At 38.3% G+C, this 72,089-nt stretch overlaps 3 protein-coding genes and 1 pseudogene across 6 annotated transcripts in view; all 4 read right to left on the reverse strand.

Moving 5' to 3' along the window:
* Positions 1–364: 364 nt before the first annotated feature.
* LOC110296462 (interferon-inducible protein AIM2-like) lies at positions 365–13,640 on the reverse strand (annotated as a pseudogene).
* A 3,282-nt stretch (positions 13,641–16,922) lies between these two features.
* Positions 16,923–33,843, reverse strand: LOC110289461 (interferon-activable protein 204-like). The gene is made up of 8 exons (XM_029476634.2): positions 33,650–33,843; positions 29,514–29,798; positions 28,497–28,630; positions 25,692–25,859; positions 22,306–23,949; positions 20,837–21,253; positions 18,393–18,581; positions 16,923–17,227 (listed from the first exon to the last, which is right to left on the reverse strand). Exons 2-8 carry the CDS (start codon positions 29,776–29,778, stop codon positions 17,207–17,209), a joined length of 2,838 nt encoding a protein of 945 aa, XP_029332494.1. The 5' UTR covers positions 29,779–29,798; positions 33,650–33,843; the 3' UTR covers positions 16,923–17,206.
* Positions 33,844–38,010: 4,167 nt separating this feature from the next.
* Positions 38,011–59,930, reverse strand: LOC147006274 (interferon-activable protein 204). The gene is made up of 9 exons (XM_085843177.1): positions 59,699–59,930; positions 54,556–54,840; positions 52,957–53,111; positions 52,296–52,454; positions 48,430–48,852; positions 45,097–45,285; positions 43,979–44,395; positions 41,422–41,610; positions 38,011–39,788 (listed from the first exon to the last, which is right to left on the reverse strand). The coding sequence occupies exons 2-9, from the start codon at positions 54,818–54,820 to the stop codon at positions 39,768–39,770; spliced, it is 1,818 nt and encodes a 605-aa protein (XP_085699303.1). The 5' UTR covers positions 54,821–54,840; positions 59,699–59,930; the 3' UTR covers positions 38,011–39,767.
* Positions 59,931–67,069: 7,139 nt separating this feature from the next.
* Positions 67,070–72,089, reverse strand: part of LOC110289406 (uncharacterized) — a 22,972-nt gene continuing 17,952 nt past the window's right edge. For all 4 annotated transcript variants that reach the window (XM_085843170.1, XM_085843168.1, XM_085843175.1 and 1 more), the window contains 2 exons: positions 70,488–70,676; positions 67,070–69,171 (listed from right to left, as the gene is read on the reverse strand). In XM_085843170.1, the coding sequence (XP_085699296.1) occupies positions 69,103–69,171; positions 70,488–70,676 (258 nt within the window). In that variant the 3' untranslated portion in view covers positions 67,070–69,102. The remainder of the gene's footprint in view (positions 69,172–70,487; positions 70,677–72,089) is intronic.

Here is a 72,089-nt window from a genome sequence, read left to right on the forward strand (position 1 = left end):
CCTAGCTTTTTCTTGTAAACAACACAGTCTGGGGGTTCACTGTGTGATCAAATATCCTGCAACACTAGAGGAATTTCATCATATATGAGGAGTTCAAGGGAGACCTTCATGCCTTTCCCTCAGTGGATCATCTTTCCTAGGCTTGTGCCCAGACTTTCTCATGCCCACCCAGGAAAGCGCCTCAAAATGAGTATAAGCTCTCCTTATGGTGGAGGTTCTCTGAAGATCTCCGTTCTCATGCCACTATACTCAATCTTGTTAAATTTGTTAACTTAATTATAATTTGTGCATTGTCTAGTATTCACTACCTGCCCCAGGTAGAAATTTTTCCATCTCCTCATTCTCTGAAGATGTTTGTCTTTCCTTAGGTTTTCCTCATGTGCTTGTAATGCAACCTTAGCTCCCTGGGTTGAATCTAAAAAAAAAGAAAAATGTGATTTTTGCAATTAGCTAACACATAACATTATTTATTGAAAGAACAGTCTATCCTGGGAAAGAGCACAGCAATTAATTATTCAATAGCAAATGGTCATCCTTGAAAACATACATACGAGCAACATTGTACAGATTGAGCAGGTTGTATTTGTATGTGTATGTAGATGTGCATATATGCTTATAGCAACAATTTATGAAAAAGAAGGCCATGTGCTTGAAAGAAAGCAAGGAATAGTACATGTGAGAGTTTAGAGGGACAAAAGGAAAGAGGGAAATAGTGTCATCGTATTATGATATCAAAATTAAAATAAGTAATAAAAACAGAACAGCCACAAACTTTTTTCTAACTTTCTGAATCCTGAGTAAAATCATATTTATTTATTTTTCCAACAATCTTTCTTTTTAAAAACACAATTCTTGGCCCTGGCAATCCTCTGTACTGGGGCATATGATCTTCACAAGACCAAGGGACTCTTCTCCCATTGATGGTCGACTAGGCCATCTTCTGCTACATATGCAACTGGAGACACAGTTCTGAGGGGTACTGGTTAGTCCATGTTGTTGATGCTCTTATATGGTTGCAGACTCCTTTAGCTCCTTGGATACTTTCTCTAGCTCCTTTATTAGGAGTCCTGTGTTCCATCCAATAGATGACTGTGAGCATCCACTTCTGTATTTGCCAGGCACTGGCATAGCCTCACAAGAGATAGCTATATCAGGGTCCTGTGGGCAAAATCTTGCTGGCATATGCAATAGTGTCTGAGTTTGGTGGTTCTATATAGGATGGATTCCCAGGTGGGACAGTCTTAATAATTTAATAAATAGTAAGTTGACATATATTTTTCAGATGTTTTTTGAGTGTTTGTCCTTTTCTAACTAATACAATAGGATGATGAGGTTGTAAAATGCTATCCTCAGCTAGCTCAGTCTGGTTCAAGGAGCAGCATCAGGATTCTTCAGGAAAAGGTTTTTTAAATGAGTTGACTTCACCTCACACTTTTATCTCAGTTTTTTACTTTGCAGCCTTAACCTGGGTAGGAAAGGAAGATGAAGACTGAAATATTGTTGATTAAGTAACTCTCCTCTACTTTCAGTTACTGTGTTCTCCTGGAAATTCCTCTCTTCTCATCAAATCTCCTCACCTAACACATATTTCCTCTTAATTCTGTCACTCTTGGACGACTCTCCTGAACTGTATCTGCCCTGAACACACACACACACTTCTACACAAGAGCCACAAATATGAAGACTTCTCAGGTCCCTATTTAATGACACTCTATATAATCAGTTGAGTAGTGAGGAAGAGAGGAAAGCAGAATCAGTGGGGTCATCAGCACGGGGATGAGATAGCTGACTTAACTGCTTTGGACTATGACAGACGTGAAGATGATTGCCCTGGCTCAGATGTTTGTTGTCAGGGTGTTATAGTCTGACTAGTTTTTAAACTGCATTTGCCAGATTGATGTGTGCAACTTTGAGAAAGCTGCCTTCATTAGATTTAGTCTGTATTCAATAAATTCATTGTGGAGATTTTTTGAGAGAAGAAGGAGGAGGCGGGGAGGGGAGGAGGAGGAGGAGGAGGAGGAGGAGGAGGAGGAGGAGGAGAAGAAGAAGAAGAAGAAGAAGAAGAAGAAGAAGAAGAAGAAGAAGAAGAAGAAGAAGAAGAAGAAGAAGAGGAAGAGGAAGAAGAGGGGGAGGGGGAGGGGGGAAGGGGGAGAGGGGGAGAGGGGGAGAGAGGGAGAGGGAGAGAGGGAGAGAGGGAGAGAGGGAGAGAGGGAGAGAGGGAGAGAGGGAGAGAGGGAGAGAGGGAGAGAGGGAGAGAGGGAGAGAGGGAGAGAGGGAGAGAGGGACAGAGGGACAGAGGGACAGAGGGAGAGAGGGAGAGAGGGAGAGAGGGAGAGAGGGAGAGAGGGAGAGAGGGAGAGAGGGAGAGAGGGAGAGAGGGAGAGAGGGAGAGGGAGATTGTATGTACATGTGTGTTTGTTTGTGTGTGTGTGTGTTCGTATGTGTCTGTTTACATGCACACGCACATGTGTGTCTTCTTTGGGACATCCACAGCTTTGTAATTGTGTATCTGGGATATGTATTTTCTAATGACAGGCCTCTCAGGTCTGTGAAATGCAACGGCATACACATCAAGCTCTTCTCTGCCATCCTGTTCACTGGCTTTCCAATAGAAAACACAAAACAACATCTTTTGAGAATTTCCATACCTTAAAAAATCTACAAGGTCTAGATTTCAACTGAATTTTCACTCCATTTTTTGACACCTCAAAGAACGTGAGTCTAATCTTGTCTCCTTCTTTGCACTTTGTTTTGCTCGGGTTTCTCAGCACCAATACCTCCATTGTCCCTGTTTTATGATGTATACCATACAGTACTCTATCTTTTTCCTCTGTTATCTGTGAAAGGAAAATATGAGTCAAGTCCTAGTTCTAAGCTTTTTTCTTTTGGGAGGCCAGAATAGCTCACAGAAACAACTGGTAGACAGGGAAGGTGGGACTTCTCCAGGGCCAGCACGTAGGGGGCAATCATGGGAAAGGAGCTCCTCGTGGTTAGGAGGAGAGTCACTAAAGGAAACAAGTAACAGAGACCCATGAACCAAAAATAAAAGACTCAGTGAAGAAATCTAAAAGTTAAAAAGTAAACCATGAATGAAATATCCTTCTCGGTCAAGTCTAGATTAGAAGGAGACCAGTTGCTGGTCAGTTACGCAAAATATCAATATTTCTTTTTTTATTAGTTATTTTCTTTATATACATTTCAAATGCTATCCCAAAAGTTCCCTATACCCTCCCTCTGTCCTGTTCCTCTACCCACCTACTCCTGCTTCTTGGCCCTGGCATTCCCCTGTACTGGGGCATATAAAGTTTGCAATATCAAGGGGCCTCTCTTCCCAGTGATGGCCGACTAGGCCATCTTCTGCTACATATGCCGCTAGAGATACGAGCTCTGGGCATACTGGTTAGTTCATATTATTGTTCCACCTATAGGGTTGCAGACCCCTTCAGCTCCTTGGGTGCTTTCTCTAGCTTCTCCATTGGGGACCCTGAGTTCCATCTTATAGATGACTGTGAGCATCCACTTCTGTATTTGCCAGGCACTGGCATAACCTCATACAAGACAGCAATAACAGGGTCCCTTCATCAAAATCTTTCTGGCACATGCAATAGTCTCTAGGTTTGGTGGCTGATTATGGGATGGGTCCCTGGGTGGGGTCTTCTCTAGATAGTCCATCCTTTCATCTTAGCTCCAAACTTTGCCTCTTTAACTCCTTTCATGAGTATTTTGTTCCCTATTCTAAGGAGAAACAAAGTATCCACCCATTGGTCTTCCCTCTTCTTGATTTTCTTGTGTTTTGCAAATTGTTTCTTGGGTATTCTATGTTTCTGGGCTAATATCCACTTATCAGTGAGTGCATGTCTAATGCCTTCTTTTGTGATTGAGTTACCTCACTAAGGAACTTTAAGCAATCCCACTAAAATCAGGGACTAGACAAAGCTGCCTACTTTCTCCCTACCTATTCAATATAGTACTTGAAGTTCTAGCCAGAGCAATTCGACAACAAAAGTACATCAAGGGGATACAAATTGAAAAGGAAGAAGTCAATATTTCAATGTTAGTTTGATTCAATAAATGAGTAGACATTAGTGGGTAATTAATCAAACTGTAGGCTCAGAACTGAAGGCAGATGGGTGTTTTTATGCTTTAATTTTCCAAGGAGGACATTTCCCTCCTGCCTCCGTTTCTGAAAAGACTAGAGTGGTCATCCTGGCTACAAGTGCGCAAATCAACATGTTTCCTGTGGTCCTTCAGGGTCTGTCTTAGGCCAGAAAACTGTTCGTAAAGACTAGTGTTTTTTTTTTTTTTGTTTTGTTTTGTTTTGTTTTTGTTTTTTTTTTTTCTGATTCCTGATTTGAATGAAAATGGTCCCTACAGGATCACAGGGAGTGGCAGTATGTGAAAGGATTAAGATATGTGGCCTCTTGTTGGAGTAGGAGTGGCTTTGTTGGAGGAAATGTCATTGGGGGTAGGCCTTGATGTTTTTGAAGCTCAAATCAGGCCCATTCTCTCTCTCTCTCTCTCTCTCTCTCTCTCTCTCTCTCTCTCTCTCTCTCTCTCTCTCTCTCTCTCTCTCTCTCTCTCTCTCTCTCTCTCTCTCTCTCTCTTCAAACCATGCCTGCACATCAGTCCTCTGCACAGTGCTCAACTCAACACAACAGTGACTTTGAATATAGCTAGTACCTAAGTGCATAAAAGCAACACAGAGGAGAAGATTCCTGGGTCTACGTTTCAGAAGCTCCAAGGAGAAAACGAAATAAAAATAATTTCAAAATCAGACTTTCAAAAATCATGCCTTCCTTTGTTGTGTGTGGTGACACACACTTGGATCCCAGCACTCAAGAGGTAGGCTCAGCAAATCTTAGCACATGCCAGACAAGACAAAGCCACACAGTTAAACCCTGTCTCAAAGAGCAAGACAATCAAAACTACAAAATAAAACTTGATGAGCTTTGTACACAAGTCTTGGCAAATTATCAGCCTACAAATCCTTAACTTTGTAAAATTGCTTTTTTAATTGGTAAAATTATTTAAAATCAATTTTTAAATTTATTTTAATTGTTTCAGATTTTATAGAGTAAAAAACATTGAAACTTAACTTCTCAATTCCATTAAAGCTTAGAATAGGTGTTATATGTTATATTATACTTACTGATCAATATAAAATTATGTATGGGAACCTACCTTCTGAACTTTAAACAGCCCATTCATAATTGTTCCACATGGCTGAGTCTTCAGTTTACTAATCCTGGGAGTTTCCCTGGCTCTCTTAACAATGTTATTTGGGACTACATGGTTAGATTCAACATCAACCACAACTGAGGAACTGGTAATCTCCATGAAGTTACTGTGCCAAGCTAGTTTGATATTTTAATTGTTCTCTTTGAGATAAATTTATCTTTAAACTGTGCATTTAAAAATTTTACAAAGAAAAAAATCTGTCTCTGTGGTCACTGTTGCATGAAATATCTCTTGTCTTCCTTCCTGAGTCTCACACTCAAAGGGATTTATAGCTTTCAGCACCATGACTACAAGTGGATCTTTCTGTAAATCTTCTCTGATGGCTTCCTGTTCTGCCACCATCTGTTTCTTCTGAGGCTGTGACAATAGAGAAAAGATGTTAGCTAGGGTCCACACTTACCCAAGCAACCTTCATTCACAGTAAAACCCCAGGAAGAAAGAAGCTGAATTGAAGGGAAATACAGATGTTAGGAAAAGATTGGAGACTTGAAGTTATCTAGATTGGAAGAACATCAAAGTAATATTTTGTGTTCTATGTTCAGATGGGGCAGTTTTACTGACTCTGGAGACAAAATTCCTGAATCAGAATCCTTCTTTGCTATGAAAAGTGTGTGTCAGAATCCTGAAACATTGCAAGGGGCTGAATCTGACTCTGTCTTCTTGTGATTTTCCTATAGCATATTTTCCCCTACAACTCTGAGCATTTAATTGACTCTTGCATCAGAGTGAGGAAGCTCAGTGATGTGTGCAGAGCTCCTGTACATTCCCAGGAATATTCCTGTGCATAATAGAAATACAGATCATTCAACGTGAGGAAAGGAAGAGATCTCGGGATGAGATCCTACAGATGAATTAAAAGGAGATTAAAAATTAGAATCAACTCTACCTTTATAAAATTACATATATGCCTAGGGGAGGTATTGCTGGGTCTTCCTGTAGTACTATGTCCAATTTTCTGAGGAACCCCCAGACTGATCTCCAGAGTGATTGTAACAGCTTGCAATTCCACCAACAATGGAGGAGTGTTCCTCTTTCTCCACATTCTTGCCAGCATCTGCTGTCACCTGAATTTTTGATCTTAGCCATTCTCACTGACATGAGGTGGAATCTCAGGGTTGTTTTGATTTGCATTTCCCTGATGACTAAGGATTTTGAATATTTTTTCAGGTGCTTTTCAGCTATTCAGTATTCCTCAGTTGAGAATTCTTTGTTTAGATCTGAACCCCATTTTTTAATAGGGTTATTTGATTTTCTGGAGTCCAGCTTCTTGAGTTCTTTATATATATTGGATAGTAGTCTCCTATCTGACTTAGGATTGGTAAAGATCTTTTCCCAATCTGTTGGTGGCCTTTTTGTCTTATTGACGGTGTCTCTTGCCTTACAGAAGCTTTGCAATTTTATGAGGTCCCATTTGCAATTCTTGATCTTACAGCACAAGTCATTGCTGTTCTGTTCAGGAATTTTTTTCCCTGTGCCCATATCTTCGAGGCTTTTCCCCCTTTCTTATTTGTAAGTTTTATTGTCTCTGGTATTATGAGGAGTTCCTTGATCCACTTAGAGTTGAGCTTATTACAAGGAGATAAGAATGGATCAATTCCCATTCTACATGATAACTGCCAGTTGTGCCAGCTCCATTTGTTGAAAATGCTGTCTTTTTTCCACTGGATGGTTTTAGCTCCCTTGTCAAAGATCAAGTGACCATAGCTTTGTGGGTTCATTTCTAGGCCTTCAATTCTATTCCATTGGTCTACCTGTCTGTAGCTGTACAAAAACCATGCAGTTTTTTTTTTTTTTATCACAATTGTTCTGTAGTACAACTTGAGGTCAGACATTCTGATTCTACCAGAGGTTCTTTTATAATTGAGAATAGTTTTTGCTATCCTAGATTTTTTGTTATTCCAGATGAATTTGCAGATTGCCCTTTCTAACTCAGTGAAGAATTGAGTTGGAATTTTGATGGGGATTTCATTGAATCTGTAGATTGCTTTAGGCGAGATAGCTATTTTGACTATATTGATCCTGCCAATCCATGAGCATAGGAGATCTTTCCATCTTTTGAGATCTTCTTTGATTTCTTTGTTCAGAGACTTGAATTTCTTCTCATACAGATCTTTCACTTCCTTGGTTAGAGTCACACCCGGGTATTTTATTTATGACTGTTGTGAATAGTGTAGTTTCTCTAATTTCTTTCTCAGCCTGTTTATCCTTCATGTAGAGAAATGTCACTGATTTGTTTGATTTAATTTTATATCCAGCTACTTCACTGAAGCTGTTTATCATGTTTAGAAGTTCTCTGGTGGAATTTTTAGGATCACTTATACTATCATATCATCTGTAAATAGTGATATTTTGACTTCTTCCCTTCCAATTTGTATCCACTTGATCTCCTTTTGTTGTCCAATTGCTCTGGCTAGGACTTCAAGTACTATATTGAATAGGTAGGAAAAAAGTGGGCAGCCTTGTGTAGTCCCTGATTTTAGTGGGATTGCTTCCAGCTTCTCTCCATTTCTTTGATGTTGGCTACTTATTTGCTGTATATTGCTCTTATTATATTTTGGTATGGGCCTTGAATTCCTGATCTTTCCAAGGGTGTTGGATTTTGTCAAATGCTTTCTCAGCATCTAAGGAGATGATCATGTGGTTTTTGTCTTTGACTTTGTTTATATAGTGGATTACATGATGAATTTCTGTATATTAAACCATCCCTGCATCCCTGGAATAATGTCTACTGGATCATGATGGATCATAATTTTGATGTGTTCTTGGATTCAGTTAGTGAGAATTTTATTGAGTATTTTTGCACCAATATTCGTAAGGGAAATTGTTCTGAAGTCCTCTATCCTTGTTGGGTTTTTATGTGGTTTATGTATCAGAGTAATTGTGGCATCATAGAATGAATTGGGTAGAGTACCTTCTGTTTCTAATTTGTGGAATAATTTGAGGAGAATTGAAATTATGTCTTCTTTGAAGGTCTGATAAAACTCTGCACTAAACCCATCTGGCCCTGGGCTTTTTTTGATTGGAGACTATTAAGAGTGCTTCTATTCCTTTAGGGGATATGGGACTGTTTAGGTCATTAATCTGATCTTGATTTAACTTTCGTAACTGGTATCTGTCTAGAAATTTGTCCATTTCATTCAGGTTTTCCAGTTTTGTTGAGTATAAGATTTTGATGTAGGATCTGATGATGTTTTGAATTTCCTCAGGTTCTGTTGTTATGTCTCACTTTTCATTTCTGATTTTGTTAATTAGGATAATACTGTTCCTGTGCCCTTTAATTAGTCTGGATAAGGCTTTATCTATCTTTTTGATTTTCTAAAACCAAACCAAACCAACCAGCCAACCAACCAAACAAACAAAAACAGCTCCTGGTTTGGTTGGTTCTTTGAATACTTTGTTTCCACTTGGTTGATTTCAGTCCAGAGTTTTATTTCCTGCTGTCTACTCCTCTTGGGTGAATTTGCTTCCTTTTTGTTCTAGAGCTTTTAGGTGTGCTGTCAAGCTGCTAGTGTATGCTCTCTATAGTTTCTTTTTAGACATACTCAGAGCTATGAGTTTTCCTCTTAGGACTGCTTTCATTGTGTCCAATAAGTTTGGGTATGTTGTGGCTTCATTTTCATTAAACTCTAAAAAGTTTTTAATTTCTTTCTTTATTTCTTTCTTGACCAAGGTATCATTGTGTAGAATGTTGTTCAGCTTCCACGTGAATGTTGGCTTTCTATTATGTATGTTGTTATTGAAGATCAGCTTTATTCCATGGTGATCTGATAGGATGCTTGGTATGATTTCAATATTTTTGTATCTGTTGAGGCCTGTTTTGTGACCAATTATATGGTCAATTTTGGAGAAGGTGCCACGAGGTGCTGAGAAGAAGGTATATCCTTTTGTTTTAGGATAAAATGTTCTGTAGATATCTGTAAATTCCATTTTTTCATTACTTCTGTAAGTTTCAATGTGTCTCTGTTTAGTTTCTGTTTCCAGGATCTGTCCATTGATGAGAGTGTGGTGTTAAAGTCTCCCAATATTATTGATTGAGGTACATTGTGTGTTTTTAGCTTTACTAAAGTTTCCTTAATGAATGTGGATGCCCTTGCATTTAGAGCATAGATATTCAGAATTGAGAGTTCCTCTTGGAAGATTTTACTTTTGATGAGTATGAAGTGCCCCTCCTTGTCTTTTTTGATAACTTTGTGTTGGATGTCACTTTTATTCGATATTTGAATGGCTACTCCAGCTTGTTTCTTCTTACCATCTGTTTGGAGAAAAATTTCCAGCCTTTTACTCTGAGGTAGTGTCTGTCTTTTTCCCTGAAGTGGGTTTCCTGTAAGCAGCAAAATGTTGGATCCTGTTTATGTAGCCTGTCTGTTAGTCTATGTCTTTTTATTTGGATATCAAGTCGGTTGATATTAAGAGGTTTTTAGGAAAAGTAATTGTTGCTTCCTGTTAGTTTTGTTGTTAGATGTTGGATTCTGTTCTTGTGACTGTCTTCTTTTAGGTTTGTTGAAAGATTAATTTCTTGCTTTTTCTATGGCATAATTTCTGTCCTTGTGTTGGTGTTTTCCCTTGATTATCCTTTGAAGGGCTGTATTTGTGGAAAGATACTGTGAATTTGGTTTTGTCACGGAATAGTTTGTTTTTGGTAATTGAGAGTTTTGCTGGGTATAGTAGTGTGTGCTGGCCTTTGTGTTGTCTTAGGGTCTGTATTACATCTGTCCAGGATCTTCTGGCTTCCATAGTCTCTGGTGAGAAGTCTGGTTTAATTATTATAGGTCTGCTTTTATTTGTTACTTCACCTTTTCCCCTTACTGCTTTTAATATTCTATCTTTATTTAGTGCATCTGTTGTTCTGATTATTATGTGTTTGGAGGAATTTCTTTTCTGGTCCAGTCTATTTGGAGTTCTGTAGGCTTCTTGTATGTTCATGGGCATCCCTTTCTTTAGGTTAGGGAAGTTTTCTTCAATAATTTTGTTGAAGATATTTGCTGGCCCTTTAAGTTGAAAATCTTCATTCTCATCTATACTTATTATCCTCTGGTTTGGTCTTCTTATTGTGTCCTGGATTTCCTGGATGTTTTGGGTTAGGATCTTTTTGCATTTTGCATTTTCTTTGATTGTTGTGTCCATGTTCTCTATGGAGTCTTCTGCACCTGAGATTCTCTCTTCCATCTTTTGTATTCTGTTGCTGATGCTCATATCTATGGTTCCTGATTTCTTTCCTAGGGTTTTTATCTCCAGAGTTGTCTCCCTTTGGGTTTCCTTCCTTGTTTCTACTCTCATTTTAGATTTTGGATGGTTTTGTTCAATTCCATCACCTGTTTGGTTGTGTTTTTCTGTATTTCTTTAAGTGATTTTTGTGTTTCCTCTTTAAGTACTTCTACCTGTTTAGCAGTGTTTTTCTTTAATTCTTTAAGGACTTCCACCTGTTTAGCAGTGCTCTTCTGTATTTCTTTAAGTGAGTTATTAATGCCCTTCTTAAAATCTTCTACCAGCATAATGAAATACGATTTTAAATCTGAATCTTGCTTTTCAGGTGTGTTGAGGTATCCATGACTCGCTGTGGTGGGCATACTGGGTTCTTGTGGGAAGCCATTCCGGGCTGTAAACAGGCCAGCTGGATGGAAATCTGCTCCAGGCAGTAAACAAGCCCATGTTTGGTGGATGGCCCACCCTTAATCCCTGATTGGCTGAGCAAGCCTGCCTGGTGAGGTGATGTGACCTGTGGTGATTGGTGGGGGCGTGGTTGTGGCTGGAGTGGAGAAAACACTTGTAACCAGAAAGGCTGGGGGATTTTAAGAAAGAAGCTGCCTGAGTAAAACTGCTTTCAGAAGACCCGGTGGTTGCATTTTGCTTGCTGGTCGAGTTGGACGCAACAAGTGTTGCCGAAGAAAGCCAGGACCCGATTCTCCCACTGAAGAGGTTCAGAACTTTCTGCAGTCAGGGTCTGTCGACAGGATGAGTACAGTAAGTAACTCAGTATCCTGGAATTGGGATTAGGCTCTTGGTAAAGAGACAAATAGGCTCTCCCACTCTGGAGACAAGAAAGTGAAAGTAAGAGAGAATGTGAAAGTAAGAGAGTAATAGGGACAGTCTATGGGTTATTTTTCTAGCCATTTGAGTAATTTTTCTGAGGGCATGAGTGACTAGGTATGGTGTCGTCACAGTCACACCCAATTTTTTCAGCACTCGATGAGCTGCTAAGAGCGAAAGTTGCAAAACATAAAAAGCATACCATTCAAGCCTTCCTCGAGGAGTGTGACAAGATTGCTCCTTGGTTTGCCATGTCGGGCCATTTGACTCCTGCTAGCTGGAGTAGGTTGGGAAGAGACCTAGATTTCTCCTGGGAGCAGGGTGTCATTAAAGAAGGTACGAGAGCAGTGTGGAATCTAGTGAATAGCTGTTTAGAAGATGAGCGTTGTTGTCAAGCAGTGGAATCAGGCAAGTAAGCACTAGAACAATTGAAGGAAGAGAGATCATTAAAGTCCGAAAAGGTGAGCTCATCGAGCTCTGAAAGTGGATCAGAGGAGGATATAGAGGAGCTAGCACAGGAGTTAGGAAGAAGCTCCTTGTATCCTGATTTTACAAGATTAAAGAAAGATAAGGAAGGGCATGGTGGGATGTTTCAACCATATGTGTTTGAGATGCCCATTACCTTAGGGGGTAGGGATTTGTTAAAAATAGTATCCTGTTTAGGAGCAAGGATTGCCCTTATGGCCCTTTGGCCTCAAAAGATACAGCTGAGGGTTGATTCCTTGCATACTTTGTTTCAAATTTTAAAAGGAGACTCAGAGTTAAGTTCCAAAAAGGAATTAACACCTAAGGCTAGAAAGGCCCTTGCCCTAGTGGAAGAAGAATTGATTAAAGCCCTGCTTCAGCGTTGTAGAGAAGGGTTACCCATCATTTTGATAATATTACCTACTGAGATGCAATCCACAGGATTATTGTGGCAAGAAGGTCCACTGTTATGGATCCATTCCAAAATATCTGCTGGGAGGACATTAGATCATTACCCTACAACAGTAGCTTCTTTAGCCTTGTTGGGAATTCAGCATTGTTTACAATTTTTTGGTATAAAACCCAGCTCTATTGTAATCCCTTATGATAGGTATGAGCAAAAGGTCCTAACAGCAAATATTGATGAGTGGGCTATTTTATCCTGTATTAATGTGGGCTCATTTGATAATCATTATCCCAAACATCCGTTAATGACATTTTTTAAGGAACATCCAGTCATTTTTCCTCAAGTAGTGAGGAAAACACCCATTAAGGATGCAGTTAACATGTTTACAGATGGATCAAAAACCGGACGTGGAGTATATATGGTAGAGGGGAAAGATCCTGTGGTCAGGCAGTATTATCCCTGTACTTCACAGATGGTAGAATTACAAATAGTTGTTGAGGTCATTAAGGATTGTGATTTTTCCTTTTAATCTAATTTCAGATTCACAATATGTAGTTAATTTAGTTTTATCCCTTGAAGTGGCAGGCCAAATAAAAGCTCGTAGTACCATTCAAGCCTTGGCCTTACAATTACAGAAGTTGCTGTGGGAAAGACGCCAACCATTATATATTGGACATATCCATGATCATAGTGGGCTTCCAGGACCCTTAAGTAAGGAAAATGATATTGTGGATAATTGTACTCGTATGGAGTTCATATTTTTAGCATCCCCTATGGAGTTAGCCTCACAATTTCATTCTAAATTTCATATTAATGGTAAAACTCTGCAGAGAAAATTTGGAATCTCTAGAGCACAAGCTCGGGATGTAGTCACTATCTGTGGACATTGCCTTGAGTTTCAACACCCACCTTCTTATGGAATGAATCCTAGAGGATTTCTCCCTCTACAGGTTTGGCAGATGGATATGACACATTTTTCAGAATTTGGCAAATTGAAATACGTTCATGTATCCATTGACACATGTTCAAGAAGAGTTTATGCATCTCCCATGGCAGGGAAGAAGGCCTCCCATGTTATACAGCATTGTTTGGAGGCCTGGGCAGCTTGGGGTAAGCCCCAACAACTTAAAACAGATAATGGCCCTGCATATACTGCCAAAACCCTGGTGTCTTTTTGTCAACAGATGGAAGTACAAGTTAAACACGGCCTACCATATAATCCTCAAGGCCAGGGAATCATTGAACAAGCACATAGAACCTTAAAAGAATTATTAATAAAACAAAAAGGGGGAATAGGCTATGGCCATACCCCAAACATAAGAATCTCATTAGCTCTTTTTACCTTAAATTTTTTACAATTGGATAAGGAAGGTAGCTCTGCTGCTGAACAACATGCTAATACCAGCCCCAGTAAACTGGGGTATGCTAAATGGAAGGATGTGCTTACAGGATCATGGAATGGTCTGGATCCCGTGTTAGCCTGGGGGAGAGGGTCTGTTTGCATGTTTCCACAGAATCGCACAGAGCCAGTGTGGGCTCCAGAGTGGCTAGTGCTACACTGTCAAAATGAAGAAGCTGATCTTGCTGGTGATGAGCATGTGTCTGCCCCTGATGGGTGGGGAACCCAGATGGGGAATACTGTTGGTGTTAAGAAATTGGACTGTAAAATTTTGATGGCAAGATGAATGAGCTTCGCTAGGCAATTGTCACCGTGAATTCTACCGGAGTGGATCCTGGCTTGGCATCAGGAAAGAATGGACTGGGATAGATGCCCTCACTGTGGCCCTTGTTTTGGCATGCATGTTGGGTGTATGGTGTATGTGTTGGTTGTGGAATGCCCAGGTCCACACTGCTGCCATGGTGGTGCAAGGTTTTGCCACAGTGGAAGCAGGGCAGTCACCTCAGATTTGGCTTGCTGCCATGAAGAATGAACAATGAAGCCATCGCTCCATAGGGTTGTACGGCTAAGCACTGCACAGAGGTTAGTCTGGAAGCTGTTTGACAATCTCTGGGAGGTATGTCTGATTGCATGAGGGTTGAGTGTCCTAGTGTCCTTCCCCCAGGAAAAATGGCACGGGAGCAGGTCAGGGCTGCTCTGGGTAAAAACCTGTGAGCCTAAGAGTCAATCCTGTACATGGCCCCTATTTCTGCACACTGGGGATCAGACCTCTATCTTCACCCATGGAGCTTGTTCAAAAAAATACAAAAGGGGGAATTGTGGGGAGCCATTCCAGGCTGTAAACAGGCCAGCTGGATGGAAATCTGCTCCAGGCAGTAAACAAGCCCATGTTTGGTGGATGGCCCACCCTTAATCCCTGATTGGCTGAGCAAGCCTGCCTGATGAGGTGATGTGACCTGTGGTGATTGGTGGGGGTGTGGTTGTGGCTGGAGTGGAGAAAAACACTTGTAACCAGAGAGGCTGGGGGATTTTAAGAAAGAAGCTGCCTGAGTAAACTGCTTTAAGAAGAACTGGTGGTTGCGTTTTGCTTGCTGGTTGAGTTGGAAGTGACAGGTTCTGATGATGCCTAGTTGTCCTGGTTTCTGTTAGTAAGATTCTTATATTTGCCTTTCTCCATCTGGTAATCTCTGGTTTTGGATGTTCTAGCTGTCTCTGCCTGGAGTTCGTTCCTCCTGTGATTCCTCAGCCTCTGTCTACACTCCTGGGTGTCCAACTCTTTCCTGAGTCCCAGTGGTCAGAGCTCTCTCTGCAGGCAAGCTCTCCTCTTGCAGGGAAGGTGCACAGAAATCTGGAGCTCAGTTCCACCTCCTGAGTCCTGGTGTCAGAGCCCTCCCTGGAGGCCGACTCTCCTCTGGCAGGGAAGGTGCCCGGGGGTCTGGGTCTCATTTCTGCCTCCTGGTTGTGGATGAAGGTCCGAAGGGAACCTTTCCAAGAAGCTCTGTTGCTTCCGCCATGCACTTGCTCTCCTGTGTAGACTGGACTCAGTGATCCCAAGATTCTGGGTGTGCTAGGGCCTGCCTTTGCCCATTGTCCCTGTGTTTTGGAACAGATGTTGTGTTCCACTCACCAGTGATCTCAAGTTCCTGGGTGAGCTAGTGCCCGCTGTGTTTGTATTCAAGATGGTGTGGGGATGGAGCTGACCAGAAGAATTCCAGCCAGTGGTCAGGCAGGTGTCCTTTGTCCCTGTTCCTGCTAGCACAAGACCCTCTGGGTTTTTAGAACAGATGTTGCATTTCCCTCAGCAGTGATCTCAAGTTCCTGGGTGTGCTAGTGTGCCTGCAGTGTGGAGAGACCTCTGGGGACCTTGGGACCCTCCACTGAGTTTTTGCCCAAGATGGCCCAGGGCTGGCCAGTGAAGTTATTTCTAAGGACAGCAACCATTTTTGAGGTTCACAGCACATATATTTGCAACCTGTTGTATGTGGGTATCCACTTTGCCAATAGACTTCAGGTGTATTGTTTGAAGAATGTGTGTATACAGTAGATGTGGATAATGACCTCTGGCTGGAAGGTGCATTGAGGTTATAGGACAAGAAATGTGGAGTTTCAGGGTGATAAACAATAGTCTGTCTCACCCTCACATGTTGGAAGAGCAAAGCTAAAGAAAAACGAATAATAAAAACAAACAGAATTTCCTTCCACAAATGCATTCTAGTGACATTAATCTATCGATGAGAAGTGATTGTGAATTAAAAACATCCCATTAAGCTCAAAATTCTAGTATCATTAGAATGGGGAATAAGACATGGATTTACATCAATAAGATGTGAGAGGCACTCATCCTTAGTTCTTGCATCTTCCTGCCTATATTTCTGCTGTCAAAACCTCTATCAATCCTCCTTGCCTCCATTTCACATCATTACATGGGACTGTGAATATTGGTTGTAAAACTGATGGAATCTGGAATTGCTTGGGAGACTCCTTTTAATATGTGCAAGAGGGCCTTCTAGACTTTGATAAGTAATTTGCAAACACTCATCATAAGTGTGGGTTGCATCTAATAGGTTCAGGTCTCTAATGTGTGTGTGTGTGTGTGTGTGAGAGAGAGAGAGAGAGAGAGAGAGGAGAGAGAGAGGAGAGAGGAGAGAGAAAGAGGGAGAGAGGAGAGAGAGAGAGGGAGAGAGGAGAGAGAGACAAGAGAGAGAGACAGACAGAGAGTGAGAGAGAGAGAGAGAAAAAGAGAGAGAGAGAGAGATCAACTCTAGAACTCAGTTTTCTCCAGCCAACTCATTCTTCTTTACCATTAAACCATTTGAAAAAATCAATCCACTGATCCTTCTGTTCCTTTATCAAGTATGTCTTCACAGCAGTGAGAGAAGTCAACAATCTAGAAAGGCATCTCTGGGAATACTACTTTTTTAATTCCTTAGATTTCCTTTCTCATAAGCCTTCTTCATTTGGCTTTAAAGATTTGCAGTGATTTTATTTCACTCTGGAATTGAAGATGGGATTCCTTACAATTGAAAATAGTATGTCCCACCCTAAATACCTCATTCTTGGGATTTTTTCCAATACCTAAACTCTGTAATGCACTCACATTATTCAGCATCGAACATGTGAAGACTTGATCCTGTCCTCAGCATATTAGTTTTAGAAACTACACTCAAGGCTGAGTTCAACCTCCTCCCACCCGCATCTTATTAATACCATAATTTCATGGGCAGAAAACTCAGTCTACTTGTTCCTGAACATGCTTTATCCTTACACATCACATTTCGAGCCTGTATTCTCCAGCTTTATCTGAGGGTCACTAACTATTTTAAAGCACCTCTCAAATGGTTAAAAAATACTCCCAAATGCACACTGCTTTACAGAAATTGTGTGAATTTATTTTAAGTTTTAGGTATAAAAATTACAAATTCAACAATCACAGAAGTTATAGAGACAACAGAAAAAACTTCAATAATAGAAAACATGTAAAGCATATAAGAAAGCACCATTTCTTAGAATTAACAGCTGGTTTTAATAGAGCTAGCATTTCAACAGGCCTATGCACTTTTATTTCTGTACTTGAATCTTATCTCCACAAAAAATGTCATTGGCATCCAGGTTTTCAGAAGTATGGTTCCAGAGAGGTTCCCCTGACTGAGTCTGGGTTGAGTGGCTTTCCTTCACCTTCTAGCATTGATGACCTTAAAGAAGAAAACAATAAAGTCAGATCACTTGGAATGCAGTCAGATCCACACCTTTCTTGCTGAGTACTCACCATGTGCCCTTTTCTCACTCTGACCTTAAATACATCTCTGTTCTTGGAGTCAGCTTTGTTCCCTTCCTTGGGATTGTAAAATTAGCAAGTCACTCCTGCAGCTTCAGCATAGGTGGACGAGCAGGGTGTGTTACAGAGGTACAAGGGAAAGGAAAGAGTTGTAAGGCCTGAGGTAAGGACTGAGTTGTAGAGTTTCATTGAACAGGGAGGTTGGGAAGAAGAAAAAAGAGGCTTTGCTGCCATGGGAGAAGGATTGGAATTTTGACAAATGGCTGATGGTTTGGAGAACAGGGTAATGTAAGAGCGTTTCTATGTGAATGATGAAGTCATCACTTACTTTTCTTTTGTTTACATTACAATAGTGGTGTGTGTGTGTGTGTGTGTGTGTGTGTGTGTGTGTGCCTGTTTGTGTGTGTGTGTGTTTAACATAAACACTACATAGATGTAGGTCAAAGGAAGATGGAGCAGAACCACTTGGCCTGGAGAAGCCACAAGTAGCAAGGAATCTCATAACTGAGAAACAGAGCTCTGTAGTGATATATCTGCTGAAAAATCTGTACAACTTATAAGTATTATAACTGAGTGGTGTGGTGTTTTCTTTGCACAGGCTTATTGGGATTGGAGATTTACTACAACACCTTGTCATCTAACTTGCTCAGGGTATCCTTGGGAACTTATGATTTCTGTCCATTATCCTTTGCAACAGAAAGTATTTACATGTTATAAATGAAGACATCAAAGTTCTTTGTCTTTTAGTATTCGGTCAATTTGAAACATCAGAGAGTCAGAATTTGAAACAAGCCTCTTAATTTTCCTGTCAAATATTCCCTCTGCTTTGATAAATGGGACAGTTTTCTTTTAATCAATTAGATAAATGTATACCAATGTTTGAATATTTCTGAATTTGTTTTCTTATTATGATTTAAAAACTCTTATTAAAAGAAATGGAATGAAGCTTATATGTTAAGTGAGCAAATCTTGATTTTTCCTCCACCTATTGGATTTTCTACATATTGCCAATAGTCATGCTTTACTAGAGTATTAAAAAGTATGTGATTCTTAGGAAGCATGGTGTTTCCTAGAGGACGTACCTGCATGTAACTGTGCCTTACAGACTTCAGCTGCAACCCATCTTCAATGGGATTCAATTCAAAGCAGACAAGTCTAAGTTTATTGCCTGGTTCACACGTGATATTGGTGAGTCGTCCATAAACCATCACTTCCATTTTCCCTGTATCATCTTTAATTCCATAGTAAATGGCTTTATTCCTCTCAGTTTTCTGAAAGAACAAATTAACATGGAATCTTCTACAAAATATGTCAAAGCTTGTCACATCTATGAGAACTAAAATGTGTCAACATAAACCTGTCCCCAACCAGGCAACTATGGTTCTTAGGTTTAGAATTGGAGGTACAAGTGCCATTGAGATGGCTCAGTGGGCAAGGGTGCTTGTGGTCAAACCTGATGACCTGGGCTCAATTACCAGGACTCATGGGAGAGGGAAAGAACTCATCACTGGGGGCTGGAGAGATGACTCAGTGGTTAACACCACAGACTCCTTTTCCAGAGGTCCTGTGTTCAATTCCCAGCAACCACATGGTCGCTCACAACCATCTGTAATGGGATCTGATGCCCTCTCCTGGTACATCTGAAGTCAGTGACAGTGTATTCACAAACATGAAATAAATAAGTAAATCTTTAAAAATAAAACTTAAAAAAAAAAGAACTCATAACTGAAACTTGACTTCCAACCTCAATATTAGTTTCATGACCTTTGTGTTTCTTCTCAACCCTCAAAGGCAAAATTAATAAATATTCAAAAAGTAGAATTACAAGAATTAAATAGTTTAGGTTACTCCAGTGAATAAATCTTTTCTTGGAAATCATTCCTGAGGTTTCATTCGTGATCCTAGCCTTTAATGACTGAACCATCTCTCTAGCCCTTGGAAAACACTAATAAGATTTACCTGTTTGTGGTATATATCTACTAGGTATCTTTAGGAAAAATCAGTATCTTTCTATGCACTAGTAGTGACATACCAGAATAGCTGAGATTTCTTAAAGATCCCATGCAGAGTATCAAAAATGAAAACAACTACAGAACTAAACAACAAAGCCATCTGATTACCATTGCAGGTTTTGTAGGGACAACCAAGAGACCTGAGAAGAAAGGTTACTTGTGCTTCATTGTGAAGTTAGGGAGCATTATTATAAGCCCACATTACTTTACTTATTTTAACTTTTATTGAAAATAAAGTTATTTTCTTACAATATATTCTGATCATAGTTTCCCTTAACCTACCTCTTCTCAGATACTTCTCTTCTACCCAAAGTGACATCTCTACATCTTTCTCTCAATTTAAAAAACCAACAGGCAATTTAAAAAGACAAAACAACAGGACTAAAACAAAACAAACTAACAGACAATAAAGAAACAAAGAAATAGCACAAGAAATAGATACACAGACACATATCCAGATATATAGATACATATGCACACACATACACATAGATGCACACACATGTACACACACATGTGCACAAACACATGCATACACATGCACACACATGTACACATACATGCTTAGACATGTACACACACATATGCACACACATGTGCACACCCACATGCATACAAACAGAACTCCTTTAAAAATGAATCACAATTTCTCAATGCACACCTTAATTCACTCTAAATCTCACAAAGGTTAAGTCACTATAGCATTTAGTTCTGGTGTGTTAGTTTGTATCCCACTAAGTTTACTTATTGTGTAACCAAATTTACCAGTGCAGCCAAAGACAGCATAGGTTAAAAAGTAGAAAGTCATGACGATATTCATATGCATAGAATTAAGAAATTATGCATTAAGCAAGCATACAAATAAATTGGTATGTTAGCACATAATGAAACACTACAAAGTTACAGAATTCTTTAAATTTCCACACCTTCATTGTGTCTTCTGAGAAAATCTGAAATTAAACTTTAGTGTCAAATTCCCCTTTCATTATTTAAAATATAGTCACTTTATCAAAAAATCTTGATAAAAGATGAAAGAATATGAGAATATGAACTCTTTAAAGATCTAATCCTGCCTTGTGGGAAATGGCTTCATTCCATGGCAGAATAATCTACTTGGTTTCTTAAACTCATCCTCTCAAACGGTATCAAGGATAGGAGTTTCGCTCCTTATTCACAATTGAGTTGCCCCTAATACAGGTAAGGTAGAAAAAAAGAAATACAATCTAAGAAGAAAATGTGCTATAAACTGAACAGTGTCTGGGACTAGGGTGCCTACAGCTGGATTGTCCTAGCCAGGAAAAGGCCAAAGGTTATTGAAAAATCTCTTTCTAAAGAATTTTCCTGGTGGATCCTGAAGAAGAATTGTAAGAGACTACAGACATCCCCAAAGTGAGGAATCCTTGCCTGGTTTCTTTCTGCTATGGAAGGCAATGATTTCCTGTGTTAAGTTGAGCAAATTTAAACCTAAAATCTCAGATTGCAAAGGACATTTTACCTGTATTGCAACGGCTTACCTTAATTACTAAGTACTCTCCACTCACAAATGTCCCCTTTGCTTGTGAGAAAAGATAAGAAACTTTAGGAGTTGCATTAGCTCTTTGTCTCAGTGTATTTGAGATGACCATTGTTGGGTTAACGTTCACATCAGACACACAGGAAGCTCTGTATATCTCCAGAAACCCATTGCACCCAAAATAATCTGATATGGCAATGATATTTCTTGGGATGAACTTGCTTATTAGAGCTGTGTCAAAAACCTTCACTCTGAAGAACTCAGTTTCAGTAGCCACTGTAGCATGAAACATCCTTTTATCTTCTTCCAGGTCATATGTAAATGGTTCTGTTACTTTCAAAACCATCACTTGTTTGGGACCTTGATGGTGACCTTCTTCCCTAGAAGGCTCCTTTGGTACAGTTCCTCTCCTTGGTGTCTACATAAAACACACATTGGGATAAGACAATATAGTTCAGACAAATCATAAGGAAAAAAATGCCACTGAATAGAATGGAGAATATATAAACAATGGTTGCCATACTAAAAGCTACCTAAAGGAAGAAATGTATATTTACCTAAATATTTACTAAAATTTACCTAGAACACATCCTAGTGATTCCAGTTAATACAAATTATACCTGGTAGATAAAGGTATCACACTTCTGGGAATTGAATCCAAAGCCTTCAATGCTCTAGTTGAGTTTTCTATCTAGGAACATTTTGAAGATTTCAATTCAAAACAGTTTCTAAAATAAAATTAGAGCTTTTTTGCAAAAGTGTTAAGTAGGCTGCCACAGGAAGATAATCTCAAACATTGTTAAGAAATAAGTGTTCAGGATAGAAGCTATTCTTTTTGCCTAATAACAAGCACTGGGAAAAATCCTGGAATTAGTCAAAAAGCATGAAGGTAGTTCACTGAGCACCTACTCAGTATCCTACTTCATTTCTGTGTATCAGGAAAGCATGTTGAAATGGAGATAACAGTGAAGGACTGAAAGAGGAGGCATGTTGTCAGGGATGGGCAACCTGGGTACCAGCACAGAGAGGCAGCTATGAACTAGCAGCACTCTCAGTGGTCTGACATGGAAATGTATACAGATTTCACTCTGTGGGTGGCACAGTTTCACTCTGATTCTTCATCAGTGTGTTCTGTCATTGGGAAGTACATTTCTGTTGTAATGAGCAGTGTTATCAATAAGAAAATAACACCTTGACAGGAAGTACAAGGTGCAAAATTAAATCAAGTGTCTCACTATTCTCCTTACAGATAAGGAGTGACTGGGTGATCACTGATTTAGATATTTCCTCAGTGGAGAAGCACGTACAATGTATATTACAATTGAACTTAGGGAAAGGATAAGTAGCTATACACAATAAAAATTAGTAATTACTTGAATAAAGGATCGTGTGTACATATAGATTAACAAAGAAGCCTTCTTAGTTTGTGCTAATGCCTGTCATTATATTGTTAGAAGAGGAGGTCATTACCCAGGATGGACTGCTGTGTACTGTTGATGAAGGCACTGGAGTAGCACTGAGAGCCCTGGATGCTGTTACTGGACACAACTGTGGAGCCAGAAGATTGCTGGATGCTGTTGGTAGAGTTGCATGTGGAGCCAGGAGACTGCTAGATGTTGTTGATAGAGTTGCATGTGGAGCCAGGAGACTACTGAATGGTGTTGATAGAGTTGCTTGTGGAGCCAGGAGGTTGCTAGATGCTGTTGGTAGAGTTGCATGTGGAGCCAGGAGGCTGCTAGATGTTGTTGATAGAGTTGCATGTGGAGCCAGGAGACTACTGGATGCTGTTGGTAGAATTGCATATGGAGCCAGGAGGATGCTAGATGTTGTTGATCGAGTTGCATGTGGAGCCAGGAGACTACTAGATGCTGTTGATGAAGTTGCATGTGGAGCCAGGAGATTGCTGGATGTTGTTGATAGAGTTGCATGTGGAGCCAGGAGACTACTGGATGCTGTTGATGAAGTTGCATGTGGAGCCAGGAGATTGCTGGATGTTGTTGGTGGGGTTGCATTTAGATTCAGGATACTTATGGATGCTGTTGGGGAAGACACTTGAGGTGCTTGGACTTTCATGGATACTTTTACTTCAGGAAGGGAAAAGGCCTTCCCAGTACCAGATGCTGCCCCTTGTGTCAACTGAGTGGTGCACTTATTTCTGGACACTGTTGATGGAGGAGCATGATGAGCCTGGACACAAATGGATTCTGTTTCTGGATGAATTTGAGTACTCTGGGCTCTGCTTGTGGCTTTTGACAAAGGTACCAGAAGAGATGTAGAACTGCTGGGTGTTGCTGATGGAGGTGCCACAGAAGCCTGGAAATAATTGGGTTCTGTTGGTAAAGATACTTGAGAGGCCTGGACATTCTTGGATGCTTTTATTGTAGCAGAGTTAAGAATCTGAATGCTACTGGATGTTGTTGTTTGAGGTATCTGTCTGACAGAGATGCTTCTGGACAAAGTTGCTGGAGTATGAGAAACCTGAACACTGCTGGATGCTATTGCTGGAGAAGGCATCTTTAGGAGCTGGGCTTTGCTTGTCAGTGTTGTTGGAGGCATTTTAGTAGTTTGGAGATTTTTGGATGCTATTGCTTGATTGTGAGGATCCTCTCTGCTACTGAATGCTTCTTGTGCAGGAAGGTGAAGGTCGTGGATACTGCTGGGTACCTTTATTGAAGACATGTGAGGAGCTATGGAAGAGCAGGACACTGTTTCTGAAGGCATAGAGCAGGACACTGTTTCTGAAGGCATAAGAGGGATCCCGACATTACTGAATCCTGTTGCTGATGGTACATGAGGAACCTGGGCACCACTGGACTGGATGGAATGTGCATTAGAGTTCAGATGAACATTTGAGTCTGAGGATAGAGACACTGGGAGATTGTGGCAAGGTGATCTTGAAGAGCTTGGAGACATCTTTAAATCCAAGGGAGCTTCTAGAGGCTTCTGAGAAGATTGAAGTCTGCTCGAAGGAATTGCTGAAAGTCCTTCAAAGGTCGGGAGTTCACTTAGAGCTGGGAAGTTGCTGGATGATGACAATTCTACAAGTTGATGAATTTCCTGAGGACCTCCTGTCTTTATGATATCATGTTTTGGGATGGTTGTGTTTTTCTGTTTCTAAAGGAAAATAGGATTGTGAATTTTTTTTTATTTTGCTTTTTTTTTTTTTTTTAATCAGACCAAGTACATCTTTTCATTTTCCCTTCTGAAAAGAGGACCTTTATCCTGTCAGGTTTCTCCTGGGCTGAAGGAAGTATTTTAACTCACACTTAGGGATTTCTATCACTTAGCTTAATCCATTTGTAATCAATTTTACAACTTCACTTAAACGCCAGTAAAATGTAATTGGTCTGGAATGGAATGTTTGCTGAAAGTATTTTACAAAACTTGTCAGATCTTACTCAGTCTGGTTCAACTCCTTGTTATTTTGTGGGAAGCTAGGCTTGTAGCAAAATTACTTCATATTTCTGGACTTTCATGTAGAATTTCTAATCCATTAATTCTGTGTTATATATATTTATATATTCTGTGTTATATATATATAGCACATAGGGAGCCCAGTTCTCACACTTTTTGCTGATGTGAATGAAATTGTGTGATAGGTACCATAAAATAATGAACCACATAGATGAATTCTGGTAGATGAGGATGTAGTCAATTGTTGGAGTGCTGGAATATGCCTGAATCTCATCTGGACTCATTTAAAATTTTGGTTAGATCTTTAAAATGACTATAATTCCAGTTCAATAAAACTATGTATGTGGGAAACTCTTATACTTCAGGCAACAGTTTGAGTTTTAGGGTGTTCATTACATTTTTCTACTCTTAGAGGAATAGTATAAAGCTTTAGTCACTATAAATTTGGCTTTAACAGGAAAGTAAGTTCCTTTGCAAATAGGTCCATGTAACAGCCATGACCACTTTTACTGGTTTCTTTGTATATTTTTGATCCTTCATGGTACAAGTTTTCTAAAATGCAACCATTGCCATGAAGCTGATGTCACTCAAGCCAAAACAGTCCTTAACTGTAGCCTGTTTTCCTGGACTGTAGACATTTAGAATTATATAGCTGTCACCATTTATGAACACAGATAATTAGATGTGCCCAAGGATTTCAATCCATGATATATCACAGGACTCTCTCTATAAGTTAAAAGAACTGAACATTGACCACATAGAGTGTTAAACAAAATTGTACCATGTAACAAAATGATGTTTGTGTAATTGCAAGACATGGTATCAAAATACACACCTAATAAATGATAATATCATTAAATATTACATTATTAAGGGAAGTACTTTCACTGTTATAGTCATTTTAATTATTTTAAGAAGTCTTCAGGATGGTAAGAGGGAGCTATTCCCTTTGACGATGTATTGCAGGGAGAGTTTGGGATATACCTGGAACAGGTATGAAGCTAACTCATAGCAAAAGTGACTATTACAGGTATAGAACATTTTGTCAGTAATGGACAGGGATTAATATTTCTCAAGCAGGGACATATCACATGTCAAAATACCTCCTTAGTAGAACACGGAATGACAAAAATAACCTCATTAGATGGGTTACCAGCAAAGGGAAACAGGCAATGGCAGGTTGATACACTCTGGTGTCCCATATATTTTCTTCTGAACCCAAAGCAGAGAGTTGGTTGACAACACTAGAAATCTTTTCATAAATACTTACCTTTTCAATTCAATCTGAGGCTGTGTTACATGATAAGGTAACTTAATGTGTTATTTAATAAAATGGGGAAAGTCTTTGTAGTAGGGGATTAGTGAGAAGGTTATCCAAGATTGTGGGGAGCCCAGTGATATGCTTTGGGAAGAGGCAAGCACAGGGAATAGGAAAGTGATACCTTGTTTGAGGAACTGCTGGGTGGTGTTGGTGGTGGCATAAGAGGAGTCTTGAGACAATCTTCATCTTTTTTTATATCGGTTCCTAAAGGTTCTGGAAGCTGAGCCTGCTCCTGGCTGAGCTTCTTTTTCTTTCCACCTTCACTTCTTGTGATTTGTTTTCTCTTTGTCTGAAAGAGAAACATTGTCTTTCTCTCTAGATTCTCTCATGTGTTGGAAATTGAACCCTGAGCCTTGTATACAGTAAGCTTTATATATTATTTATTCAGGAATGTCTTTAAAATGAGATGAAGCACAATATTTTCAAGATCATAAGAAGCTTAGATTTATTACTGAATTTATTACTGAATCCTAATTATATTTGTTTCATTGTGAATACACCTCATTCTTAACAGATGAATTGTACTGTGTAGTGGTTTCATTAGGAATGTCTCCCATAAACTCACATATTTGAATGGTTGTCCACCTGGGAGTGACACTCTTTCAAATAGATCCCCGAGTCTTAAGGAGACAGATTCAATAAATACATCCCATTGAAGAGTGACTGCTCTAAAATCACTCACTATGTACACATAAGTTAGTTGTGTGTCTTTGTGTCAAATCCCACCTATGGCAAGAAGCATATCTGATGGGAGCTGAATGAGGCATAGCTGTATAGGTATGGCAACATATCATTAGGATTCATTGTATTGCCATGTTCCTTTAGTAAAATAATAGTCGTAAGTTTTCTCCTAGGCACATGACCCATTTAGTTTCAGATTCCTGACGCCTTTAGCAGTGTCTGGTATGGGTTCCATCTCTTAGAGTGGGCCTTTGTTGTAGGTCATCTTCACTCCAGCGGAGACAGGAATGACTCGGACACCAAGTCAGGTTCACACAGCAACGTCTTCTTGCTTTTTTTTTTTACAGCCCTCTTCCCCAGCAGCTTCTTCTTAGGACAAGGGCTAAACTACTCCTATTTCACCAGCTTCTCTTACTCTACTTCTACTCCACTGCAAGGGCTAAACAACTCATATTCACTACTACTGGCTTCTACCTAGGGAAAGGGCTAAAAACCACAACACACTACTTGCTCTGACTCACCTCCTTCTAGCTCCACCTCACCTCATCCAATCAGAATTCACACACGCTCCAGGCACGAGCTTAAGTTGTTCACAGATAGGCTGACAGGTCTGGATCCCGAGGAACTGTCCAGCCTGGCAGGTAGCCCACGCATGCAGCCTCACTGTGCATGCTCAGGCAAGGCAGTAACAAGTGGGTTTCACGGGGCCTGCTGCCTTAACCCCAATCAAAATGAAGTGAGATACTCCAATTTCAGTTGTATTATTTATTTGTTTTGTGACCTCTAAGCCTCACAAGAGCCTTAACTGGATAAGACAGCCCTCATTTATCCTTCTTAGCTGTGCTGATCCTTTTGTTTTCCTGGCACTCATAAAATCTCAGGTTTGAAAGTATTTATAGGAAAAATAGAAAAACCATAATCTTAAAAATACACAGAAAACTTGGAAAACAAACATTATTTCTGTGTCATAACTGGTAATAATACAAGAGTATATTATCCAGTTAAGCACAATCCATTTCCAACCCAGCATGGATAGGACTTCTGGAGGGATATATTAAGGTTAGAGCAAGATACCAACACTCGAATTTAGAAGATAGATGGGTTTAGACACTTACAGCCCTTTAAGATGGAATGGCTATACAATGTGTCAACTGTTCTGAAGAATTGAGTACGCTAATATGCATTTAAAAAAGTTAAAAGCTTAGATGTATACAAGAAATATACGTGAGAGTACAAGAGAGGAGAAACGGAGTGCATTGCTTCTGATACTTCCAAGTGCCGGACTCTTTGCTTCTCTTTTCCTGCCTGGAATCAAAACAAGCAGACTCCTTGTCAACTCCTTGTTGACAGAAGTAACAAGTTCATTAAATGTTTTCATCGAAACAAAAGGTTATGAGTCAGCAAATTCTTTGTTTGTATTACTATTTTTTTGTGTCTGCTACTGTCTTTGTATGATGATCTATATCATATTCAGACTCTGTGTATGTCTGATTAATTTAATCTCAGGTATAAGTGGGGGACAGGTCAGAATTGCAAGACCTGTTCCTCATATTTGGATTGAAGAAATGAAATGGTAGCAGAAAGCTAGTACCTTAGCCAAAGAAATTATAGATGAAGCTGAAAATGAGATCTGGGATATTGGTGACTGGCATGTGGCTATGGATTCTTCAGAACAGGGAGGCTGATCTGCATTCCCAGATGCCTTGGTATTTTTCACTTCAGTCTTTTCTTCACTCATACCTTTCCTTTTCTGAAAGCATATCCATTGCCCTGTTAATGAGCCTAATCAATTGATCAGACTAAATCTTCATAATTAGATAGTAGATTTATTATGTCTGAATATGTTGGGAACTTGAAGGAGTAGCACTCACCCTTTGGGCAAGTCTAAAATATGATCATTTATAGTGATAAAACTCTGTGTATAAGTGGTTTTGTCAAATAAAGGGAAAAGTTATATGCAAATTTTTTCTATTATTACTTCTATGGTAGGACACAATTGAATTTGAATTAGAAAAGTAGGTTTGTGTAAATATGCTACAACCATGGCTCTACCTGGTTTTTAAGACCATGTCATCTCTAGTAGAAGAGAACACATATTAATGCCACATGATCAGTTATCCTGTGCTTTAATAAAAGCTTGAAGAGAAACTGATAAAGCAGTGAGTACGTGATAGACTGAGCAGGGGGAAGAGGAATCACCTCTGCCTGTCTGGACTGCCAGCCCACCACTGTTCCTCAGGCTCACCTGAGCTGTAGAAGTCTGTGCCTGAGCTGTGGAAGTCTCCCCTCCTTCCGATGCTAACATGTGGTTTGTAGTTGATGTAGGTGTTGCAGGACCTGCTTCTTGTCCATTTTTTTCCAGTGATGTTTCTCCTATTACTAGGATGTGGAGATTATTTTTTTTATCAGAACAAATGCATGAACAAGAAAGCCCACATAAACCAAAATAGATGGTCTAGGGACCATCAAGTCTTTCTGCCATTTCCTCTCTGGTGCATTTATATCGATGCTTATTCCAAAGTTTACTCTAGCAACACAACTCTAAAGGCACAACTTTTGATACCATCTTCTGTTAGTCAATGTTTTCTTTACATGTCCCATATAAAATGAGAAATCCCTTCCTGCTCTTGAAGCCCATGTATCTCAGTCAAGCTTTCCTCATTCCCATTGTCCTACATTAACTTAAAATACACAATTTATCACATTGATTTGGTCATATTTTGTGCATAATACACTCAAATAATAGATACAAGTAAAAGGAAATCTGACATAAACTTGTAAAATGAGATTTTAACTTTCTAAAGTCAATTGTGGATTTTAATGTTCTAAAATCTTTTTACCCAGATCAATAATTTTATGAAAAGCAGTCTTGTCTCACACCTTCTTAAGGCTATATTTAATCAAAGTATATACTTATCTTTGTTAATAGAGATGATAATTATATTAGTATTCTTAATAGAATAGGTGAGACAACTTGTTAATGCATATATTAAATGTAAATCATAATTTTGTATTCAAATTTTGAACCTCTATGTTACATCTGGAAACAAAATCTTTGATCAACTTCTAATTTGTCTTTACTATACACAACAAATACACTCCTTAAATTACAAGCATACACTGGAAGACAAATATCCTCAATAGACAATCCAAAGGACCAATATGGCCATGGTCTTTGAGGTGTATGTGTGGACTTCAAGGTTAAGACGGGAGTAGAGATAGCAAGACACTGGCAGGGCTGGGGTTCTCTGTTTTGTGTTACCTTCTGATCTCTCTTTTTTAAGAATTTCAGCACGTTTTCTAAGAGCTGGTACTTCTTCACAAAACTTGATCAGTTCACCCAATCCAGCATCAGCTTTGAATTTCTCTTCCATCATGTTAGCAATCTGAATCGTGGTGTATTGCTCTTGTTTGTCTCTTTCCAGACTTAAATCTCTGTCGAACAATGACTTAAATAAGCTAAACTGATGCTTATTGATACATTCAAGTCCTTTCAGCAGAACAATTCTCTTATATTCCTTCACCATCTTTCAAGTTGTTTGTGAGCCTGGAAGAAAATGTTGGCATATGTATGTTGTGTATGTATTCAGAAATTTCCAAAGAAAGACATTACTATGGGAATGAATGAGGTACATGGAAATACTGGACATAGGTATGTTCAGAGAAAGAGAACAGCATAATAGCTATTTATGCCACAAGGAATATTGGCAAAGAATTGCATTATTAGGAAAACTTTTAAAACAATCTTTGTTATTAATAATGATTGTTGAGTTGGGTCAAGGGTAGTTATGATGAATAGTTGTCTGGAGATATTCCTCTGTGCCAGAACATAGGAGTATTGGTTTGTGGCTTCTCTTTTCTTCTGTTTCGGTCTCTGAACATTTTCCTTTTTGTCTGCCTGTCAGATCCTGACTCCTGGTACCTATTCTGACTGTACTGGTTAAGTTTCTTGTCACTACGAAAAGAACACCTGCTAGAAGAAGCATATGGGAAGAATGTTTCTTTTTCCTTACAGTTTCTCAGTGGGTAATTCTTAGTACCTGTAACCCAATCTGTGACCAGATAGCCTGTTAAATTTCTACAGATATGGTTGAAAAAGAGTCCTTAGAACCCAGGTGCCTATAATCCTCTAACCTCAGGCCTATGTTCTTACATCTGCCATGTAGGTTCTAGGCCCTAACACTTCACAACCTCCAAAAATAGCATTGACAGCTGTTTGCCAAGTGTTGAAATGCTTGAGTCAGGGAAAGCATTTTAAATTCAAAGCATGGTAATGACTAATGTGATAAATGAGGAAATGGACTTAACTCTCTCACATTATATATGGGAACCTCTGGCAACATCACTGCATCTCTTTTCCCATTATGTCTTCCATAACATCTGTAAGTAATCTTATCTTTTCCCTAGGGTAGGTTAGTATATTTTCAGTCCTCATTGCTCCATCTCACTGTTGCTTTACAGAACTTCTTCATAGTCTATCCTACAGAATCAAATGTTTATTGACTGGGATCATTTCAACACTTGTTATGACTTTTTCCTTCAGTGCTCAATGTCTTTATACTGATAACATTTTAGAGCCACACATTTGTGGCTGGTCTGGGCTATATAATGAAGCCCAGATGTAAAGTGACCTATACAGAATAGAGGAGAATATTTGTAAAAGGTACATTCATTTTGACATTGCAATTTTAATGACAATTGACATTGTAAATATCATGACAAATAAATTGACATTGTAAATACATGAAATTCAAAAAAATGAAAGAAAAGAAGGAAAAAGACATAAGATGACTACTCAAAAACTTAAAACCCCACAAACAATGCAATGAAAAGGGGGCTAAAGAACTGAATAATTAAATGAGAGGCATCCTTAGCAATACAGTCTTAGTATGCAGTTAGTTTGGTTACCAAGGGCAATGGCAATAGCCTGAGGGTTTTTTTTCCAGAGACTTCTGCAGCCTCATTGGCCAATATTTTGTAGGGAGGGAATCCCAGTTTGTAACTGTGGTGCTCGTTTAATAATGCATGTTTTCTAACAGTGACATTGTCCACCCACACAAGGCAATTCTCTTCAACTTATTTTATGATATATTTTTGAAATTATCTTACTAACTTGTGGGATTTTATATGCTTTGTCATAAACCATTATTTGTGATTAGCCTACCTATTACCTACTTCTTCCCCCTGTTTGCATTCTTATTTAAGCCTTCCTTCATTTCACATGTATCCAGTTATACCTCTTACACTTTTCTTAGTTCTATTGTGAAATAGGATATTTCTGTATAACTCTTCATATACCCTTCCATACTAAAATCAAGGTGTTCATACTTCTGGCAGATTCAGGTGGAAATCTTTTGTTCCTAGCATTTACTGAGGAGTTATTAGCAGAAGGTAATTGCTAGGGGGAAGGAACAAATCATTATTTCTGAAAAGTGTGTCCAAGGTAGAAATCTCAAGTTCCAATGGATGATCCCACCTCTACACACACATGATCAGCAGCAATTGGATGTGGGTTATCTTACACATACATACATACATACATACATACATACATGCAAGCATACACAAAAGAAGATTTGTAGTTGGGGGGATGTATTGGGGAAAGATATAGTGATAAGTTGGAGCAACTTACAAAGTGAGTTGATACTTCACTTTAAAACTGTATTAAATGCTTAGGAATAAAGAAAATTTTTAAAAATTACTAAGCACACACTCTTGAAAAATGGTTCAGTTTTTCTAATCATCAGAGAAAGTTAAATAAAAATTATATAAAAAATTAAATCAAAGCTATTCTGATGTATAATGTTATATACATTTATAATGTTTATTATTATAGAGATAAGAAATAAATTCTGAAAAGGATTCACAGAAACAGGAAATATAACACATTATTTGAAAAATATAATTTAGTGTACCCATTATAGGAAATAATAAAGAAAATCCTTAAATATAGAAAGCACAACCAGTGTATTTTACTTCTTCTAATATCTGGCTACATACTTGCTGACATTAAAGGCGTGTGCCACCACTGCCGGGCTCTGAAAGAGTAATTTAAAAACACCAAAATTCTCCACTAGTATAGTTAAGGACCATCCAAGAAATTATCATAAAACCAAGAAATTATCATAAAACCTGGAGGCTCACTACTTAATAATGAAAAATTTCAACCCAAGAAAATGAAACAATTTTAATTATATAATTACCAAATAATAACAGACTTTAGTTTTATAACTACATCATTCTCATGACATTAAATAGTACTCTGTAGTAAAATACAAAGTTAATCATAGACATTTAAGAGGGTCATGGTAGTGGATGTCTATGATTAAAGGCCTGCAGAGGCAGAGGCAGAGGCAGAGGCAGAGGCAGAGGCAGAGGCAGAGGCAGAGGCAGAGGCAGAGGCAGAGGCAGAGGCAGAGGCAGAGGCAGAGGCAGAGGCAGAGGCAGAGGCAGAGGCAGAGGCAGAGGCAGAGGCAGAGGCAGAGGCAGAGGCAGAGGCAGAGGCAGAGGCAGAGGCAGAGGCAAAGAAACAGGAAGAGGAAGAGGAAGAGGAAGAGGAAGAGGCAGAAGGACTGTAACTATGAGGGTGACCTCAGCTATGTGCCAAGTTATAGGCAAACCTGGCTTGGATAATGAAATTATTTTTCAAACAGTAATAATAACTAGCAATAATACATATTTAAACAGGAATGACATTGACTAATCATGACTATGGTTTTAAATTTATGCATATCTCAACTACAAAAAACTTAGGTGAAAAATGATAAAAATATTAGAAAAATTTTAGGAAAAATTAATAACTATGAACAAGATTAACTTTAGCCCATTAGAATTCACCTCAAGCATGGAATGAAGAAGATAGTATGACAAATATTAACTCTAACATCTGATACAAGAGGGAGCTAGGAGGAAACCTAAACATAAAAATGTCAAGACACTATTTAAATAACTGTATTAACAAAAGTGGGACATTTTCTTCTACAGGCTAATGAGAGTTCTCAAGTTTTGTATATTCACAAAACTGGAAAGTATATTCATGTTAAAGTGTGGTTTCATTTAACATTATTTTAGTTATCATTTTTCTTGTTTCTGTCTTGTCTTTTACACAGTCATTCACCACAAACACCTTGCTCCCAAGTCTTCTCTAGTGAAGATAAATGAAGACCATTGATAAACACTAACTCATGAAAAGTCATAGGAGTGGAGGTGGCATCTTTATTCTGACATGTGCTGTCTTCCTAGTGAAGCGTTTGAAACCAGCTACAGCAGGTTCAATCCTGTGATTGCAGCTGGTACCAGCCCTGGTCCCCCCAACCCTCCAACACTGATTTTTTTCTCTGTTCCTTTATATTTCACAGATAGATCTGGCCACAAATTTAAGAAACAAAGAGAACTCACCTCCTTGGATATTTCTGCTGCGATATACAGATCCTGAGACCTTCAACAACACAAGAAGTGGCCTGCTTGGTTCAAGTAGGTAGGCAGATAAGGTAGTAAATGCAAAACTGAAGCTTGGGGTGTAAAGAAAGACACTAGTGATTAGGACACTCTCAGAGTTGTTTCTTGAGCAGCACTAGCTGTCTCTCTGGGCTGTCTCCCTAGGGTGAGGAGTGCTGAAACAGCCAGGCCTCCTCCCAGTTTTATTCATAACTTTCGATTTCCCTGGCTAGGGAAACCTCTTAACTTCCTGAAAACACTGTGGTCACTATGAAACAAATCACAGCTTAGTCAGGCTCACATGCTTTTATGACGAATCTCACTAAATAAGAAAGTCCTAACCTTTTGACTTTTATAGCAAATGGATGTACACTGGCCACTAGAAACAAAACTCACATGTAGGGTGCACCTATACCAAGGTGTTAAAACTAGCTGACCAAGGTTCTGCTCTACTAAGATAGGAGTCCTGGACAGCTAAGGTGGAGTTTGTATTGTAGTAAAGTACTCAAGGCCCAGGAAATAGTCTAATATCCCCAGGGTTTGCAAGTGCCAAACTCTTCAGAACTCAGAGACTTGTGCCTCTGAGATTTTGGATTTGAGGCTTATGTTTCTGGGATTTAACCATCAACTGCCAACCTGGCATGTGGAAGTTTTCATAATTAACTTCTGAAGCAGTGGATCAAAGACAGTTGGAAACAGATAGTGCCTTTGTGATCCTGGCAACTTGAGAGTGGCTGGTGTCACAGCTCATTGACTGAGGTGCTATAGTTCTTGGCCTTTAAGTATTGGCAGATGTCTGCAATGTTCCTGGTTGTTAGTCAGCAGTATCTCAGTCTTCAGTTCCTCATAGCCCTGGTTAACTTTATCTCTGACACCCCTGGGTCAGCTCCAGATGTTCTCTGGATTTCTTCAGCTGCTTTTTCATCACAATGACCACTGTCATGACTACCCCTGTTTCCACTACTCTATTCTCTCTTTTAAAATTTTTATTTAATCTTCTTTTTCTTACACTTCAGGTTTTATCCCCTCCTGGTTCAACCCCTGGGTATTCCCAATCCCATAGCCACTCCCTGACCCCGTCTCTCCATAGGATTCCCCAGTCCATACCCCATATCCCACCAGACTTCCCCATTCCCTGGGGCCTCCAGTCTCTTGAGCATTGTATGCATCTTCTCTGGCTGAAACAAGTCACAAAAAATATAAAATACCTTGGTGTGGAAATATCTGATATGCAGATGGTTTTAAGCAATCCCCCAAGGAGTTGGAACCTGTAGGTTCAGAACAGATAAGTAGAATAGGGTAGCTCCACAGTTCTCTGTTAAATAGGACTTAAGATTCAGCTCAACCAAGATGAGAAAAGACAAAGCTAGAGTGAATTTGGCTGTTGTGGTGGATGGGAGTAAGTAGTATATGGAAGAGCTGAATTGGGAAGGTAGCAGGTGCTCTAAGATTCCAATGATGAGACAAGAATGGATAAGGAAAGGAAGGCAGAGGTAGCTAATGTGTATTTCAGTCAAGTATGGAAGCTGTGCTATCCATGGTAAAGAGTAAATTTTTGTTAAGCCAGGTCTATGCAGGAAAACAAGGGCCTCAGAAGCAACAGAGGTTTTGGGACACATTCCTACTACCCTGGGCCTTCATTCTCAGATAAGAGGTAGAGCTGATCCTAACTCTTCTGTGAACCTTCCCTGCCAGAGGAGAGCTTGCCTCCAAGGGAGTGCTCTGATGCCTGAGACTCAGGTGAAATCACCACTTCCCCTTCTGTGTAAGGTGGGTCTGCACAGGAGAGCAGGGGACTCAGAAGCAACAGAGCTTCTTGGACACATTCCAACTATGGGCTTTCATCCTCAGCCAGGAGGTGGTCTTGCTAGGAAAGAGCTGGTCTCCCACGAGTGTTGACAAACACTTACACACCCACAGGAGGAACAAGCTCCGCCAGAGACAGATAGAACATCTAACACCAGAGATTACCAGATAGCAAAAGGCAAATGTAAGAATATTGCCAACAGAAACCAAGACTAATTGTCATCATCAGAACCCAGAACTCCCACCACAGTGAGGCCTGTATACCACAAAACACTGGAAAAGCAAGATTCAGATTTAAAGTTACATCTCATGATACTGATAGAAGTTTTTAAGAGGAACATTAATAACTCCCTAAAGAAATACAGGAAAACATAGCTAAACAGGTAGAAGTCTTTAAAGAAGAAATACAAAAATCACTTAAAGAAAACAAACAAACAGGTGGAGGAATTGAATGAAACCATCCACACTCTAAAAATGGAAATAGAAACAATAAACAAATCACAAAGGGAAACAACTCTAGAGATAGAAATCCTAGGAAAGAAATCAAGAGCCATAGATAAGAGCATCAGCAACAGAATACCAGAGATGGAAGAGAAAATCTTAGATGCAGAAGATTCCATAGAAAACATGGACACAACAGTCAAAGAAAATGTAAAAAGATCCTCACTCAAAAGATCCAGGAAATCCAAAATACAATGAGATGATCACACTTAACAATAATAGGTATAGATGAGAATGAAGATTATCAACATAAAGAGCCATTAAATATATTAAACAAAATTATAGAATAAATGTTCCCTAACCTAAAGAAAGAGATGCCAATGAACATAAAAGAAGCCTACAGAGATCCAAATAGACTGGACCAGAAAAGAAATTCCTCCAGACACATAATAATCAAAACAGCAAATTCATAAAAAACAAAACAAAACAAAAAACCCATAATATTAAAACCAGTAAGGAAAAAGGTCAAGTAAAATATAAAGGCAGACTTCATCCCAGGGATGCAGGGCTGCTTTAATATACAGAAGTCTATCAAAGTAATCCACTATATAAACAAACACAAAGACAAAAACCACTTGATCATCCCATTAGATGCTGAGAAAGCATCTAACAAAATCCAACCTCCATTCATGATCAAAGTCTTGGAAAGATCAGGAATTCAAGGCCCATACATAAACATAATAAATGCAATATACAGCAAACCAGTAGCCAACATCAAGGTAAATGGAGAGAAAATTGAAAAAAATCCCACTAAAATCAGGGACAAAACAAGGCTGTTCACTTCCTCCCTACCTATTCAATATAGTACTTGAAGTCCTAGTCAGAGCAATTAGACACAAAAGGAGATCAAAGGAATACAAATTGAAAGGAAGAAGTCAAAGTATCACTATTTGCAGATGATATGATAGTATACATAAGTGACCCCAAAATTCCACAAGAGACTCCTAAACTTGATAAACAACTTCTATGAAATAGATAGATATAAAATTAACTCAAACAAATCAGTCAATGGCCTTTCTCTACAAAAAGGATAAGCAGGCTGAGAAAGAAATTAGGGAAACAACACCGTTCTCAGTAGTCGCAAATAATATATAACACCTTGGTTTGACTCTAACTAAGGAAGTGAAAGATCTGTAGGATAAGAACTTCAAGTCTCTGAGAAAAGACATTGAAGAAGATCTCAGAAAATGGAAAGATTTCCCATGTTCATGGATTGGCAGGATTAATATAGTGAAAATGGTTATCGCTGCTGAAAGCAATCTACAGATTCAATGCAATCCCCATCAAATTTCCAACTCTATTCTTCACAGAGTTAGATAGGGCAACTTGAAAATTCATAGAGATGAACCAAGCTGTCCTGGAAAGGCTCAGAGCCACTGAACTTCCTGAAGCGGCCACTTTCCAATGCGTTGTACTCTCTGCAGATTATGAAGAGTAGTCCCGGTTTCTAGCTGTTGTGAGATGTTACTCACTTTAGGATTGAGTGGCAACATTGATGGTTTTGGGTCATTTCTGCTCCTATAAGTAGTGACTCATCAATATCCTTATAAGAACCACAATAAAAATCCCAAATGTTTCACCAAATTGGACATGGGTTATATCTGAATTTTGGCCTGGGGTGAGTAGACATTTATTCACATGTTCCCAGTAGTATTGTCCCACAATGTAGATACAGGATAGTTTCAGTCCATGGTATATAGGTAGATTAAACAATGTCTCTCTGTCTATTGAAATTTTAGGTTTATGAAAGACACAATTATCTGTGTTGGACTACTATGGAAAATACACTTTCATTCTGTCTTAGTCTGTTTTGTGTTGTACCAGATCACTACAGAAAAAGTGTTATGTGTTATATAAAGAGAATAAATGCATTACTGACATTTCTGGAAGTTTGGAAATCCAGGACCCAATCTTCGGTATTTGATGTGTTTTTTTTCCCATTTCTTTCTGTATCTTATTACAGGATAGGGTGATTTAGAGACTAAACAAGGTGTTTCTAAAATCTATCCCTTTTATTCAAAGATTTGGGGTAAAGGCTCATGCAGATTTTTTAGTGAAAATTTATTCACAGCAAAATGACAGTACAGATCAGAAAGCAGTATTGTAAGAAGCAACTGTAGGCCTTATAGTAAAGGAATTCACAGGCTCCAGGTTTTGCTTGGAGTTTCTTTCATGGAGTTCAAGAACAGTAGCTGTTTTGTTGAAGGGATGTAGCATACGCAAGTCTTTATTTCAACTTATGGGCTTAGATGAGGGAGACATTTCTTCCTCCTGCATGTCCCTTTCCACAGAGCACTTTACGTTGATTACACACACACAAGTGTACATAGGAAGGAGGTGGTAAACAGGATATCCATCGTAAAAGTTCACTTTAAAGACACAATTTGTCTGGATGTACAGTTACTCAAACTAGTCTAGGCTGGATCAGGCCATCTTTCACAGTATCAATAAGGATTTGTGACATATTTGACTGTAAATAAGATTTTACTGAAGGTTTTTCTAAGGACAGTAATCATTTCCAAGGTTCACAGCATATAAAATTTGCAATCTGATATATGTGGGTGCCCATGTTGGCAATAGGTTTCAGGTGTATTGTTCGGAGAATGTTGTGTGTACACAGTAGGTGTGGATAATGATATCTGGTTGGAAAGTCCATTGTGCTTATAGGACAAGACAAGTGGACTTTCAAGGTGCTAGACAATAGTCTCACCCTGACAGTTTAGAAGAGCAAGCTAAAGCAAAACAAATAACAAAAACCAACAGAATTTCCTTGCAGAAATGCTTTCCAGTGACATTAATCTATTGATGAGAAGTGACTGTGAATTGAACACATCCCATTAAACTAGATTAACTCTAGAACTCAATTCTCACTGCAGGTACATGGCCAGCCATCTCACCCTTCTCTATCATTCATCTACAGGCAAAATGAACCTATTGTTCCTTCAGTTGCTTTATAAAATAAGTCTTCACAGCAGAGAGAAATGTAAGCAATACTCTAGAAAGGCCTCTGGGAGAATATCAATTTCTTAATTCCCTTGATTTCCTTTATCATAAGCCTTCTTCATTTGGCTTTAAAGACTTGCAGTTATTTTATTTGACTCTGGAATTGAAGATGGGATTCCTTACTGTTAAAAATACTATGCCCCACTCTAAACACCTCATTCTGGTGATTTTTTTCCAATATCTGAACTCTATAATGCACTCATATTACTCAGCATTGCTGGTGTGAAGACTTGATCCTGTTCTCAGCATATTATTTTTGGAACTATACTCAAGGCTGAGTTCTACCTTCTCTCATATCTTATTAATACCTTGACAGTAAGGGGCAGAATAGACAACCTTTGTTCCTGAACATGGTTTGTCCTTACACATTACACTTGGTGTCTGTATTCTCCAGCTTTATCTGAGGGTCACTATTTATTTTAAAGCACATCTCAAATGTTTAAATGATACTTCCAAAGGCACACTGCTTTACAGAAATTGTGTGATTCTTTTAATGTTATAGATATAAAAATTGCAAATTGAACAGTTTTAGAAGTTATAGAGACAACAAATGAATTTAGATGTAGAAAATGTGTAAAGAATATAAGAATACACCACTTCCTAGAATTAGGAGATGGTCTTTATAAGACTGATATTTCAACAGGCCTATGCACATCTATTTTCTGTAATTGAATCTTATCTCCACAAAAAATATCATTGGCATTCATGTTATCAGAAGTATGGTTCCAGAGAGGTTCTCCTGTTGGTGTCTGGGTTGAGTGGCTTTCCTTCACCTTCTAGCATTGATGACCTTAAAGAAGAAAACAATGAAGTCAGATCACTTGGAATGCAGTGGGGTCCACACCCTTCTTGCTGACTATTCACCATGAGTGCCATGTGCCCTTTTCTCACTCTGACCTTAAATACATTTCTGTTCTTGGAGTCAGCTTTGTTCCCTTGCTTGGAATTATAAAATTAGCAAGTTACTCCTACATCTTGAGCAATGTTCAAAGTGCAGGGTGTCTTACAGAGGTACAGGGGAAAGTAAAGTGTTGCAAGTCCTGAGGTCAGGACTGAATTGCAGAGTTTTATTGAATAGGGAAAAGGATTGGAGTTTTGGCAAATGGCTGATGGTTTAGAGAACACTGGTAATTTAAGAGCATTTCTACGTGAAGAAGTTATCTCTTATGTTTCTTTTCTTTGCATTATAGTAGTGATGTGTGTGTGTGTGTGTGTCTGTGTGTGTCTGTGTGTGTGTGTGTCTGTGTGTGTGTTTAAATAGAAAACTACACAGATGTTTGTAAATATGAAAAGGAGGGTGGATATTCGCACCTTGTTGTTTTGGATTGTCTGGTGCTATTTGTATTTTGATGTTAATCCTGTTTCTTCAAGAGGAGCTGCCTGAACAAAGAGTAGATTATATACTTAGGTGATTTCATGTGAACCTTCTCCCCATTTTACCATGTCAAATAAAAACTAGAATCAGTGATTTGGCAGTGGAAGGGAAATTTGAGGCTGGAGGTTTTAGAGAGCCTGAAGAGAAGAGATAGGTAGATGAGCAGGAGGAGACAGAGGAAGAAGGAGGAATAGGAGGTGGAAGAAAGATGGGGCAGAGTCATGTGGCCTGGAGAAGCCACAAATAGTAAGGGATCTCATAGCTGGGGAAAAGAGGTGTGTAGTGGTATATCTGCCCAATCTAGCTGTGCAGCTTATAAGTATTATAATTGAGTGGTGTAGCGTGTTCTTTGACCTAGCTTATTGTGACTGGACATTTACTGCATCTCCTTGTCATCTCATTTCCTCAAGGCTTCATTGGGAACTTATGATTTTGTCCACAATCCTCTGCAACAGAAAGTATTGGCATCTTATAAATGAATACTCAGAGGTTGTGTTTTAGTATTTGGTCAACTTGAAAAATTAGAGTCAGAATTTGAAACAAACACCTTGATTTTCCTGTCAAATATACTCTCTGCTTTAAAAAATTTGATAGTTTTCTTTTAAATCAATTAGTTAAAAATATAAAAATGTTTCAGTCTTTCTGATTTGTTTTCCTTGTTATGTTTAGAAACTCTTATTAAAAGTAATGGAATGAAGCTTATATGTTAAATGAGCAATCCTTAATATTTCCTCCACCTATTTGATTTTCCATGTATTACTAATACTCATCCTTTACTAGAGTATTAAAAAGCGCTGGGCAGTGGTGGCGCATGCCTTTAATCCCAGCACTCCAGAGGCAGAGGCAGGCTCATTTCTGAGTTTCAGTCCAGCTTGTTCTACAGAGTAAGTTCCAGGATAGTAAGGGCTGCACAGAGAAAACCTGTCTGAAAAACAAACAAACAAGCAAGCAAACAAACAAACAAACAACAAACAAAAATCAAGAACAAAAACAAGCAAACAAAAAGTATGTGATTATTAGGAAGACTGGTGTTTCCTAGAGCACATACCTGCATATAACTGTGCCTTACAGACCTCAGCTGCCACCCATCTTCAGTGGAAGTCAATTCAAAGCAGACAAGTCTAAGTTTACTGCCTGGTTCACACCTGACATTGGTGAGTCGTCCATAAACCACCACTTCCATTCTCCCTGTTTCATCTTCAATTCCATAGTAAATAAATTTATTCCTCTCAGTTTTCTGAAAAAGCAAATTAACATTGAATCTTTTAGGAAATATGCCAAAGGTTGTCACATCTATGAGAACTAAAATGTGTCAACATAAACCTGTCCCCCACAAGGCAGCTATGGTTCTTAGGTTTAGAATTGGAGGTACAAGTGCCAATGAGATGGCTCAGTGGGCAAGGGTGCTTATGGTCAAACCTGATGACCTCGGTTGGTTCAATTACCAGGACTCATGGTAGAAGGAGAGAACTCATTCCTGAACCTTGCCTTCCTATTAGTTTCATGACCTTTGTGTTTCCTCTCAGTCCTCATAGACAAAAGAAATACATTCTGAAAAAGTAAAATTACAGGAACTAAATAGTTTAGGCTGTTCCAATGAACACATCTTTTCTTGGATATCACTCCTGATATTCTATTTGTGAGCCTAGCCTTTAATGACTGAACCATCTCTCCAGCCTTGAAAACAACTCTTAATCTTTACCTGCATGTGGTCTTTATCTGCTGGGTATCTTTAGGAAAAATCAGTATCTTTCTAAGCACTTGTAGTAACAAATCAGAATAGCTGAGATTTCTTAAAGATCCCATGAAAAGGATCAAAAATGAAAACAAACAAACCAACAGAACTAAACAACAAAACCATCTGATTTCCATGTCAGGTTTTGTAGGGGCATCCAAGAGACCTGAGAAGAAAGGTTACTTGTGCTTCATTGTGAGGTTGGGGAGCATTATTGTAAGCCCACATTTCTCACTTAACTTATGTTGGAAATAAAGTTATTTTCATACAATGTAACCTGATCATAGTTCCTCTTCACCTACCTCCTCCCAGATATTTCCTACCCAAACTGACATCTGTACATTTCTCTCACAAATGAAAAAAAAGAAAGAAAAAGAAAAAAACAGGCAACTTAAAAAGATAAGGCAACAACAAAAAAAATAAATAAAAAAGCAAACTAACAGACTAAAAAAAACCAGATAATAGCAGAAGAAATAGAAACACAGACACATACACAGATATATAGACACATATGCACAGAGATGCACATACATATACACACATATACACACACATGCACACATCTATGCATGCACATTCACATACAAGCACACATACATGCATACAAACAACTCCTTTAAAGAAGGATCACAATTTCTCAGTGCACACTTGATTCACTCCAAATCTCACAAAGGTTAAGTCACTACAGCATTTAGTTCTGGTGTTTTAGTTTGTAAATCACTTACTTTACTTATTGTATAGCCAAATGTACCAGCGAAGCCACAGACAGCATACATAAAATGTAAAACTCCTAAATGTATTCATATACATGAAATTATGAAATTACACATTGAACAAGCATACAAATGAATTGGTGTATTGGCACTTAAAAAAACACTCCAAAGTTGTAGAAATCCTTAAATTTCCCCACTTTCATTGTGTTCAGTTATAAACTCCGAAATTAAAACTTTCCTGTTAAACTCCCCCTTTGTTATTTAAAACAATAGTTACTTTTTCAAAAGGTCTGGATAAAAGGAGAAAGAATAAGAGAATGAGAGCACATTAAAAATATAATCCATCCCTGTCTCAAATAACCAACCCCCCCCCAAAGAAAAGGAAAAGAAAAGAAAAGAAAAGAAAAGAAAAGAAAAGAAAAGAAAAGAAAAGAAAAAAACATATACACCTGGCTTGTTGGACATCAAAACATTCTATGGCAGAGGAATCTATTTGTTTTCTTAATCTCATCTTCTCAAAATGTATCAAGGCTAGGAGTTTGGCTCTTTACTTACAATCGAGTTGTCCCTAATACAGGTAAGGAAACCATCAAAAGATAATTTAAAAAGAAAATGTGCTATACACTGAACAGTGTCTGGGACTAGGGTGGCTATAGATGGATTGTCCTAGCCAGGAAAATGCCAAAAGTTATTGATAAATCTCTTTCAAAGAGAAGAAGAAGAAGAAGAAGAAGAAGAAGAGGAAGAAGAAGAAGAAGGAGAAGGAGGAGGAGGAGGAGGAGAAGGAGGAGGAGGAGGAGGAGGAGGAGGAGGAGGAGAAGGAGAAGGAGAAGGAGAAAAGGAGAAGGAGAAGGAGAAGGAGAAGGAGAAGGAGAAGGAGAAGGAGAAGGAGAAGGAGAAGGAGAAGGAGAAGGAGAAGGAGAAGGAGAAGGAGAAGGAGAAGGAGAAGGAGAAGGAGAAAGGAGAAGAACTTTCCTGGTGGAGCCTGTAGAAGAGTAGTAAGAGACCATAGAAATCCTAAAAGTGAGGAAGCCTGGTCTTGCCTGGTCTCTTTCTGCTATGGAAGGCAATAATTTCCTGTGTTAAGTAAGTTGAGCAAATTTAAACCTAAAATCTCAAATTGCAGAGGATATTTTACAAGTATTGCAACAGCTTACCTTAATTACTAAGTACTCTCCACTCACAAATGTCCCCCTTGCTTGTGAGAAAAGAAAAGAAATTTTAGGAGTTGCATTAGCTCTTTGTCTCAGTGTATTTGAGATAACCATTGTTGGGTTAACGTTCACATCAGAGACACAGGAAGCTCTGTATATCTCCAGAAACCCATTGCACCCAAAATAATCTGATATGGCAATGATACTTCTTGGGATGAACTTGCTCTTTAGAGCCGTGTCAAAAACCTTCACTCTGAAGAACTCAGTTTCAGTCGCCACCGTAGCATGAAACATCCTTTTATCCTCTTTCAGGTCATATGTAAATGGTTCTGTTACTTTCAGCACCATCACTTGTTTGGGACCTTGATGGTGATCTTCTTCCTTAGCAGGTTCCTTTGGTACAGTTCCTCTCTTTGATGTCTACATAAAACACAAATATGATAAAATCTCATAAGTTCAGACAGATCATAAAGAACAATCCCACTGAATAGATTGGAGAACATAAAAACAGTGGTTGTAATATTACAAAGTAGCAAAAGGAAGAAATGTATATTTACCTAAATATTTACTTACAATTTACCTAAAATAACAACCTAGTGATTTATTGTACTCTCTCTCTCTCTCTCTCTCTCTCTCTCTCTCTCTCTCTCTCTCTCTCTCTCTCTCTCTCTCTGTGTGTGTGTGTGTGTGTCTGACTGTCTGTCTGTCTGTCCCACCTTCAAAGAGTTAAGGAAATAGAGACTACTCATTTCTCATGATATGATAGACACCATGAGAACATATTTCTTCTCATAAATTCAAGATAGAAATATAAACTGTTCAAGGACAAGCCAATTATTAAAGCTGGCAATTGAAAGCACATTTGACTTATTCAACATTCTTGCCCTTAATCACATGGAAATCTATTTCCATGGCATTTGAAATTCTTCAAATATCTTGTTATTTAGTGTATATGGAATGTTTTCGGATTATTTCTTCAATGGAAGTGAGTATAAGGGCATTATCTGAATTCATTCCTCCAGATACAGAATTGTCTGTGTAACTTATTTGAAAACTTCACGTTCAGACTGTTAAAAGTCAAGTTCTTTTTTTGGCGAATCCATTTGCTGTATACATCCTACCTTGATGAAACTGTGGTTTCCACTCACTAACTTTGGTTGGTTGTTTTCTCTTTTCAGGTGAAAGCAGAAGAGGTGGAGTTTATCTCCTTCCTTACAGTTGATGTTGTGCCATTTTCCATTCCCTACCACTTCTATACTTCCTGAACCATCTTTTATTTCGTAGATTGTGTTCTTTCGGTTCACTGTTTTCTGCAAAAGTAAGATTAACATTCATTTTCTGAAGGTTATCTCATCCACAGTCATTATTATACATTCAACTGGATTATTTACTTGAAAAAATCATAGGAAAATATGAAACCTGTTAACATAGGCAAACAGGTATCTTCAGTGATGCATTCCTAAGGAATTTTTATTACTTTTGTCAACATCTTATATGTTCTGGTCCCATGGGTAAAGCATTATTAATGAGAACATAGCTGGTCCACAGTCAAGTCAGCCAACACACAGTTTATTCAAAGTTTCAATTTCTTTTAAAGGTAAAGCAGGAGAAAGATTTCCTCACACTTTCCAGTTTCCCACGGGATGCTGTTTTCCTAGCAATACCTTATCTTGGTTCAAAGTGACCCAAATGTCCTTTCAGCCTGAGACATCTGCCTGCAGTCCACCTCTGAGATGTGATGTCTAATTAAACTATAAACAAAGTTACTTTCTCATGAGAGAAGGAAAAACAAGGCCATTTCCTCAGGATTGCAGTTACTTGGCAGAACAGCAGGATTCCCTCCTTGAGAAAGTATGCCTCCTCACTCAGTCTGCTGAGGGTGACAAAGATCCCAGGTTTCCTCACATCTAACAAGCTGGGAGTGGTCTCCTCATGCCATTTCTCTACAACTATAATAATTTGTTTTCTTGATTTGCAGATTTCTTCCTGGAAGTGCTATGACAATAAATGTTCTTCCTGTTTTCCACTGCTCTCTATTTATCAACAGCCTGGATTCCCAGTAAATTACCTGAGATGACTGGAATCAGAACTTTGGACAGGCCTCTTCCTGTCTTCCACTTGCAAAGGGATAAATGGGCATGTGTTCCTTATGTTCATTCATTCAATAGTTTGCAGGGAATCTTCAGAACAGGTTAAGATTCCAGTAACTCACTCACTTAGAACCTCTTCCTCTCTTTCTACAGTATCATGTAGAACAGGTAGAAAGTAAGCCAATGTTCCGAATTTCAACTGTATTGGATATTACTCGAGCTATTGCTAATAAACTTTTCAGCTCAGCTTATGTGCATAGTCTGTAAAGGATATGCTGTAAAGCATGGATGTTTAAAAGTAGCTTTTAGAAAAGACAGAATAGAATGCCATACATTTGACAAGTTTATAAGGCATTTGTTGAATTCACAAAAGTTATCATTTTTTTTCTAAATTCTAATATCCTGAATTTTGACATTGATGCATCAAAAAGATATCTGTATATATCTAGTAAGTCTAGAAATCTAGTGAATCTAGAAAAGTAGGTTGATTTGCCTCCAAAATGTCATTTCATATGGTAGTTCTCAGTTCTATGCTAATCAGAAATAACTTGTTAATAGAACAAAACACAAGAATCTACACTAAATGCTTAAACCTACTATACGTAGAGATAGTCAATTCATTTTATTGAATGGTTTTGACTTGAAGAGTTTGCCATCTAATCTATATATAACTCCAAAATTGTCACTGTCAATATTTGCATCTGTTTAGGTAATTTTTTGAAATAGTCTCCAATTTATACTGTATTGAACATTACTCAAGCTATTACCCATAAATTTCTTTTTTTTTGATAATTAATTTATTTTTTATTAAATGTTTGGTTTTGTTGTTGTTGTTGTTTGGAAACAAGGTTTCAAGTGACATTATTAAAAAAAAAAAATCCTTGGTTTTATCCTTCTGATGCTGACACAGAATCTCCTCAGGTTGGCCTTAGCCTCCCATTGCTGATCCAGTGTCTCCTCAGGTCTTCTTCTTCTTTTTTTTTTTAATTTTATTTTATTATTTTTTTAAATTAGGTACTTTCTTCATTCACATCTCCAGTGCTATCCCAAAAGTCCACCACACACCCCCCCCCACTCCCCCACCAACCCAATCACACTTCCTGGCCCTGGCGTTCCCCTACACTGAGGCAGATAAAGTCTGCACAACCAATGGGCCTCTCTTTCCACTGATGGCCGACCAGGCCATTCTCTGATACATATCAGAGACACAAGCTCCAGGGGCCATTGGTTAGTTCATATTGTTGTTCCACCCATAGGGTTGCAGATCCCCTCAGCTCCTAAGGTACTTTCTCTAGCTTCTCCATTGGGAGCCCTGTGATCCATCCAATAGCTGACTGTGAGCATCCACTTCTGGGTTTGCCAGGCCACAGCATAGTCTCACAAGAGACAGCTATATCAGGGTCCTTTCAGCAAAATCTTGCTAGTGTATGCAATGGTGTCAGCGTTTGGAGGCTGATTACGGGATGGATCCCTGGATATGGCAGTCTCTAGACGGTCCACCCCTTTGTCTCAGCTCCAAACTTCATCTCTGCGACTCCCTCCATGGGTGTTCCGCTCCCAATTCTAAGAAGGGGCAAAGCTTCCACACCCTGGTCTTCGTTCCTCCTGAGTCTCATGTGCTTTGCAAATTGTATCCTATATCTTGGGTATTCTAAGTTTCTGGGCTAATATCCACTTATCAGTGAGTACATATCATGTGAGTTCTTTTGTGATTGGGTTACCTCAATCACGATGATACCCTCTAGGTCCATTCATTTGCCTAGGAATTTCATAAATTCATTCTTTTTAATAGCTGAGTAGTACTCCATTGATGTTCATATGCTTAGTGTGAAAAGAGTATGCCATAAAACAATAGATTTTTTTTCTTTTTTAAATCTATCTATTTTTTTTTATTTTTACACTCCAGATTTTTATCTCACCTACCCCATCCACCCTCTGATTTTTTAAAAGAGCTTTTGTTAAAAGACTACTAAAGAGCCATAAAGCTTCCAAGAGAGAGAAATGAATAAGTGTTGTATAGTTGCATAGAGCTTCAAATAGAAACTGTTAGCATGACACCAACCTGTGCCCTGTCACTGTCCTGCTCACTATGGCTGAGGGTAGGTATTTGTAAGTAGTAAAAGGAAGTACCATGTACATCATTTCCAGAGAGTTCTCTCAGATCTATCTTAGGAAATTGAGTGTTAAAAGATCACCCAATCGTATTCCCTAATCTATTTGATGAGTTTTCTCTTTTTATCCCTAGAAAAGGTAGAGTCTTGTATTGCAATACTGTCATTAAACACTAAATGGAAAATTATTATGGAAATTATTTGTTTCCAGGTGTTGGTGGAGAAGGTTAAAAGACAAGTTTTCACACCTTACCTTGTGTAATGTAAACACTCCATAGAACACTGCTCCAGAAGTACCCTTTTGAATATCACAGATCTTAGGACTGGCATTTGCATTTCTGATAATACTGTTGGGCACTTTAATCATTTGGTCAGGAGCAGCCTCTAACACAGAGGAAGCCTCATTGATCTCCAGGATGCCTTTGCTCTCGAAGTAATTGGATATGGTGATAAAATTCTTTTTTGTGAACTTCTCTTTCAAGTCGATGTTGAAAACTTTCACATGGAAATACTGGCTCACTGTAGCCACTGTAGCATGAAACATGTTCTTTACTTCAGGTTCTGGTGATTCATATTCAAATGGGTCTGTTGCAGTGAGCATCATCACTGTCAGGGGTTCTGAATGGAGAACAGCACCTCTGGGAATGTTCTGGTTCTGGGGTTGTGAATTTTGGTTCTGTGTTGAACAAATACAGGGATATAAACATATGAGTTTAACAGCAAATACAAATTAACCTTTACATGAGACAAATCTCAATCTCAACATTGTTCTTAACAATTTTTATGAATTTGTAAAACTGAAGATAAGCTAAACAGGAATTCTTTAGTTGACCAAAAGGCCAATGAATTAAAGCAAGGGGCTCCATCCACTGACATTTAAACACTTTCACTGAAAAAAGGAGTTACTTTCTAACATGAAAAAAGTGTTGAATATAGATACAGCACATCCTTTGAGAGTAATTTTATGGAGTACTTAAGTAGAAATATAATTAATTCAAATAAAGTCTTTTACACTATGTCCAAAGCAGATAAAAATGGAAAATTAAATATTTTTGAAAATAGACAATAATTATAAAATATCATAAAGGTATCAAAGGTCTTTAGCTACCATCGGACTCACTGTGGGTTATTTTGAGGATAGAAATCACAGTGTATCCCCACAAGGTATAATAGTCTATCATTAAATGATCAAAAATACTAGCTGGCTCAATGCTCCTTCATTTAAATAGGCTCAAGTAGATTTATTTTGTTAGAGACATGTCCTTAAACATGGATAGAGAGTTTTCCTGATCAGCAATTATTTGTGGAACCTGAGAGATATTGGTAGGATCTGATCTCTTTTCTGTATAGTGGTCTGAGCTCCCTGGATTTCAATGGAATATTTGAATGGAGAAAAGATTGTCTAACTATGAGACAATCTGCAAAGTATCAAAAAGCTATGAACTTCATAGATTTTGAGTATATGGAGATAGTGTTTCTGTCTCCACAGACCCAATTGGATCTAATTTTTTGATCAGTGCAACCAATTAGTATAACATAAAAAAGAAAAAAGTAATCCATTTAGTGGTGGTGATTATATATATATATGTAAATGAATTGCAATGACTAGATTTAAATTAAAATAAATTTATGGGATATGTATAAAATAAATTAGTGGGCTGTCATGAAAACTACAAAATGAGCCTTAAATGCACACATTTAAAGGATATTCACTGAAGAAGAAAAAGAGTTTGTGGTAATAGAAAATCAGTCTATAATGAATTATTTAATAAAGAAACACACATACTGATGTCATCCTTGAATATAGTATTCTTTGTATTTTAGGGACTTGGAAAGACAGTCCTGATATGTAAAACTGGAAAAGCAAGCAAAAGACTAATAAATATTGTAACAAGTTACACTAGAAGCTTTTCCTAAACAATTATAAAAAAATCTAAAAAATAAATAAATAAATAAATAAATAAATAAAACCAATGCAGAGAAAAACAGTTATAAAATCAGAACGGTAAGTTCTGGGGTGAGTATAAATTGCTTCTGGTTTTGCTTGACTGCTTGATTATATTTCCTCAAGTTAGTTACTAAACAAAGAGGGAGGGAAGGTGGAGGGACAGAGAGAGGAAAGTGAACTTAGAATAGATGGTGACACTGTTGTGGTTTTCCTTCTGTGACAAATAATATACTTCCTCCTATGCATACTCAGAAAAAATAAGTGGCACCAATCCTCCTCTTTCCCATATGTTATTAAGCTAATATTGAATCTGTTGAAATATTTGACAAGTCTAAAGTGAAGGTAGCTTGACCTGGAAGAATAACCAGGAGGTGGTAAATTGTAGCTCACTCCTTTCACTCACAGTTTCTGGTGAATGGCCTCTTGTCCTGGACTTCCACACATTCTTTAACTTCCCTCGCTATGCTCATTTTCCTCTCCAAGAACTGGCCTTTTCCCTGTTAATTTTATTTAATCCCTTTTTTTAAATACAACATGTACTTATCATGATTCCCTTCCCCCAACTTCCCCAGATTTCCCCCCACTCCCATTCCACTTCATGTTCTTTTTCTCATCCTCAAAACATAAAATAAAAACTGAAAAACAAAGACAAAGCAAAAGAAAACAGAAAAGAAAAATCCCAAGCAAAACAAAATAAATAGCCCTAAAAATAACACATGCATGCTCTAGACTGTGGTTGATATCATCTGTTGGAGAAAACACGTTTTTCTATTTCCTAGTATATATCAACTGAAAATATCTTTGTTGTTAGGCATAGGATTCTGCTTCCTCCTCTGCTTTTCCTCTACTTCTTCTCAGTTGTGGGACTCCATCTGGCTTGAATATTTGCTGTTTTAATGTGTGCCACTACAATCTCTGAATTCATATTTGGATTAGTCCTGTTTATGTGGAAGAAAATATTTCCTTGGTGTCATCTTTCCCTTTCAGGTAGATTCCTGAGTCTTGAGGAGACAGATTTAATAAAGATATCCCATTGAAGAATGACTACTTTAAAATCTCTCACTGTGTGTAAATTTGGCTGGTCATGGGTCTCTGTGTCAATTCCCACCTATGGCAAGAAGCATCTTTGATGCAAGCTGAATGAGGCACAGCTCTATAGGTATGGTAACATATCATTAGGATTCATTTTATTTCCATGCTCCTTTAGTAGAATAATAGTGGTAAGGTTTTCTCCTAGGCACATGACCTATTTAGTCTTAGATTTCTGACTCCTTTAGCAGTGTCCGGTATGGGTTCCATCTCTTGGAGTGGGCCTTAATTCCAATCAAAAAGTGGTTAGATACTCCCATTTCAGCTGTATTATTTCTTAGTTTTGTGACCTCTAAGCCTCATAAGATATCTATCAGAGCCTTAACTGGACAAGTCAGCCCTCATCTATTCTTCTTAGCTACGCTAATCCTCTTGTTTTTCTTGCACTCAAAATCTCAGGTTTGTAAGTATCTATAGGAAAAATAGGGAAAGCATAATCTTAAAAGTAAACAGCAAATTTGAAAAACAAATATTAGTTCTGTATCATAACTGGTAATAATACAAGAGTATATTATCCAGTTAAGCACAATCCATTTCCAACCCACCATGGATAGGACTTCCGCAGGGACATATTAAAGCTAGAGCAAGATACCAACACCCGAATTCAGTGGATAGATAGGTTTAGACACTTACAGTCCTTTAAGATGGAATGGCTACAGAATGTGTCAACTGTTCTGAAGAAGTGAGTACCCTAATATGTATTTTAAAAAGTTAACAGGTTAGTTGTATAAATGAAAGATATGTGAGAGTATAGAGAGGAGAATGGAGTCCATTGCTTCTGACTCTTTGCTTTCCTCTTCTTACCTGGGATCAAAACAAGCAAACTCCTCATTGACAGAGGTAACAAGTTCATTAAGCATTCCATCTAAATGGAAGGTTGTATATGAGTCAGCAAATTCTATATTTGTATTACATATTTTTGCATCTGTTTCTGTCCTTGTATGATGATCTATAGCATATTCAGTATCTGTGTATGTTTGATTAATTAAATCTCGGGGAGAAGTAGGGGTCATGTTCAAAATTTCAAGACCTCTTCCTGGTATTTGGATTGAAGAAATGAAAGGGGAACAGAAAGCTTGTACCTTAGCCAAAGGAATGTTAGAAGAAGCCGAAGATGAGCAGTGGAGTATTGGTGACTGGCACCTGGCTGTGGGTTCTTCACAACAGGGAGGCTGATCTGGTTCCTTAGCCGCCTTGCTCTTTTTCACTCCAGTCTCTTCTTCTCCCATACTTTTTCTTTTCTGAAAGTATATCCACTGCCCTGTTAATGGATCTAATCAATTGAACAGAGTGTGTCTTCATTATTAGGTAGTAGATTTATTATGAATGAATATGTTGGGAACTTGAAGGAGTAGAACCCACCCTCTGGCCAGGTCTAAAATATGATCATTAATAGTGATAAAAAGTTGTGTATAAGTGGTTTTGTAAAAAAAAAATGGAGAAGAAAAGTTATATGAATAATTTTTTCTATTTTTACTTCTATGGTAGGACAAAATTTAATTTGAATTAGAAAACTAGGTGTGTGTAAATATGCAACAACCATGTCTTAACCTGATTTTCAAATTCGTGAGATCCTAGTAGGAATGAACACATATTAATGCCACATGATCAGTTATCCTGTGCTTCAATAAAAGCTTGAAGAGAAACTGATAAAGCAGTGAGTACATTATAGACTGAGCAGGGGGAGGAGGAATCACCTCTGCCTGTCTGAACTGCCAGCCCACCACTGTTCCTCAGGCTTACCTTGGCTGTAGAAGTCCGTGCCTGAGCTATGGAAGTCCCCGCCTGAGCTGTGGAAGTCTCGCCTCCTTCAGATGCTAACATGTGGCTTGTAGTTGATGTAGGTGTTGCAGGACCTGCTTCTTGCTTATTTATTTCCAGTGATGTTTCTCCTATTACTAGAATGGGGAGATTTTTCTTATCACAACAAATGCTTGAACAAGAAAGCCACAAAAAGCAAATTAGATGGTCTTTCTTCCATTTCCTCTCTGCTGCATTTATATCAATGCTTAGTCTATAGCTTGCTGTAGAGACACAGCACCAAAGGCACAAGCTTTGATACCATCTCCCATTAGTCAGTTTTCCTTACCTGTCCCATAGAAAATGAGAAAACCCTTTGTGCTTGTGATTCCCATGAACCTCATCCAAGCTATCCTCATTCCCATTCTCCTACATTCTCTTAAAATACAAATTTCTATCACATTGATTTGTTGGTCATGTTCTGTGTATAATACATTCAAATAATAGATACAAGTAAAAGGAAATCTGACATAAACTTGTGAAATAAGATTTTAACTTTCTAAAATCTTTTTACCCAACTCAATAATTTTATGAAAGGCAATGCTGCCTCACACTTCTTTTTTTTTTTTTTTTTTTTTTTTTTTTTTTTTTTTTTTTTTTTTTTTGGTTTTTTGAGACAGGGTTTCTCTGTATAGCCCCTGGCTGTCATGGAACTCACTTTGTAGACCAGGCTGGCCTCAGAATTCAGAAATCTGCCTGCCTCTGCCTCCTGAGTGATAGGATTAAAGGTATGTGCCACCACGCCCTGCGCCTCACACCTTCTTAAGGATATATTTAATCAAAGTATATCCTTATGTTTGTTAATACAGAGGATAGATTGGTATTCTTAAAATAGGTGACACAATTTGTTAATGTATATACTTAAATATAAATCTTAACTTTGTTCTTTAGATTTATTACTTTTCAACTTCTAAGTTACATCTGGAACCCCAATCTTTGATCACCTTCTATTTTTGTCTGCAATATACACACCAAATATACTCCTTAAATTGCAAGTATCCTAGCCGGGCCGTGGTGGTGCACACCTTTAATTCCAGTACTTAGGCAGAGGCAGAGGCAGAGGCAGAGGCAGAGGCAGAGGCAGAGGCAGAGGCAGAGGCAGAGGCAGAGGCAGAGGCAGAGGCAGAGGCAGAGGCAGAGGCAGAGGCAGAGGCAGAGGCAGAGGCAGAGGCAGAGGCAGAGGCAGAGGCAGAGGCAGAGGCAGAGGCAGAGGCAGAGGCAGAGGCAGAGGCAGAGGCAGGCAGATTTCTGAGTTCAAGGCCAGCCTGGTCTACAGAGCGAGTTCCAGGACAGCCAGGGATATACAGAAAAACCCTGTCTTGAAAAAAAGAAAAGAAAAAAAAAGAAAAAGAAAAAAAGAATAATTAATAAGCATCCATTGGAAGACAAACATTCTCAGTAGCTAATCCAAAGGACCAATATGGCCATGGTCTTTGAGGTGTAAACTGGAAATATGACAGCTATGTGTGGACTTCAAGGTTAAGAAGGGAGTAGAGATAATAAGACACAGGCAGGGACAGGGTCTTCTTTGTTCCGTGTTACCTTCTGATCTCTCTTTTTTAAGAATTTCAGCACGTTTTCTAAGAGCTGGTAGTTCTTCACAAAACTCAATCAGTTTGCCCAATCCAGCATCAGCTTTGAATTTCTCTTCCATCATGTTAGCAATCTGAATCGTGGTGTATTGCTCTTGGTTGTCTCTTTCCAGACTTAAATCTCTGGCCAGCAACGACTTAAATAAGCTAAAATGATGCTTATTGATACATTCAAGTCCTTTCAGCAGAACAATTCTCTTGTATTCATTCACCATCTTTCAACTTGTTGCTGAGCCTGGAAGAAAAAAAATTGGCATATGTATTTTGTGCATGTATTCAGAAATTTCTAAAGAAAGACATAACTATGGGAATGAGTGAGGGATGTGGAAATACTGCATATAGATATGTTCACAGATAGAGTGCAGTATAATAGCTATTTATGTCACAAGGAATATTGGGAAAGAACTGCATTGTTAGGAAAACTTTTAAAATAATCTTCATTATTAATAATGATTGTTGAGTTGGGTCAAGGGTACTTATGATGAATAGTTGTCTGGAGATAGTCTGTGTGGCAGAACTTTGAAGTATGGGTTTGTGGCCTCTCTTCTTTTCCCTAAAGGTTTCTGAACCTTTCCCTTTTTGTCCGTCTTTCAGATCCTGACTTCTTGTACCTACTATGGCTCTATTGGTTTCTCTTCTTGTCACTAAGATAAGAACATCGGCCAGAATTAACATATGGGAAGAATGTTTATTTTGCCTTACGGTCTCTCAGTGGGTAATTTTTAGTGCCTGGGACCTAGTCTTTGGCCATAAAGCCTGTTAAATTTCTACAAATACAGTTGCATAAGAGTGTTTAAGTTAGAACCCAGGTGACTATAATCCTCTAGTCCCAGGCCTATGTTCCTACATCTGCCATGTAGGTTCTAGGCTCTATGGCTTCACAGACTCCCAAAACAGCATTGACAGCTCTTTCCTAAGTGTTGAAATGCTGGAGCTATGGAGAGCACTTTATATTCAAATCATGGTAATGACTAATGTGACAAATGAGGAAATGGGTTCAGTCTCTCTCTCACGTTATATATGGGAACCTCCAGCCACAGCACTGTATCCCCTTTCCCATTATGTCTTCCATAAAATCTGTAAGTAATCTCATCTTTTCCCTAGGATTGGCCAGTGTAGTTTCAGTCCTCAATGCCCCATTAAACTGTTACTTTATAGAACTTCTTCTAACTCTATCCTGCAGTATCAAATATTTATTGACTGGGAACAGTTCAACACTTGTTCCATCTTTATCCTTCAGTGCTCAGTATCTTTACACTGGTACCTTTAGAGAGCCACACATTTGTGGCAGTACTGGGGTATATAGTGAAGCCCAGAAGTAGAGGGATCTTTACAGAATAGAGGAGAATATTTGTAAGAGGTAAATTCATGTTGATATTGCAAATATTAATGACAATTGGCATTGTAAATATGACAAATAACATTGTAAATACATGAAACACAAAAGATGAAAGGATGGAAAGAAGGAAGAAAGGATAATGAATAAAGATGGCTACTCAAAACCCCACAAACAATGCAATGCAAAAGGGGACCAAAGAACTAAACAACCAAATGAGAGGCATCCTTAGCAATACAGTCTTAGTATGCATTTATGTTGGCTCACCAAGTGCTTTGGCAATAGTCTGTGGTTTTTGTTTGTTTTGTTTTAGTTTTTTTGAGACTTCTGGGGCCTCATTGGCTAATATCTTATAGGGATGGAATCTCACTTTGTAACTGTGGCTCTCATTTAATAATCCATTTTCTCTAACAGTGACATTGTCCACCCACACAAGGCAATTCTGTTCAAATATTTTTATGGTATATTTTTGAAATTATCTTACTAACTTGTAGGTTTCTATATGCTTTCTCATAAATCCTTAGTTGTGATGACCCCACCTATTACTTCTTTCCCCTGTTTGCATTCCTATTTAAGCCTTCCTTCATTTCATATGTATCAAGTTATACTTGTAACTCTTGTCTTAGTTCTATTGTTAAATGGCACATTTCAATGTAGCTTTTCATATATCATTCCATAACAAATCAAGTCATTCATAATTCTAGTACAGATTCCTAGCATTTACTGAGGAGCTATTAGCAGATGGTAATTGTTGGTAGAAGGGAAAAAAATCGTTGTTTCTGAAAGGTGAGTCCAAGGTAGAAATCCCAAGCTCCAATGAATGATCCCGTATCTACACACAGGGGATCAGCAGCAATCAAATGTGGGTTATCTTACACATACATACACAAAAGCAGATTTGTGGTTGGGTGGGGGATGTGTTGGGGGAAGATAAAGAAATGAGTTGGTGTATGTTATGAAGTGAGTTGATACTTCACTTTAAACCTGTTTGAAATAAAGGAATAAAAAAAATTAAAATTACTCAACATAAACTCTTGAAAATGGTTCAGTTTTTCTAATCATCAAAGAAAGTTAAATAAAAATTATATAAAATGTTAAATAAAAGCTATACTGATGTATAATGTTATATACACTTATAATGTTTATTGTTACACAGATAAATAAATTCTGTAAAGGATTCACAGAAACAGAAAATATAACACATTGTTTGAAAAAATATAACGTAGCACACCTATTATAGAAAAAATATAGAAATCCCTTAAATATAAAAAGCACAACTAGTGTATTCTACTTCTTCAAAGGAAATTAAACAGCTATACATAGAGACAATTACACTTGTATATTTATTTCATCACTATTCACGATAGTTGAAATACAGAATAAGGTAAATATCTTTTAGTGGATGAGTTATAAAGAAAATGAGAACCCAGGTACCATGGTACATGCATGAAAATCCAGTCCTGTAGAAGTAGAAAGAGAAGGATCAGGAGCACATGACCATTCTCAATTGTGAGAGTCTACTCCAAACATAAATGAAACACACACACACAAACACACACACACACACACAAACCATGCATGCTAAGTATACATTAAAAGGTCATGAAGTAGAGTCTGCTATGCAAGCCTTATGGTTTGAGATTAGATCCCTGGAATTTTTGTCTTTTTTTTTTTTTTTTCCGAGACATGGTTTCTCTATGTAGTCCCAGCTGTCCTGGAACTCACTCTGTAGACCAGGCTGGCCTCGAACTCAGAAATTCGCCTGCCTCTGCTTCCCAAATGCTGGGATTAAAGGCATGGGCCACCACTCCCAGCTCCCTGGAACTTTTATAAAGAAACAACTCCCCAAATTTGTCCTGTGTTTTCCACATACATATTGCGATTTGTATATAACTTCTCATATCCTCCCCCAAAACACATATCAAGTATTCATTAACCATTCAAAGCAATGACTTTCTGTCATTTGAAGTTTGATTGAATTTGAATGAAACTAGCAATAAGTATGTTAAGTAAAACATAGCAGGTACAGGAAGACAAACATCTCACATTTCAGTTATTTACCAAAATAAACTTTGTAGAAGAATGAAAGGGAGTAGTGGTTAGTAGAGATGGGGAAGGGGCAGCAGCACTGGAAAAATGAAGACGTTCAGTAAGGGACATCAAAACTCAGCACAAGTCTCATCCCAAAATAGGAAATCCTAATATATACAATTATTGATTGTTGAAGACAAGGAAATTTTTGTATTTTTGTTACTTGGACTAGACTACTACACATTATAAGTGCAAACTGGCTTTATAATGTGCCATATAAAAGTCTATAAGCTAGAAAAATTAATAAGTCATTTAAACTAAAAATGTAAAAGTACACAGCATTTAGAAGGCAGGGATTGGCAGAAACCTCTTGAATGTGAGGCCATCCTGGACTACATATTCAGTTCTAAGCCTATCAATGCTACATAGTGAGACCTTGTCTAAAAAACAAAAACAAAATAGATCAAAACAAAACAAAAGCACAAAATGTTACAATTTTTAAAGTGGTTTAGAAAAACACAATACCTTCGAATTGCTGACACAATACTATTTGACGGATTTAAACATATTAGAAAAATTTGATGCTGAAAGAGCAATTTAAAGTCACCAAAATTCTCTGCTAATATAGGTAAGGACCATCCAAAAAATCATCATAAAGCCTGGAGGCTTACTACTTAATAATGAAAGATTTCAACCCGAGAAAAGTGAAACAATTTTAATTATATAATTACCAAATAACAAATTTTAGTTTTACAACATTACTCCCAGGATATTAAATAGTACTATGTAGTAAAATACAAAATTAATTGTAGACATTTAAGAGGGGCAAGGCAGTGGGTGTCTATGATTCAAGGCCTCCAGATGCTGAGGGAAAGACAGAAGCTGAGGCAGAGGCAAAAGGACTGTAAGTTTGAGGCTGGCCTCAGCTATGTTCCAAGTTACAGGAAACCAGGCTTGGATAATAAAATTATTCTTTAAACAGAACCATTAACAAGCAATAATATATATTTAAACAGGTATGGTATTATCTAATCATGACTATGGTTTAAAATTTATGCATATCTCAACTACTAAAATTTAGGTAAAACAGGATAAAAAAATTAGAAAATTTTCAGAAGAAATTAGTAACAGTGAACAAATTTAACTTTCCTCATTAGTATTCACCTCCAGCATGGAATGAAGAAGAGAGTATGACAAATATTGTCTCTAACATCTGATACAGAAGGGAGCTAAGAGGAGAGCTAAACATAAAAATGTCCACACAGTCTATTTAAATAACTGCGTTAACAAAACTGGGACATTTTTCTCTACAGGCTAATGAGAGTTCTCAAGTTTTGTATAAATCTCAGTTTTGTATATTCACAAAACTGGAAAGTGTGGTTTTCATTCAACATTATTTTAGTTATCAATATTTTTTGTTTCTGTCTTGTCTTTTACACAATCCTTCACCACGAACACCTTACTCCCATGTCTTCTCTAGTGAAGATAAATGAAGAACAGTGATAAACACTAACTCATGAAAAGTCATAGGAATAGAGGAGGCATCTTTATTCTGCCATCGGCTGTCTTCCTAGTGAAGCATCAGAAACCAGCTACATCAGGTTCAATGCTGTGAGTGAAGCTGGCACCAGCCTTGGTCCTCCACCATTCAACACTGATTTTTTTCTATGGTTCTTTATATTTCTGATAGATCTGATCACATGTTTAAGAAGCAAACAGAACTCACCTTCCTGGATATTTCTGCAGTGATGTACAGATCCTGAGACCTTCACCGGGTCAAGAAGTGGCCTGCTTGGCTTGAGTAGGTAGGCAGATAAGTCAGTAAATGAGAAACTGAACAGTTGGGTGTAAAGGAAGATAGTACACTTTCAGAGTTGTTTCGTTTCTTGAACAGCACTGACTGTCTCTCTGGGCTGTCTCCCTAGGGTGAGGAGTGCTGAAACAGCCAGGCCTCCTCCCAGTTTTGTTCATAAGTTTCGATTTCCCTGGCTTGGGAAACCTCTTAACTTCCTTTAAACATTGTGGTCACTATGAAAAAAAAAATCACAGCTTAGTCAGGCTCACATTCTTTTCTGATGAATCTCACTAAATAAGAAAGTCCTAACCTTCCAATTTTTGTAGCAAACGGATGGACACTGATCACTAGACACAAAACTCACATACATGGTACAACCAGATCAAGGTGTTAAAACTAGCTGACCAAGGTTTTGCTCTACTTACATAGGAGTCCTGGACAGCTAAGGTGGAGTTTTTATTGTAGTAAAGTACTCAAAGCCCAGGGAACTCAGGGTTTACAAGTATCACTCCCTTCAGAAGCCAGAGAATTGTGGTTCTGAGGTTCTGCACACAGACAGGCTGGTCTCCAGTTGAGCTGATGTCTGAACCCTGAAGGGTGATATAATTCAGCTACATGACACAGTAGGCATTCCCTTATGCTGCTGGAACTCTGGTTCCTGCCTAAGTTACCTCCCCCCACAGACCCCACAAGAGAAGCATAGGTAGAAGTCATGTAGGCAATGGCCCAAGCTACTGACCTTCAGGCTAAACTCCTCCCCCGTTACCTAGCAACAGTAAAGACCATAAAAAGTACTGTTCAGCCCCTGCTTGCTCTCTTACTTGTCTCTCCTCTCACCCCTTTGTTCTCTTAACTCTCAATTCTCTCACTCCTCTCTCCTCTTTCCTTTCTCTTTGTCCTCTCCTCTCTCCCTCTTAACTCTCTTTCTCTCTAGCCCTCTCTCTCTCTCTCTATCTCTTTCTCTCTCTCTCTCACTCCCTCTCCCTCACCTCTCTCTCTCTTTCTACCTTCTCTCTTTCCCCCCTGCATTTCTATAATAAAGCTCTAAAACCATAGACAGTCTCTGCTCATCAAGATCTGCTACCCTCACTCTCACAAGTGTTGGAAACCTCTCTTCCATCATCCCCCTCTCCTATAACCCTGGTGGCTTTAGCAAAGTAGCTCCAGGGATCCCAGGTAGGACTGCCTCTTGGCCACCCCCTGAAGAGTGGGTCAGAGGCTTGAATGCCCACCCAGGGCTGAGTAGAAAGTGTATGGCAGCTCTGCCACACCTGACAGACCAGAGAATGGGTAAAACTCTGGTGGGGTGTGGGTTTTCTCTTCCGCCTCTTCCCCTGGGCCCCCTCTTTAGTTCCCAACAGCTTATGGTTCTTGGATTTAACCACCACTGCCAACCCAGCACTTGGAAGTTTTCATAATGAACTTCTGAAAGCAGCAGATGGCAGACAGTTTCAAACAGACAGTGCCTTTGTGACCCTGGGACCTCTAGATGGCTGGTGTCACAGCTGAAGTGCTATAGTTCTTGGCCCTTAAGGATTTGCAGCTGTCTGCAATGCTCCTGGTCATCAGTCAACAGTACCTCAGTCTTCAGCTCTTCATAGCCCTGCTTGTATTTATCTCTGACACCTCTATGTCAGCTGAAGATACTGTCTGGATTTCTTCAGCTGCTTTTTCATCACACTGACCACTGTTATGACTACCCCACTTCCACCACTCTATTTTCTCTCTTTTTAAAATTTTATTTAATCTTCTCTTTTTACACTCCATATTTTATCCCCCCCCGGCCCCTGGTTCACCCTCTGATTGTTCCCTACCCCATACCTACTTCCTGCCACCCTGTCTCCACAAGTATGTCCCCAACCCTATCCCTCACCTCTCTAGACCTCCCCATTCCTGTGGCCTTCAGTTTCTTGATGGTTACGTGCATCTTCTCAGACTGAATCCAGATCTGTCAGTCTTCTACTGGATATGTATTGGGAGCCTCATATCAGCTGGTGTATGCTACCTGGTTGGTGTTCCAGTGTCTGAGAGATCTTGTGGGTCCAGGTTAAATGAGACTGCTGGTCCACCTACTGGGTTGCCCTCCTCCCCAGCTTCTTTCATCTTTTCCCTGATAGAACCACATGGGTTAGCAGCTTCTGCCCATTGGGTGGGTGGAAATACCTGCAGCTGACTTTTTCAGCTGCTGGTTGGGTCCTTCGGAGGGCAGTCATAATAGGTCCCTACTTGTGAGAGCTCCACAGCCTCAAGTAATAGTGTCAGAACTTGCCATCATCTGGACTGTAGACAGATGTCTAGGCATAGAAATCAGCATCTGAATACACAATGTCCAAGACTTACCCCCAAACATGGATTTGTATATTTGCTGTTGTTTCTATTGTTGACTTAATCGCTGGGGGTCTCATTAAATGCAGGGTGTTATTTCAAGTTTTCAACATCTGGTAATACTTTCTTTATGCCCTAATATGTGGTAAATTTTGAAGGAAGTTCCATGGATTTCTAAGAAAGAAGTATATTCTTTAGTGTTTAGATAACATTTTCTGTAGATACCTGTTAGGTCTATTTGATTGATGATCTTACTTTACTCCAAAATTTCTCTTCATTTTTGTCTGGATGACTTGTTTATTGGTGAGAGTTGTATATTGAAGTCACCCACTACCACTATGCTAGGCTCAATATATAATTTTAGCTATAGTAGTGTTTCTTTTGTAAAATTTAATACCATTATATCTGGTGCATAAATGTTAAGACAAAATTTTCTTGGTATGATTTCCTTTAATGCTTATACAATATTCTTCTTTTTCACTTTTGTTTAGTTTTGACACAAAGTCTGTTTTATTAAGTATTAAAATAGCTTTTATGCCCTGATTGCATCTTGGTTCCATTTATGTAGAACACTATTTTCCATTTTCCACCCTAAATTTATAGTACAGTCTTGGATGGTAGAGTATGTTGTTATTTAATACAGCAGATAGATCCTGATTTCAAACCTAATCAGTTAGTCTATACCTTTTTATTGGAAGAATTGAGAAAATTAATATTGAATGTAATTACTGAACAGTATTTATTAATTCCTTAATTAATTATTTATAAAATATTTTGTTATAGTAGATTTTCCCTCTTTTGATGAACTGTTCTTGGATATTTATTTTTTGTGTACTCTTGGGTATCTTAACCTTTCATATTAATGCTTTTGAAGTTTTGTAGTGTCTTCTATAGATCTGGATTAGTAAAGGGAAATTACTAAAAATTGTTTTTATCATGAGATGTTTTCTTTCTCTGTAGATTGTGTTTTATATATATGCATATATGCATATATACTATTTGTTTCTATTGTTGACTTGCAGTTTTAATCAATAGGGGTCAGATTAGATGTAGCAATATATGAATATTTTGCTGCATATGGCAGTCTAGGATGACATCTGTGGTTTTTTTAGAGTTTGTAGAACATTTGCCCAGTCCTTTCTTTTCAGAATCTCCATTGAAAGTTAGGAATTGTTCTAATAGGTCTGCCTTTATAAGTGGCTTGGTATTTTTCCCTTGAAGCTTTAAATATCTTTTCTTTCTTCTGTACAGTTAATGTTTGAATTATTATATAACACGGAGAGTTTCTCTTCTGGTACTGTCTCTTTCATGTTCAGTATGCTGTTCACACCTTGATAATCATCTCCTTCTTTATTGCAGCAGTTTTTCTATGCTTTTGTTAAACATTGTCTATTGCCTTTCACCTGGGTTTCTTCTCTTTCTCCTATGTCTATTGTTTATATGATTTTTTCTTTGCCATGATATTCCAAATTTCCTAGAGACTCTGTGTTTTGATTCTTTTAGATTTAACACTTTTTTGATGGAGATATTAACTGCTTCTACCTGGCCTTCAGACCTGAAATTCTCTCTTCCATGTCATTTAATCTGTTGGTGTGGCTTTCTGTTTAACTCCTACATTTTTTAATTTTGAGTTTTACTTTAGCTTTGCCTTTCTTTAGTAAGTCTATATCTTTGTTTTATTCTCCTTTTATATCTTTAATTGTTTTTCTTATTTAATTCAACTGTTTGTAGTTCCATGGTCTTCCATGAGATATTCATTCATATTCAATTTAAGGTCCTTGAGCATACTCACAATGGCTATTTCAAAGTCCTTGTTATGTCTGTCCGCTAAACTTCTCCTCTGAGGGTTTATTATAATAGAGTTGGCGGCTTATGGAGGAGGTATTCTGTATTTATTATTTTTGTATTTTTGTATTGCCCTGGGAACCAAGTATCTCTAATTATGAAATGTGAGCTGGTTTTGGTATAGATATCGGGTACTACATTTATTAGGTAGGTATTCAGATTTGTGGTTGTTGTTGCTCAAATCAGAAAGATTAGACCAGGAAAATAAGTTTAGTTTTCAGTTTTGTGGTCACTCAGTGTGCTAATATTCAGACTCCAACTAGTCCAGAATTGGTGCAGTGGGCAGTGTGGCTGTTAGGCTAGCACAGTGGTTCTCAACCTCCCTAAAGCCAAGACCCTTTAATACTGTTCCTCATCTGGGATAACTCCTAACCATAAATTTTGTTGCTACTTCAAAACTACAATTTTGCTATTGTTATCAATTATAATGCAAAGATCTGTTATGCAGATAGTTTTAGGCAATCCCTGTGAACAGGTCATTCAACCTCCAAGGAATTGCAAACTGTTGATTCAAAGGAGATGGGAAGGTAAGTGGGTAGCTCCATGGTTCTGTTATATAGGACTTAGGGTCCAGCTCCAGCAAGATGAGCAGATACAAAAATAGGGTTTCTTTGGCTATGGCTGTGGATGGCAGTAAGTCCTATATGGAAGAAAGTGGGCTTTGTGGAAGAGCTGAAAGGGGAAAGGCAGGAAGTGCTTAAATTTTCCTCTGATGAGACAAGAATGGAGGAGGCAAAGGAAGGCACAGGTAGCCAATGTGTATTTCAGTCAAGTAAGGTGGCTGTGCAATGCCTGGTAAAGAGAACTTTTTTGAGTCCTCAGAGAACCACACTGGGGGGAGATGGGCTAGCAGGGATCACTGAATGGGGTTGATTCTCTTTTCATGTTACCAGCATGGCCTTCACTGCCAAACTAAACTGAAAACTGAAATGAAATGAATGAAAGACAGAAAGAAAGACAGGAAAAGAAAAGAAGAAAGAAGATACCTTAGTGAATCCCTTCACTGGGATTAATCTCATACTTCTATAAAAGTTTTTCCTGAGAAGTTTCTCTACAGGTCGATCACATAGTGATGCTAAGTTACTTACTAATAAGAGCTAGAGGAGGATTGGTGTAAAGTTGTTACAGTGTGCATCACATACACACTTTCTTGATTTCTTGTTTGCACAAATCGTAGGAGTCTTTCCACTAGGTGTTGAAAAAGTGCTTTTTCTCTGACTTACATGGAAATGACTCCCAGTTCAGGTAGAACCTTGAACTTTTACGACAGAAAAACAAAATCCTGATACAAAGTATTTGAAAAAAAATCATTGAAGCTGCACATCAGAGAGCTGAAGACATGAGCTAAAATTATGCTGTCTTCTCACCTTATGTGTACAATGTTCTAAACCTCCAGAGTTGATATAAGGGCCTTTGGCTGGGTAAGTCACTAGTAGTATTTTTGGTCAAGGACATCCTGATTACAGAGGAAAGGCAAATACCTGCAAATGAAGGAGCCAAAGTGTAGTCACAAAGCTTGTTCCTAGTTCTGAGTCATGGGAAATAATAGGAACTCACTGTAAAATGCAGCTTCCCTGGTATAGACTGACTGAGAGTAGCACTAATCTGTGGGTAGAACAAAGAATATTTTCAAGGAAAACTGACAATACATCATAGGGTTCCTCTCTAGGACCTACTGACCTACAGATGAGAGGTATTGATAAGGTGATAATGCTAGGTATGAATCTTCCCTTGTGTAGTAAGCCTCACGTCCAAACTGAAAACAGTTGGTTCCCACTGTTCCCATTCTAAGAATCATGCCATCATTGTGCCAGGCATTCCACTTTTACCCAAAAGTCATAGAAGAAACTGATAACAATGTCACTTGTCTATCTCTGCAATTTGAGTGGCAAAACTTCAGGCAGGAGAGAAATTGAGTCTTTATGTAAACTTCTGAGGGACTGTTATATAAGAATTTTGTCCCAGATCAAAATCTTTCACCTTAGAGGAAATCTTGTTAAGATATAGGGTGCTAAAAAGGATTTAGCATAGCAGAATATTTTAAGAATGTGTGTAGCCTGTGATACTGCCTGAAGGATCATTAAGGTTAAGAAGTGAACAACTTAAAGACTTCAGGAAGTCCCTGAAACCAGATATAATCGTGTCCTCTCTCTCCAAAATGCACAGGCTGTCAGGCATGTTCATAGGAATCAGCTAAATACACACCTGGATAAAGTAGAGATAACCAAACTGTCCTGAAAAGGTTCAGAGCCACTGAACTTCCTGAAGGGGGCACTCTCCAATGCATTGGACTGTCTGTAGGCTGTGAAGGGTACTCCAGGTTTCTAGCTGTTGTGAGATGTTACTCCCTTTAGGATTGAGTGTCAACATTGCTAACTTTGGGTTATTTCTGCTCCTGTAAGTAATGCCTCATTAATATTCTTATAAGAACCACAATAAAAATAAATCCCAATGTTTAACCAAATTGGACTTTGGTTATATCTGAACTTAGGCCTGGAGTGCGTAGACATTTAATAACATTTCCCCAGGTATATTGTCTCACAATGTAGATATAGTATAGTTTCAGCCTACTGTATATAGGTAGATTTGACACTGTCACTCTTGTCTTCATTGCATATTATGTGTAGATTATATCATATATCTATAACTCTATGTATCTGCCTATATCTTATGTCTATCTATATTTATCTAGACCTGTATCTATCTATCTATGTATCTATCTATGTATCTATCTATGTATCTATGTATCTATCTATCTGTCTGTCTGTCTGTCTGTCTGTCCGTCCGTCTGTCTGTCTGTCTGTTGAAATATTAGGTTTATGTAAGATATAATTGTTTATGTCAGACTCTTATGGAAAATATTCTTACATTTTGTCTTAGTCTGTTTTGTGATGTATCACATCACTACAGATAAAGTGTTAAATAAGGAAAATAAATGCAATAATGACATTTCTGGAACATTAGAAATCCAAGACCTAACCTTTGGTATTTGGTGATTATTTTCCGTTTCTTTCTGTACCTTTGTTACTGGATATGGTGATGGTCAGAGACTAAGCCACATGTTTCCACAATCTTGCCCTTTTTTTCAAAGACTTAAGGTAAAGACTCACACAGATTTTTATAGAACCAGTGATACTTTATTAGATGCAAACTGTCAGTACAGATCAGAAAGCAATTGTGGGCCTTATAAGTAAATGTATTTACAGGCTCCAGGTTTTTCTTGGAGTTTCTTTCATGGTGTTCAAAAGGAGTAGTTGTTTTGCTGAAGGGGTGTAACAGAAGTGAGTCTTTATTTCAGTGGATCAGCATAGATTAGGTAGGCATTTTTTCCTCCTGCATGTCCCTTTCCATAGAGCACTTTACTTTGATTACACACACACAAGTGTACACAGGAAGGAGGTGGTAAACAGAATATCCATCATAAAAGTTCACTTTAAAGACACAGTTTGTCTGGATGTACATTTACTCAAACTAGTCTAGGCTGGATCAGTCCATCATTCATGGTATCGAAAAGGTGACATATTTGACTATAAATAAGGTTTTAATGAAGGTATTTCTAGAGACAGTAATCATTTTCAAGGTTCATAGCATATATATTTGCAATCTGTTGTATATGGGTGCCTACTTTGATAATAGGTTTCAGGTGTACTGTTTGAAGAATGTTGTGTGTACACAGTAGATGTGAATAATGACCTCTGTCTGGAAGGTGCACTGTGATTATAGGACAAGAAAAGTGGAGTTTCAAGGTGCTAAACAATATTCTGTCCCACTCTCACATGCTGGATGATGGTGTTAAAGCAAAACAAATAGTAAAAACAAGTAGAATTTCCTTCCACAAATGTTTTTAGTGACATTAATCTATTGGTGAGAAGTGATTTAGAATTAAACAAATCCCATTAAGCTCAAAATTCCAGTATCATTAGAATGGGGGATAAGACATGGATTTACAAGATGTGAGAGTTACCCATCCTTAGCTCTTGCCTCTTCCTGCCTATATTTCTGCTGTCCAAATCCCTATGTATGTTCCTTGCCTCTATTTCACATCATTGCCTCATGTGACTGTAAATATTGATTGTAAACCTGACAGGATCTGGGATTACTTGTGAGAATACTTTTATGCTATGCAAGAGGAAGTTTCTAGACTGTGTTAAGGAATTTGCAAACATTCTTCATAAATGTGGAGAGTACCATTGAATAGGTTCATGTCTTTAATAAAAGAGGGAGAGAGAGAGAGAGAGAGAGAGAGAGAGAGAGAGAGAGAGAGAGAGAGAGAGAGATCAACTCTAGACCTCACTTCTCTCTGCTTCCTCCTGCAGGTACATGGCGAGTCATCTCACCCTTCTCTACCATTCAAACATGGGCAAAGTGAACCCATTGTTCCTTCAGTTGATTTATCAAATAAGTCTTCCCATCAGTGAGAGAAGTGAGAAATAATATAGAAAGGCCTCTGTGAGAATACTAATTTCTTAATTTCTTTGATTTCCTTTATCATAAGCCTTCTTCATCTTGCTTTAAAAATTTGCAGTGATTTTATTTGATTCTGGAATTGAAGATGGGATTCCTTATAGTTGAAAATAGCATGCCGCACACTAAACCCCTCATTCTGGGGAATTTTTTTTCCAATACCTAAACTCAGTAATGCAGTCACATTACTCAGCATAGAAGAGGTGAAGACTTGATCCTGTTCTCAGCATATTAGTTTTGGAAAGTACACTCAAGGCTGAGTTCAACATTTTCCCACATCTTATTAATACCTTGACTTCATGGGCAGAAAACACAGTCTATTTGTTTCTGAACATGCTTTGTCCTGACACATCACATTTGAAGCCTGTATTCTCCAGCTTTATGCAAGGGTCACTAAGTTTTTATTTTAAAGCACATCTCAAATGGTTAAAGGATAGTGCCAAAGGCACACTGCTTTACAGAAATTGTGTGGATTTTATTTTTTAAGTTTTAGGTATAAAAATTACAAACCAACAGTTACAGGAGTCATAGAGACAACCTATAAAATTTAGATAATAGAATGTATAAAGAATATGAGAAAGCACCATTTCTTAGAATTAAGAGCTGGTCTTTATAAGACAGGTATTTCAACAGGCCTGTGCACATTTATTTTCTGTACTTGAATCTTATCTCCACAAACAGTGTCATTGGCATCCAGGTTATCAGAAGTATGGTTCCAGAGAGTTTCTCCTGACTGAGTCTGGGTTGAGTGGCTTTCCTTCATTGATGACCTTAAAGAAGAAAGCAATGAAGTCAGATCAGTTGGAATGCAGTTGGTTGCACACATTTCTTGCTGACTACTCACCACAAGTGCCATGTGCCCTTTTCTCACTCTGACCTTAAATACAAGTGTTGCAAGGCCTGAGGTAAGGACTGAGTTACAGAGTTTCATTGAACAGGGAGGTTGGGAGTAAGAAAAGAGAGACTTTGTTGTCATGGGAGAAGGATTGGAATTTTGGCAAATGGCTGATGGTTTGGAGAACAATGGTAGAGTAGGAGCATATCTATGTGAATGAAGAAGTCATCAGTAGTTATGGTTCTCTTGTTTACATTATAATAGTGGTGTGTGTGTGTGTGTGTGTGTGTGTGTGTGTGTGTGTATGTGTGTGTGTGTGAGTGTGTTTGTGTAAAATGAATCCCAGACAGATGTGTGAAAGTAAGAAAAGGAGGGTGGATTTTAGCAACTTATTGTTGTAGATTGCCTGGGTCCTCTTTGTATTTTGATGTTAATTCTGTTTCCTCAAGAGGCCTTGTCTCAAAAAGAAGTGGATTATATACTTAGGTGACTTCATGTGAATGTGCGATTTGGTAGTAGAAGAGAAAGGTGTGGCTGGAGGTTTTAGAGCGGTGATGAGAAGAAAGAGAGGGGCAGATATGGAGAAGGTGGAGATAGATGAAGATGTAGGAAGAGGAGGTAGAAGGAAGATTGAGATGAACCACATGACCTGGAGAAGCCACAAGTAGTAAGGGATCTCATAGCTTAGAAATAGAGTTCTGTAGTTGTATATCTGCCTAATCTAACTGTGTGTCTTATATATTTATTATACCTGAGTGGTGTGGTGTATTCTTTGCATAGGCTTATAGGGATTGGAGATTTCCTAAAAAACCTTGTCATCTGATTTGCTCAGGGCATCCTTGGGAACTTATGATTTCTGTCCATGGTCCTTACAACAGAAAGTATTTACATATTAAAAATGGAGACCCTGAGGTTCTTTGTGTTTTAGTCTTTGGTTGATTTGAAAAATTTGAAAGAAAAACCTTAATTTTCCTGTCAAATATTCTTTCTGCTTTGATAAATGGGAAAGTTTTCTTTTAAATCAATTAGCTAAACATATAATAATGTTTGAGTCTTTCTGTATTTGTTTTCCTTATTATGATTTAAAATCCCCTATTAAAAATAATGGAACGAAGCTTATATGTTAAATGAGCAAACCTTACTTTTTCCTCCACCTATTGGATTTTCTATATATTGCCAATACTCATGATTTAGTAGAGTATTAAAAAGTATGTGATTCTTTAGAAGACTGGAGTTTCCTAGAGCACATACCTGCATGTAACTGTGCCTTACAGACCTCAGGAGGCACCGGTCTTCATTGGAAGTCAATTCAAAGCAGACAAGTCTAAGTTTACTGCCTGGTTCACACCTGACATTGGTGAGTCGTCCATAAACCACCACTTCCATTTTCCCTGTATCATCTCCAATTCCATAGCAAATACATTCATGCCTCTCAGTTTTCTGAAAAACCAAATTAATATTGAATCTTCTAGGAAATATGCCAAAGGTTGTCACATCTATGAGAATTAAAATGTGTCAACATAAACCTGTCCCCCACAAGGCAACTATGGTTCTTAGGTTTAGAATTGGTGATACAAGTGCCAATGAGATGGCTCAGTGGGCAAGGGTGCTTGTGATCAAACCTGATGACCTGGGCTCAATGACCAGGACGCATGGTAGAAGGAAAGAACTTACTCCTGAAACTTGCCTTCCAAACTCAATACTAGTTTCCTGACCTTTGTGTTTCTTCTCAACCCTCACAGAAAAAGAAAAAAAATAAATACTGAAAAAGTACAATTACAGGAACTATATTGTATATGCTGTTCCAGTGAACACATCTTTTCTTGGAAATCATTCCTGCTATTCTATTTGTGAGCCTAGCCTTTAATGACTGAACCATCTCTCCAGCCTTGAAAACAACTCTTAATCTTTACCTGCATGTGGTCTTTATCTGCTGGGTATCTTTAGGAAAAATCAGTATCTTTCTAAGCACTTGTAGTAACATATCCGAATATCTGAGATTTCTTAAAAAACCCATGAAAAGGATCAAAAATGAAAACAAATGAGCCAACAGAAGTAAATAACAAAACCATATGATTGCATTGCAGGTTATGTAGGAACATCTAAGAGGCCTGAGAATAAAGGTTGCTTGTGGTTCATTATGAAGTTAGGGAGCACTACTATAAGCCCACTTTTTTCCACTTATTTTTACTTTTATTGAAAATCAAGTTATTTTCATACAATATATTCTGATCATAGTTTCCCTTCACCTACCTCCTCTGATAGATCTCCCCTACTCACACTGATATCTATACATCTTTCTCTCAATTAAAAAAACAACAAGAAATTAAAAAGACAAAGAAACGAGAATAAAACAAAACTAACTGTCAAAAAAGAAACAAAGAAAGAGCACAAGAAATAGACACACAGACACATATACATATATATAGAAACATATGCACAAAGATGCACACACATGTAGAAATACATACACACACATGCCCACACACATGCACGCACACACATGCACACATACATGCATATAATGTACACACATGTACACACATGCACACACATGTGCACACCCACATGCATACAAACACAACTCCTTTAAAAATGGCTCACATTTGCTCAGTGCACACCACAATTCACTCTACTCCAAATCTCACAAAGGTTAAGTCACTACAGCATTTAGTTCTGGTGTGTTAGTTTGTATCCCCCTGAGTTTACTTGTTGTGTAACATAATGTACCAGCACAGCCAAAGACAGAATAGATAACAAGTAAAAAGCCATGACTGTATCCATGTATATGGAATTCTAAAATTATACATTGAACAAGCACACAAATGAATTGGTGTATTGGCACTTAAAGAA

The sequence above is a fragment of the Mus caroli genome, unplaced genomic scaffold (genome assembly GCF_978045245.1).
Source record: "Mus caroli unplaced genomic scaffold, Mus_caroli_1 scaffold_1, whole genome shotgun sequence".
Taxonomy (NCBI): Eukaryota; Metazoa; Chordata; class Mammalia; order Rodentia; family Muridae; genus Mus; species Mus caroli.

Coding starts and splice junctions, on each gene's coding strand:
- LOC110289461 (XM_029476634.2), bottom strand. CDS start 29,778: ATGGTGAAGGAATATAAGAGAATTGTTCTGCTGAAAGGACTTGAATGT. Junction 23,950..25,691: donor CCAGCAGTTCCTCAAACAAG/GTATCACTTTCC, acceptor ATTTTCCTTTAG/AAACAGAAAAACACAACCAT. Junction 18,582..20,836: donor GAGAGTACTTAGTAATTAAG/GTAAGCCGTTGC, acceptor TTGTTCTTTCAG/AAAACTGAGAGGAATAAAGC.
- LOC147006274 (XM_085843177.1), bottom strand. CDS start 54,820: ATGGTGAATGAATACAAGAGAATTGTTCTGCTGAAAGGACTTGAATGT. Junction 48,853..52,295: donor CTAACATTCCTTTGGCTAAG/GTACAAGCTTTC, acceptor TGTTCAACACAG/AACCAAAATTCACAACCCCA. Junction 41,611..43,978: donor GAGAGTACTTAGTAATTAAG/GTAAGCTGTTGC, acceptor TTGCTTTTTCAG/AAAACTGAGAGGAATAAATT.